The sequence below is a fragment of the Ruditapes philippinarum genome, unplaced genomic scaffold, assembly GCF_026571515.1.
Source record: "Ruditapes philippinarum isolate M1 unplaced genomic scaffold, ASM2657151v2 ctg858_1_1_1_1, whole genome shotgun sequence".
Lineage (NCBI taxonomy): Eukaryota > Metazoa > Mollusca > Bivalvia > Venerida > Veneridae > Ruditapes > Ruditapes philippinarum.
The window spans coordinates 16,819-88,907 of record NW_026857716.1 but is presented as its reverse complement, the minus strand read 5'-3'; the positions used below and the strand labels follow the sequence as shown (position 1 = coordinate 88,907).

General features: G+C 34.4%; 2 protein-coding genes and 2 long non-coding RNA genes across 4 annotated transcripts; 2 read left to right on the top strand and 2 right to left on the bottom strand.

The window, feature by feature from the left end:
• Positions 1 to 1,335: 1,335 nt before the first annotated feature.
• Positions 1,336 to 4,045, bottom strand: LOC132750676 (uncharacterized). The gene is made up of 2 exons (XM_060740690.1): positions 3,456 to 4,045; positions 1,336 to 1,677 (listed from the first exon to the last, which is right to left on the bottom strand). Exon 1 carries the CDS (start codon positions 4,004 to 4,006, stop codon positions 3,464 to 3,466), a length of 543 nt encoding a protein of 180 aa, XP_060596673.1. The 5' UTR covers positions 4,007 to 4,045; the 3' UTR covers positions 1,336 to 1,677; positions 3,456 to 3,463.
• Positions 4,046 to 19,201: 15,156 nt separating this feature from the next.
• Positions 19,202 to 21,088, top strand: LOC132750672 (uncharacterized). The gene is made up of 3 exons (XR_009628585.1): positions 19,202 to 19,532; positions 19,642 to 19,725; positions 19,845 to 21,088. It is a non-coding gene; the product is annotated as an uncharacterized LOC132750672 (long non-coding RNA).
• Positions 21,089 to 25,773: 4,685 nt separating this feature from the next.
• Positions 25,774 to 55,723, top strand: LOC132750673 (uncharacterized). The gene is made up of 5 exons (XR_009628586.1): positions 25,774 to 28,058; positions 28,652 to 28,774; positions 42,798 to 42,920; positions 48,796 to 48,918; positions 55,523 to 55,723. It is a non-coding gene; the product is annotated as an uncharacterized LOC132750673 (long non-coding RNA).
• On the bottom strand, positions 54,913 to 55,413 carry LOC132750674 (uncharacterized; the record flags this gene model as incomplete). The annotated part of the gene is made up of 1 exon (XM_060740688.1): positions 54,913 to 55,413. A coding segment is annotated over exon 1 (501 nt), but the record flags the coding sequence as incomplete, so codon positions are not given.
• Positions 55,724 to 72,089: the final 16,366 nt, after the last annotated feature.

Sequence of the window (72,089 nt, the reverse complement as noted above, 5' to 3'; positions counted from 1 at the left end):
AGAGTTTATTACAGAAGGACTGTCACTATGAACATAATTAATGTATTTTACACAGACAGAAATGGAATATGGAAAAGCTCACTGAAAAAAAACACAATTTTGCTGAAACCTGTTAGAAATTAAGTAGGAACTAGGGAAATAAAATGGACCCCCATCCAAGCTTTAGTGCAGGATGGAGGGCATTATTTGAATAAAGCCGGAGGCTGAGCATGTACAAAATAGCATTTCATTTTGAATTTATGGTTTAAGTCGCGTATTCAAAGGTTTAAATTTCCCGCTATATCACGGACATGCGCGTGACCACCGGAAGCAACAACCGGAAGCATGAAACACACGTTTTCACTCATTTAAAGAGTGTTTTTTGTTGCAATAAAAGCAACTAAGGGAGGGTTAAAACCCTCTCTATATTATATAATAAGACATTAATCACATACTATGATACTATACACAAGGGAGGGTTTGTACATGCTCAGCCTCCGGCTTTATTTCAAATAATGCCCTCCATCCTGCACTAAAGCTTGGATGGGGGTCCCATTATTTTTCATCAGCCTTCGGCTTCACATGTACAAAATAGCATCTTTAAAGGCAACAAAAAACAAATATTTTCCAAGTTTAATACCCCAAAAAAATATTCTATGTTCCAAAAACAGCATCATTATAAGAAATACCAGATTTCTAAGTTTTCTACAATAAAAACTTATGAAAAATTTTTAGATGATTTCCAATCAGCAGTTTTTTAAAATCTCCTTATTGAACATCCTTTATTATAGGCAGCCGAAGCTGATGCTCCTCTATAAGAATGTGCCTTATATTTAGTTATATCAATCCCTGCTAAACTTAACACATTTTTTAACCATCTTGCCAAAGTGCTCGAAGAAACAGCATTAAAGGTAACATATGAAACAAAACCTTTTTACTTTTTCTAATATCAGCAGTCTTTTTAACATAATAAAGTAGAGTATGCATTGGACATATATTTTCTTCCAGATAATGCTCTATCCTTATAGAGTAATATTGACCTGTCTTGGATGTCTTCAAAATATCCGTGAATGTGAAAACAACTGCCTGTTGTTGAATAAACATATTGTCTAAAGTTAAAGAACACAAAGTCTGAGCTCTTGGTGCAGTTGCAAGAGCAATCAAGGCTAAGGTTTTAAAAGTTAATAATTTCAAAGATAACCTAGATAATGGCATTAACTTTTGTAAATAACACAAAACAAACAGAAACATCCCAAATCATTATATAACGCGGTTTAGCCGTTTTATGTAAAAATACACTTCTCATGAATCTTACAATCATTTTGTTGTCACTACACCATGTATTTCCAATAAGGACAATGTTTGCATTAACATCGCTTTATGAAGATTTATAACCGAATAAGACATACCAGATTGAAATAAAAAATACAGGTAACTCACGACTACACCTTCAGACGAACAAATTGGACTGGAACATCTAATAGAATTCCACATATACCATCTTTTCCAGGCACTGCTATACTGTTTTCTTGTGCCCTGTGACCAAGATTCTGCGATGAAATCTGCAACATTTGATGAAATTCCCTTACTCTGCAGGCTTTCCCTGATAACACCACTCAAATCATTTTTAATTTTCTTCCTAATGGGTGTAATGTTCCATTGTGCGGCAAAACTAGAAGATCTCTGTGTCTGGGTAACCTGATAGGAAAATCACAAAGGTTTTCAAGTAGAATAGGGAACCAAGGTTGTGTAAACCAAAAAGGAACAACCATTAGAGCTCTATCAACCTCATCAATAACAATTTTATTTAGTACTTTCCCAATTAAATTAAATGGAGGAAAGATGTATGGTATCATATCCTTCCATGATAATGAAAAAGCATTAACTGCGTAAGCCCCTGGTTCGGGAAACCATGAAACAAATTTAGGTAAGTGATTATTAAGTCTAGAAGCAAAAAGGTCTATGTTAGGCATAAATGTGTGTCTACATAATCTTTCAAAAATATCTTTTTTCAATGTCCATTCAGTGGAATCTGAAAATTTCTAGAATAATAATCAGCACTTTTATTTAATTTACCAGGGACATGTACAGCAGAAATATATATATTTCTACTTAAACACCATTCCCATAAACATTTTGAAAGGTCATCTAATTCCAAAGAATTCATACCACCAAAATTATTTATGTATGTTACCACTGAAACAGAATCTGAATGAATCTCAATATGAATATCACAAAATTCATTGTAAAATGCTTGCATGCAGTAAAAAACTGCAAGGAGTTCCAAATAATTAATATGATAACCACATTCCTGATTTTTCCATCTGCCTTGTGTGTGCAAGCCAGAAATCAGGTCTATTCCACCATAACCTTCCATCGACGCATCTGTAAAACACCTTCTGGATACAGAAATAGGCCTGATTCTTTTACCATTTTTATTCTTCACGTTTTTTAACCACCATTGAATTTCTTGAATACTTTTCGTAGATAAACTAACTTTATTATCAAAATTCATATTTTGACCTAAACCTATCAACTTGTCTCTTTCAAGGGCTCTATAATGTAGTGGCCCTTCTAAAATTGCATAAAAAGAACTAACTATCACACCTATAAAAGATGCCAACTGTCTGACCAAAACAACCTCATGTTGCAATAAATAGGATGCTTTCGACATAATTTTCTGCACTTTTTCATCAGTCAAAAATACCTTGAACTGAACTGTATCAATAATATGACCAAAGAAAATAATTCTCTGACAAGGGATTAGTACAGACTTTTTCTCATTTATAGTAAATCCTAAACTCTGTAATGTCTTTGTAATAGTAACCGTATTATTCAAACACACATGTGACAACTCATTGAAATTAAATAGAATCATCAATATAATAAGAACAGCGTATATCTTGCTGTCTAAACCAAGCAAAAATGGGACGTAATACTTTAGTAAACAAATATGGGGCTATTTTCAAACCAAATGGTAAACATACAAATGAGTATAAAATAGAATTGAATGAAAACTTCAAATATTTCCAGTGTGAAGGATGTATAGGAAAAGAGAAATATGCATCAGATAAATCAACTTTTGTCATAAAATCATTTTGTTTAATCAAATCCAAAACAATAGAAAATGTTTCCTGTTTAAAATGACTATATTGTACGAACTCATTTAAAAATCTCAAGTTTATAACTGGTCGAAATTTATTATTAGGTTTAGGAACAATAAATATTATTGAAATAAATTGATCAATCTCTGATTCTGATTTAATAATTGCTCCTTTTTTCAACAAATCTTGAATTTCATTATGAACAATTGCTTTTTGATCTGAACAAAAAGGAATTTCATTAGGAATGCTTCTTTGAAAAGGATTTTCATTAAAATCTATCTTATACCCCGAAACTGCATTCAAGATCCAAGGATCTGAAGTAAATTTTTTCCATACACTTAAAAAATACTGTGTACGTCCAACTTGACTTACCCTTTCATTTATTCCTGATCGTTTGGGGCACTGGCTGTAGCAGAAGCCAAGGCACCTCTTCTCATACCTCTTCCTCGTCCGCCTAGACCAATCTTGAAAGATTGTCCACGTAACGGGTACGGTCTAGTCCTAAAACCAGAACGCTGATTGTATGTAGATGACTGGTAGCCGTAATTACTAAAATTTGAGTTAACAAATCCTCGACCAGAGCGTCTACGCTGGACACCTCTATAATTGCTGTAAGTATAATCCTTACCAATGTACGATAAAGCATCACAACTTTTGACTTCTTTTGAAACATCATCACCAAAAAGTTTGGTTGTTATAGGCATCGAAATACTACACAATGAAGAATACTTCTTCTTCAAATACGGTCTTATTAGATATCTCCTCCTCAGACTGAGGTTGTATTGCACCTGACCCAGAACAGTAAACAGGTCAGAGAAGATACATTTTGCCTCATTTTTCATAAGATTGTTCTTTTTCACAAACTCAAGCAACTTAACAACTGGACCTAGGCCCGAAACCACAAGATTTTGTATGTCCACCATAAACTTATCTTGAAAATGGGCTCTTTTGTCTAATGTTTTCCATATTTTCTGGTTAACAATGGGCGGAATGGCCCTGTCACAATTCTTAGGTACTTGGTACTTATTCAAAATAGAGTCTAAGTCACACTGGCAGTAAATGCCGTGTTAATTAAATTGGCCAAGGACTCATTCACTGGCTCACCTTTCTCTGGTATCTTTAATTTGGGAAGATCCCATGTATCACTATCCGACTCAAGTCTATTATCAGTACAACCATCGTCAAAAGCCGAAGAAAAATCTTTTGACAGATTACGAATCCCTGTATCTTCAATATCAACATCTTGGGCAGCAACCTCCACCCTAAGGTTAGGTTTTAATACTGCGAGAACAGCAGAATAGTTATCATTCACAGATTCATCATCCATATAATCATAATTATCCTCATTATAGTCATAGTTATCACAATCAGGGAGAAACTGAGGATTCTGTTGAACAACAGGCTGTATACCAAGAAGAGTCCTAAGACCTTCAATATCCTTATTAGATAAGTTTTTTCAAATCAAATTTATCCGAGGATAAATTTCTGTCCGATATTTCCGAAGAATTAGTATTCAAAGTTTTACCTGACTGTTTTTTGCCTTTACCACGAGGGGGTTTATTTTTCTTTCTCCACCACGACGGATTTTAACCGTTTTTTGTCCGAAGACTTTTTCTCTTTCTTACCGGTAATTTCTTGGTCCGAAAAACCCAGAAAAATCTCCCTCCTCACCCGAAGCATGAAGGTCTATCCTATCGAGAAGAGCCTCTTGGGCCATAATAATGCGGTTAAACGCAAAATAACTTTTAAAATAACTTAAACTTTCAAAAACACGCGACAACCACAACGCCAAAACAAAAAGTGAAAACGTGTGTTTCATGCTTCCGGTTGTTGCTTCCGGTGGTCACGCGCATGTCCGTGATATAGCGGGAAATTTAAACCTTTGAATACGCGACTTAAACCATAAATTCAAAATGAAATGCTATTTTGTACATGTGAAGCCGAAGGCTTGATGAAAAATAATGTCTTCCATGGTAGCTAGACCAGGGTTCACTGAAATAGAACTTACTCATCATTTGTTGGTCTTTAAAATTTACAGATAATGGTTAGATCTGGTTTGGATGACTTTTTGTGCCCCCACTTTAGTGGCGGGCATTTTGATTTACCCTTGTCCGTCTGTCCGTCCTTCCGTCCGTCCGTTCTCTTTTGTGTCGCATGTAACTCAAAAAGTATTTGACCTAGAGTCATGAAACTTTACAGGAATGTTGATCAGCATGTGTAGTTGTGCACCTAGGTATTTTCGTCTGGATATTTTTAGTATTTTCAGAGTTATTGCCCTTGATTTTAGTATATTTAGAGTTATTGCCCTTGACTTAGTAAAATTTTGCAATTTTCAACTTGTGTCGCATGTAACTCAAAAAGTATTTGACCTAGAGTCATGAAACTTTACAGGAATGTTGATCAGCATGTGTAGTTGTGCACCTGGGTATTTTCGTCTGAATATATTCAGTAAATTTAGAGTTATTGCCCTTGATTTTAGTATATTTAGAGTTATTGCCCTTGACTTAGTAAAATTTTGCAATTTTCAACTTGTGTCGCATGTAACTCAAAAAGTTTTAGACCTAGAGAGTCATGCAACTTTACAGGAATGTTGATCAGCATGTGAAGTTGTGCCCTTGACTTAGTAAAATTTTGCAATTTTCAACTTGTGTCGCATGTAACTCAAAAAGTATTTGACCTAGAGTCATGAAACTTTACAGGAATGTTGATCAGCATGTGTAGTTGTGCAACTGGGTATTTTTGTGTGGATTTTTTAAGTATTCTTAGAGTAATTGCCCTTGACTTAGTAAAATTTTGCAATTTTCAACTTGTGTCGCATGTAACTCAAAAAGAATTTTACATAGAGTCATTAAACCTAAAATACGGGAAGGTTGCTCAGCATATTTAGTTTTGCCCTTTACTTAGTTAAAGATTTTTAGTTTTCGAAAAATATTTGACCTAGAGTCATAAGATTGACAGAACAGTGGCGTGGTGGGGGCACCCGTGTCCTATGGACACATTTCTAGTTGAAAAAATATTTTCATGCAATGATCAGTTTTTAAATAATAGTTTTTGCCTATTCCAACCTACACTTTTTTTGTGGTAAAAATGAATAAAAGAATAACATTGATTGCTGTAAATTTTTTCGAGAATTTACAAGTATTTTGCTAATTTCAAACTAAAAATAAAATATCAAGAACAAGTTAAATTTATTTGTTTGCATTACCGCTACCTTTCAATGATTTAATTTTAACAAAAAAAAATAAAAATACACAAGTTGCTCCAAGTCCATGACAGGATGTGTTATATCACGGATTTATATTACAATATTGTTACAGTGGCACTCTACCCAAAAGGTCATTCTCACGGTTAGTACTTTTCACTAGTCACTATTTGTACATGTACATGTAGTTTAGCATGCTTTTCATGACTTTTTGTGTACACAACTCTCTCTCTTCTCTCCTGGACTTCGAACTGGTAACACACCTTTCTCTTGGAGTGGAGACATTCAACTACAGTTGATATATCAGGTAAGTGATTTATTATCATCATTTACTTGGTGCGAATTGTAATAATTGGCGCTGCGAAACTAAATTATGTTTATTGACTTGCGGGTTATTTTTTATTTGTAATAAATTGTCAAGTAACTTTTGACAATTTTTTGTTCATTTTGAAACTTCATATTTAATTTGTAAACCCCATTTTGACCATGTGGTAGCACATGTTTGAAATTTTTCTGATAAAATTTGCATACGTATTATAACTATAGGTCTGCCTTCATGTAAGTGTATTAGTTATTATTAATAAATACATTCATTTGGTAAATTAAAAAACCCTTTTTAAAAGGTTTAGGTGTCTAACTAGTTTTTTTGTTGTTTTTTTTTGTTTTGTTTATGTGAATTATTTGACATTATAGTGCTCCTTTATTTTGAGCACTGTAACACCCACTGCACGTGCTATCATCATTGTTACCACGTGCTATCATTCTTTTTCTTTAGGAAGCATATAACAATTAGGTTTATACTATTTTAGGTGTTTACATTAAAATTAAACACTATTCTTTTGGTATTTCTATTAAATCATTAGGTAATTTGACACAAAATTGCACTTAGTACCTTTTTTGTTGTTGTTGTAGCACTTTGTTTTATAAAGGGTTAACCCCAATGCCATGTCCTTATATTTATTAAATTATATTGTAGGTCTTTTCCAGTTGATTTATTGTTTGCATTGTTGTAAACATTTTCATTTTATTTGTAGTTTAAGGTTATATTTATATAACCTTTACAACAATTTACCTGGGTTTTTGTTACCATATATACAAACATTTAACTTAGTTTCAATTGACAATGACTAGTTACCAAAAATTGACAATGACTAGTTACCAAAAATTGCTCACCACGATGGACAACCTGTGTAACAAAATTGATCGCAAATTTGATGCCCTGTCAGAGCAAGTACTGGCTTTTTTGCTAGCTAGAAGTGAGCCTAGCCAGACACCTCCGGCATTTACGCCACCAAGTCAGGCTAAGCAAAGCCAAGAAAGACCCCCACCTGGTTTTGATAACGTACAATATATGGGTCCAGGCTTTGAACCATTACCGAAAGAAGTTGAGTACTCCAGCAGTACTCAAAATGAGTCTGTCTACTCTGGACAGACCTCACCGAAGTCTTTGACTGGTACCTGTACCCTACCACCACCCCCAGGATTTGAACCTTCACCAAAAGTAGTTGAGTATCCCAGCAGTACTCGAAGTGATACATCACCAAAGTATGTAACTACAAGGTTTGAACCCTATGCTTCAAACTGTCATGAGATAGACAAAGTGACAAATTAACAGCAGGGATTTGAACCCTTGTCTGACAATTTGCAGGATGAAATAGATGATGTTTTGGCTTTCATCGACAGCATTTGCCCCGTAAATGACAGTAAAGTCTATGCCGAGTCTGACCATGAACAGGGTCTCAAGTCCAAGAGCAAATGCAGACCAAGGAGTATCCGACATCCTCATTAACCAATGAGAGAACTTTTCAGTCCCATAATATGAAGAATAAGAAATCCTTGTTAACTTTGCCTCAACCTCAAGATATTCAATCTCATTTACTTGAGGTCTGTAATAGTAATGTTGGAGTGACCAAACTTTCTTCACCTCCTTTTACCAAACTATTTTCACCTCCATTTTCTTTTGGTTACCTATATGGAGGCTCAAATAAGGTTACGTCTCATGTCAATAGTGTAAGGTCACAGGTCATCACTAATAAAATATTCACTTCAAACATAAAATGTCTCATTTGTGGAAGTAAAGTTCAATTTGTTTACTTCTACCCTGATCCTGGAATCCTGAACAGATTTTAATTGGTGGTCAATGCCAAGGTTTATGAGATACATCAGCCAGTCTGTGTACTTTAGTTGGTCTGTCTGATAAACCTTGCCTCTTGTGTAGGTAAAAATGGGACTAGTTAGCCCAGGCTGTGTACTTTAGTTAACTGGTTCCATTTTGTCTAATTTTTGGCGTCCCCGCCGAAGCGCGGCGCCCTTATGGAATGAAATCAGATTTTGTGAAAGGGCGACAGCAACTTCTCGAGCCTTTTAGTCGGTCATAATAAAAGCCGATCATTCCGATTGGTATGAGGTTGCTTGTAGGTGCATTGTTGTGATGCATTGGCCCAGGCTGTGTACTCTAGTCACTGTGTCATTGCAATGTATTCAGCTTTCATGTAATTGTCTGTTTAGTGATGTTTATATTCACTCAGATCTGCGGCCCAGTCTGTGTACTTAAGTCAATGGTCTGTGCTGAATTTAATGTTTATATTTGTCATTCATGTATTATGTATCTTTAGGCTAAGGATCTGCCCAGTCTGTGTACTTAAGTAGTGAAAACCTTAAGATGCATAAATTTTTTTAATAAATTCTTTTTTGATGAATTTTTCTTTTAGAATTGACAAATAGGTTTTTTAAGTTTTCTCTTAAAATTAACAAATTTTGGTTTTTTAAGTGTGCATAAGATAAAGTTTTTCATTATAAAAATTAGTAAATAAGTAAATAATAAAAAAAAAAAAGAAGAAGAAATAAAGTAAGAATATGTACTAAAAAGCCTAAAAGGCATTTCTTTTCGTCTTGCGTATGATGGTGCACGAGTCCTGCATATGCCTGCAGAGACTGCCAAATTTCCGAAATCTCTCTGAGGTGCAATTTTCTGGGTTTCACTTGGGGCATGGGAGATTCACTCTGGGGACAAACATGTCTATTTGGTTTTACCTAGTCAATGGTTTTTCTTCTGTTTATTGAAGTAACCTTGGCATGCGTAATATGAGTGATCTCCTTTCCTATGTAGTGAAACAAGGGTTGCACACCAGAGAACCCACTATCTCTGAGGATGCGTTAGTCTTCCTTAGAGATTATGACCATAAAGCATGTTTAGAGCCCTTTAGGAGTATATCTGAATACCAGGTTACTTGTCCAGACAGAATTAGTCAATGCCTCCACTATACTGCATTGAAGAATTTAATCAGCTGTCTGGATACAACATGCAGGGAAAAACTTATACACCTGTATGACTACCGTCTCCTGGATGGCTCTGCACTTCCGAAAGGGCATCCAAGGATGGTTGTGGTAATCACAGATTGCCATACTCTCCTTGATGAGCTTTTTGGGAAATATGACCACCCACTAAGCTCACTGGAAATCTTGACGGATTTCCTGGTTAAGTTGTGGCATGTTATAGCCAATAATGTTTTTCTACTAAAATGCGGGACTATAGGGATTCCTGCGATGGGCTAGCAGCCAAGCAAACCCTGTTGCTGTATAGGAAGTTAAACTTAACTCATATGCCTGTTCAGTGACATTGTTTCATTGGCATTTCTGAGGAATTTATACAATGGAGTACTGTCCTTCCTAATAGCATGTTGAGTCTGTCCATGCGCTCCCTACAAGACCAAAATACGTGTGAAGCTTTAGTTCAACACGCTGATGCTAAAAGGTTACTTTTGGAGACAGATGCTCCCTATTTAGCTAAAGACCCTACAGAAGTTTATCAGGTTGCTAAAAAAGCATCACAACTTCTGAAAATCCCTTTGGAAGAATTTATATCTCAATGTAACCAAAATGCTTCCAAATTCTTCGGGTTACCTTCTTAAAATTATATTCACCAGTCTCAGTGAATATGACAGACTTTCTATCATCAGGTTACAAAATATAATAATCTTAATTTGGTCACACCCTGTATATATCTTATATTAGTTATATATGGTCTTCATAGTAAATTTTGGCTACACCCTATATATACAGTTGTTATTTTTTAGCACTGTATGATGGTCAATGTAAAATAGTGGCACACCCTGTATCTACATAATATCATTGATTTACCCTATATGCATATAGTAAAAACTTAAAAAATCTTCTTTTAAAAAACCCAAAGAGCTAGAGCTTAGCTATTAAGCATGAAACCTCCTCTAGTGGGTGTCTAACAAGTTTGTTCAAATAAAAGCCCTGGGGTCAAAATTGGCCCCGCCCCAGGGGGTCATTGTTTTTCCTTTTATGTATATAGTTAAAACATAAAAAATCTTCTTTTAAAAAATCTTAAAAGCTAGAGCTAAGATATTTAGCATGAAACATCTTCTAATGGGTGTCTACCATTTTTATTAAATTAAGGGCCCTGGGGTTAAAAAATTTGCCCCACCCAGGGATCATTGATTTTCCTTTTATGTATATAGTAAAAACTGAAAAAATGTTCTGTTAAAAAGCCCAAAGAGATAGAGTTTAGATATTAAGCATGAATTATCTTCTAGTGAGTGTTTACCAAGTTTGTTCAAATTAAAGCCCTGGGGACAAAATTGGCCCGCACAGAGGGGGTGGGTCATTGTTTTTCACTATATGTGTTTAGTAAAAACTTAAAAATTTTCTTAGAGCTAGAGCTAAGATATTTAGCACGAAACATGTTCTAATGGGTTTCTACAAAGTTTGTTCAAATAAAAGCCCCTGGGTTAAAATTAGCCCCGCCCGGGGGGCCTATATACAGGTGAGCGATTTCAGGGCCATCATGGCCCTCTTGTTCTATTAAAGTTTACAAGCTGTCACTCTTCAATTGTCACCTCCTACTTTCATTATAATCTTTTGGGATATACTGTTATATGACTTGAGTAACTACAGTTAAGATATGCTTGAGCAGTTTTTTGATTGACAAATGTACTATCCAAATAAATGATCATGTGACAAAGGAATTTTTTCTATAATAGTTTTCATTGGTTAAGATTGAAAATGATGTCATTCTTATTGATATGCCAACTTGCACCAATTATAACTGTACAAGGGATGATCAGAAAGTACACAGAATTTTTGTTGAAGTTTTTCATCAGTTTCTGATATTTACTGTGCAGGCAAATTAAAATAATGGGATACTGTACTAGTGGTTAATTTTGCGACATGAAAATATTTGCGAATTGCAAATTATTCTCATTGCTTGTTTGTTTACGTTTGGTCTAAAAATTCACAAATGTCTTAATGAAACAATATATTTGTTAATAACACAATTGGTTATTCATATAACAAAAGAATGTTTCAAAATATGACAATGAAATGTGTGATCAGGTCCTTTATCAAATTAACAATGTTTATATTAAATATTTATATAAATAATAAAGGTATTAAACAACTGAATAGAATGATTACAATAACGTTAATGATATCACAAAAACAGTATTAAATTCAAGAAATCATTTTCTCAAATATTTCCGCACACAAAAAGTCCACTTTTTGACACTCACAAAGTTTTTGTGATGCATAAATATCCACTTATACAGTAATGTAAAGATCTATAATCTCTAAATAGTTCAAATGCATCAGTAACTTTGACAAGTGACACATATAGCCTTAAAAAATGTGCACTGTTGTTTAAGGCACAAAGATATGATGTCATTTTGTGTTTTATGTATTTTATATCTGTCACGTCTTTTATTTTATAATTTAATGCAATTTTTGTTTTAATAAAATTTTCTGTGATATGCTACAAAATGTAGCAAATATTGAATTTTATGTTTTAAATTTTGAATCTTCAGTGATATTTACTATTTTATAGAAAAATCCTAGTATGTATTTTCTGAATGCCCCTTCAATTCTTTAGAATGAAATGGTTAAAAACTGGTTTGACATTAGTAAGCAATCCAAAAGTTTTTGGCACATGCCTTTGATACCAAAAAATTTTCACTGATTGATTTCATTGGCTAAGATGATAATCAGGACAATAGTTTAACTATTGTCACAACCCATTTCGGGGAATAACTGTCTTCTATTGTGCATATCTCATATAAAAAGGATAAAACTTGCAGTATTGCTCATTGTTAGTCTGCAAAGAAGATTATTCTTGAACATTGAAAAGGTAGATATAAATTTATTTAATGAAAAATTACATTTCATTTATTGGTTAAAAATATAGCTATGACACAGGATATTACTTACAAAATATGTTGTTAATTTTCTGTTTTGCAGGGTCTTTTTAGCTCACCTGTCACAAAGTGACAGGGTGAGCTTTTGTGATCGCTTTTCGTCCGTCAACCGTCCGTCTGTCGTCCGTCCGTAAACTTTTACTTTAAATGACATCTCCTCATGAACCACTAAGCCAATTTCATCCAAACTTCACTGGAATGTTCCTTTGGTGGTCGCCTTTAAAAACTGTTCAAAGAATTTAATTCCATGCCGAACTCTGGTTGCCATGGCAACCGATAGAAAAAACTTTAAATATTTTCTTTAAAAAAAAAACAAAGAGCTAGAGCTTAGATATTTGGCATGAAACATATTCTAAAGAGTGTCTACCAAGTTTGTTCAAATAAAAGCCCTGGGGTCAAAATTGGCCACGCCCCAGGGGGTCATTGATTTTCTCTATATGCATATAGTAAAAACTTAAAAAATCTTCTTTTAAAGAACCCAAAGAGCTAAAGCTAAGATATGTAGCATGAAACATCTTCTATTGAATGTCTACCAAGTTTGTTCAAATAAAAGCCCTGGGGTCAAAATTGGCCCCGCCCCAGTGGGTCATTGATTTTCCCTATATGCATATAATAAAAACTTAAAAAATCTTCTTTTAAAGAACCCAAAGAGCTAGAGCTAAGATATTTAGCACGAAACATGTTCTAATGGGTTTCTACAAAGTTTGTTCAAATAAAAGCCCTGGGGTCAAAATTGGCCTCACCCCAGGGGTCATTGATTTTCCTTATGTGTCTATAGCAAAAAACTTAAAAAATCTTCTTTTAAAGAACCCAAAGAGCTGGAGCTAAGATATTTAGCACGAAACATGTTCTAATGGGTTTCTACAAAGTTTGTTCAAATAAAAGCCCTGGGGTCAAAATTGGCCCCGCTCCAGGGGGTCATTGATTTTCCCTATATGCATATAGTAAAAACTTAAAAAATCTTCTTTTATAGAACCCAAAGAGCTAGAGCTAAGATATTTAGCACGAAACATGTTCTAATGGGTTTCTACAAAGTTTGTTCAAATAAAAGCCCTGGGGTCAAAATTGGCCCCGCCCCAGGGGTCATTGATTTTCCTTATGTGTGTATAGCAAAAAACTTAAAAAATCTTCTTTGAAAAAAACTCAAATAGCTAGATGTTAGATATTGAGCATGAAACATCTTTTAGTGAGTGTCTACAAAGTTTGTTCAAATAAAAGCCCTGGGGTCAAAATTGGCCCCGCCCCGAGGGGTCATTGATTTTCCTTATATGTGTATGGCAAAAACTTAAAAATCTTCTTTGAAAAAACCCAAATAGCTAGAGTTTAGATATTAAGCATGAAACATCTTCTAGTAAGTGTCTACAAAGTTTGTTCAAATAAAAGCCCTGGGGTCAAAACTGGCCACGCCCCAGAGGTGTCATTGTTTTTAACTATATGTGTAGGCAATGAGCTAGAGGTTAGATGTTTAGCATGAAACATCTTCTTGTGGTCAGGGGCAAAGGTCATTGTTTTTCATTATATGTGTGTAGTAAAAACTTAACATCATGAAACATCTTCTAATGGGTGTCTTCCAATTTTGTTCAAATAAAAGCCCTGGGGTTAAAACTGGCCCCACTCCGGGGGCCTATATACAGGTGAGCGACCTCGGGGCCATCATGGCCCTCTTGTTTTTAAAATTCATTGAAGATATTTTCTTTTAATTTAATACTTGTCTTTCAGACCAGAATTTGCAATCACTCTAGAGACTCATAACTCCAGGGTTTTCGAGTGATTTATGGCCTTTTATGAACTTAGAATATCACCAGTTTATTTTTTTTCAATTAATTAATTAAATTAATTAATTTATTTATTTATTTCTTTATTAAATAAATAAATGAATAAATTATTTATTTATTTATTAATTTTTCTGGCCTTCATAGGTCAAACTACTGGTGGGATTTCAACAAAACTTTGCAGGAGTGATCAGGACCATCTCTAGTTGTGCAACGGCACGTTCCGCTTAGCTGCACAAAATGGCCGCCACAGCTGAAAATATAAAAATCTTGTCAGGCCTTGACAGGTCAAACTACTGGTGGGATTTCAATAAAACTTTGTAGGAGTGATCAGTACCATCCCTAGTTGTGCACCAGCATTTCGGCTTAGCTGCACAAAATTGCCGCCAGAGCTAAATATAGAAAAATCTTTTTGTATGTGTAATTTGTGTGTTCATTTAACACACTTTCTATCATCAATAACTGTACAGCAAGAATTCCGATTACCTTTCACATTTGTGTTTGATTGTAGTGCACTGATAAATTCATTTTTGTAAGCACTGCTTCATCTACAAAAATTTCTTTTCCAGGTTGACTATCTGGGTTCATAATTTTACTTTCAGACATTATTATTAATATGTTGTCTATTATTTCAGAGGTTATGTCTTAAGAGCTCATGTCCCCCTTTTCTTTTGGGGCTGTTACATATTTTCTATTCAGCATTATTTTTTCAGCCTCTATTATGAAGTTGCAGTCTCAAAGACATTTGTAATTATTTCATATTAATTTAGGTAGCTCTATTGCAATAGAACAACTTTTGTATAACATGTTGGGAAAACTAAATTACTGTAGATAATGCATTAGAAGAATGCTAAGCACATACTAAGGACATAGACAATAATGAAAGCTCACTTAAAAAATAGACTATCTGACATTATGTCAGGCTGAAATAGCACTATTTTGTTTAAAGCATGTCCTTATTATCTTATAATCTTTTTCATACCTGCTTTGAACAAAAGGATATTGCTTATTTCCACGTGCTTTTTATGTTATTACAAATTTCAATTCTGATTCCCTTCAACAATACATCATTAAAATATAACATTTTTCATTTAAATTTTTTTTAAATGTTATGGTTTTTTTTAAAACAAATCTCTTATGTTTTTGACATATGGTTTAGACAATAGCATGTTATATGTATGAATGTTGTTGTGTTATTACAAATAAAGATTTCTTTTCAGAGCTCATTCATAATGCCCAAATTAAAGAAAAGATCATACAAGCAGAAAAAGACGGATGATAAACTACGAAAACAACAACATGCAAGTATTACATTCTTCATAAAACTATCCTAGTGATCAAGGTTATTAACTGAAGGTTCAGGTACATACAAACAGAAGTAAACTAAGCATATCCTTGCACATAAACAATGGAATTCTCATTATTTGTCTATTCCTGCATCACTTAAATATTTTAAGCTCACCTGTCACAAAGTGACATGGTGAGCTTTTGTGATCGCTTTTCGTCTGGCGTCCGTCCGTCTGTAAACTTTTACTTTAAACAACATCTCCTCATAAACCACTAGGCCAATTTCATCCAAACTTCACAGGAATGTTCCTTTGGTAGTCAACTTTAAAAATTGTTCAAAGAATTTAATTCCAAGCAGAACTCTGGTTGCCATGGCAACCGAAAGAAAAAACTTAAAATATCTTCTTTTAGAAAACCGCAAGAGCTAGAGCTAAAATATTTGGCATGAAACATCACCTAGTCAGTGTCTACCAAGTTTGTTCAAATAAAAGCCCTGGGGTCAAAATTGGCCCTGCCCTGGTGGGTCATTGATTTTCCTTATTTGTATATAGTAAAAACTTAAAATATTTTCTTTTAGAAAACCGCAAGAGCTGGAGCTTAAATATTTGGCATGAAACATTTTCTAGTGGGTGTCTACCAAGTTTGTTCAAATCAATGCCCTGGGGTCAAAATTGGCCCAGCCCTGGGAGGTCATTGATTTTCCTTATTTGTATATAGTAAAAACTTAAAAAAATCTTTTAAAAACCCCTAATAGCTAGAGCTTAGATATAAAGCATGAAACATCTCCTAGTGAATTTCTACCAAGTTTGTACAAATAAAAGATCTGGGGTAAAAATTGGCCCAGCCCCAGGATTGTTTCTTATTATTTTGTAGAGTGTAAAAACTTAAAAAATCTTCTTTTAAAAAACCAAGAGCTAGAGTTTACATACTAAGTTTGAAATATTTTTATGCTCCCCGAAAAAATTTCGGGGGAGCATATAGTCGCCGCCTTGTCCGTCCGTCCGTCCATCCGTCCGTCCGTCCGTCCGTCCGTCCCCTTTTCTTGTCCGGGACATAACTTTGAAACAACAAGAGGTATCAACATGAAACTTTGTAGGTAGATAGATCTCATTGAGTAGAAGTGCAGTGCACAAGAACCGTAACTCTGCCTTGCCTAATTTTTGAATTATTCCCCTTTGTTTATTTTTACACTTTGAACTTTGTCCGGGACATAACTCTAAAAGTATAAGAGGTATCAACATGAAACTTTGTAGGTAGATAGATCTCATTGAGTAGGTGTGCAGTGCACAAGAACCATAACTCTGCCTTGCCTAATTTTTGAATTATCCCCCTTTGTTTATTTTACACTTTGAACTTTGTCCGGGACATAACTCTAAAAGTATAAGAGGTATCAACATGAAACTTTGTAGGTAGATAGATCTCATTGAGTAGGTGTGCAGTGCACAAGAACCGTAACTCTGCCTTGCCTAATTTTTGAATTACCCCCCTTTGTTTATTTTACACTTTGAAATTTGTCCGGGACATAACTCTAAAAGTATAAGAGGTATCAACATGAAACTTTGTAGGTAGATAGATCTCATTGAGTAGGTGTGCAGTGCACAAGAACCATAACTCTGCCTTGCCTAATTTTTGAATTATCCCCCTTTGTTTATTTTACACTTTGAACTTTGTCCGGGACATAACTCTAAAAGTATAAGAGGTATCAACATGAAACTTTGTAGGTAGATAGATCTCATTGAGTAGGTGTGCAGTGCACAAGAACCGTAACTCTGCCTTGCCTAATTTTTGAATTACCCCCCTTTGTTTATTTTACACTTTGAAATTTGTCCGGGACATAACTCTAAAAGTATAAGAGATATTAACATGAAACTTTGTAGGTAGATAGATCTCATTGAGTAGAAGTGCAGTGCACAAGAACCGTAACTCTGCCTTGCCTAATTTTTGAATTATCCCCCTTTGTTTATTTTACACTTTGAACTTTGTCCGGGACATAACTCTAAAAGTATAAGAGGTATCAACATGAAACTTTGTAGGTAGATAGATCTCATTGAGTAGGTGTGCAGTGCACAAGAACCGTAACTCTGCCTTGCCTAATTTTTGAATTACCCCCCTTTGTTTATTTTACACTTTGAAATTTGTCCGGGACATAACTCTAAAAGTATAAGAGGTATCAACATGAAACTTTGTAGGTAGATAGATCTCATTGAGTAGAAGTGCAGTGCACAAGAACCGTAACTCTGCCTTGCCTAATTTTTGAATTATCCCCCTTTGTTTATTTTACACTTTGAACTTTGTCCGGGTGATAACTCTAAAAGTATAAGAGATATCAACATGAAACTTTGTAGGTAGATAGATCTCATTGAGTAGGTGTGCAGTGCACAAGAACCGTAACTCTGCCTTGTCTAAATTTTGAATTATCCCCCTTTGTTTATTTTACACTTTGAACTTTGTCCGGGACATAACTCTAAAAGTATAAGAGGTATCAACATGAAACTTTGTAGGTAGATAGATCTCATTGAGTAGAAGTGCAGTGCACAAGAACCATAACTCTGCCTTGCCTAATTTTTGAATTATCCCCCTTTGTTTATTTTACACTTTGAACTTTGTCCGGGACATAACTCTAAAAGTATAAGAGGTATCAACATGAAACTTTGTAGGTAGATAGATCTCATTGAGTAGGTGTGCAGTGCACAAGAACCGAAACTCTGCCTTGCCTAATATTTGAATTACCCCCCTTTGTTTATTTTACACTTTGAAATTTGTCCGGGACATAACTCTAAAAGTATAAGAGGTATCAACATGAAACTTTGTAGGTAGATAGATCTCATTGAGTAGAAGTGCAGTGCACAAGAACCGTAACTCTGCCTTGCCTAATTTTTGAATTATCCCCCTTTGTTTATTTTACACTTTGAACTTTGTCCGGGTGATAACTCTAAAAATATAAGAGATATCAACATGAAACTTTGTAGGTAGATAGATCTCATTGAGTAGGTGTGCAGTGCACAAGAACTGTAACTCTGCCTTGTCTAAATTTTGAATTATCCCCCTTTGTTTATTTTACACTTTGAACTTTGTCCGGGACATAACTCTAAAAGTATAAGAGGTACCAACATGAAACTTTGTAGGTAGATAGATCTCATTGAGTAGGTGTGCAGTGAACAAGAACCTTAACTCTGCCTTGCCTAATTTTTGAATTATCCCCCTTTGTTTATTTTTAGATAGTTTGTAGATAGATAGGTCTCATTGGGTGGAAGTGCAGTGCTTAAGAATCATTACTCTGCCTTGCCTTATTTTGAAGTAATTGCCCTTTGTTTATTATTTTTACTTTTTGACTTTTGTCCTGGACATTACTTTAAAACTATTAGAGATATCAACATGAAACTTTGTAGGTAGCTAGATATAATTGGATAGAACTGCAACGCTTCAAGAACCTAAACAAAGCCTGGTCTATTTTTGGAATTATTGCCCTTTGTTCATTTTTTTTATACTTTCCTGTGTCCAGAACCTTCTCGGGGAGCATCACCCGGTTCAACCGGTTCTTGTCTATTAAGTGTCTACCAAGTTTGTTTAAATAAAAGCCCTGAGGTCAAAATTGGCCCCTCCCGGGGGGGGGGGGGTTGTCATTTTTTTTCCTACATGTATATTGTAAAAACTTTAAAAAACTTCTCATAAAAACCCCAAAGATTTAAAGCTTGGATATTTATCATGAAACATCTTCTAATGGCTGTCTACCAAGTTTGTTCAAATAAAAGTCCCTGGTTTAAAATTGGCATTGGCCCAGGGGTCTATATACAGGTGAGCGATTTCAGGGCCATCATGGCCCTCTTGTTAATAATACACATACCATGTTTTGATTAAATACCTACATACCTATACAAACCTATTCCAGACCACAGCCTCCTTGCATAGACCTGAACCATGGACCACAGAGAAGGACACAATGCTTCCTCTTTCACAGAAATCTTTTGAACAGGTACGTAAAAACTAAAATCTTGATTTTTTTTCTCTTTTTATTGAAATATTAATAAGCAACAATATCACAGGTTTTAATTTAATACTTACCTATACATAACCTATTCCAGACCACAGCCTCCTTGCATAGACCTGAACCATGGACCACAGAGAAGGACTCAATGCTTCCTCTTTCACAGAAATCTATTAAACAGGTACGTAAAAACTAAAATCTTGATTTCCTCTCTTTTTTGATTTTTTCTATTGAAATATTTATTAGCAATGCATATCACATGTTTTAATTTAATACTTACATATACATAACCTATTCCAGACCACAGCCTCCTTGCATAGACCTGAACCATGCACCACAGAGAAGGACACAATGCCTGTTCCTTCACAGAAATCTATTGAGCAGGTACATGACCTTTGAAATATTCCTGTACTATACTTTATTTTCACACTGATATTTCTTTTGATTATTAATTCGTCTATGTAAAATGTGTTTCTATAGGTTTTCAAAGCAGTGCAATGAAAATGTTTAATCATATTTTATAGATTGATTTTATGAGAACCAAAAGTTTTTTCCATGTGACCTTTCAAAATATACAATAATAATTCTCTTGTTTTTAGCTCACCTGAGCAATGCTCAGGGTGAGCTATTGTGATGGCCCTGTGTCTGTCGTGCGTCGTCAACTTTTAACATAAACAACATCTCCTCTGAAACCAATGACTGCACATCAACCAAACTTTACAGAAATGATCCTTGGGTGGTCCCCTTTCAAAGTTGTTCAAATGGTTCCGGTCTGTTGCATATGTAGGTCATAGGGCCAGAAAAGGATTTCAAAAAACACAAAATTAAAAAATCTTCTTGTTTGAAAGTACATGGGCCAGAGCTTTGATTTTTGGTATATGGTATCATCTATGAGTCCTCTACCAAAGTTGTTCAAATTTTGTCCCTAGTGTCAAAATTGGCCCCGCCCCGGGGGGTCATAGGTTTTTAGCTCACCTGTCACAAAGTGACAGGGTGAGCTTTTGTGATCACTTTTCGTCCGGCGTCCTGCCGGCATCCGTCCGTAAACTTTTGCTTTAAATGACATCTCCTCATAAACCACTGAGCCAATTTCATCCAAACTTCACAGGAATGTTCCTTTGGTGGTCACCTTTAAAAATTGTTCAAAGAATTTAATTCCATGCAGAACTCTGGTTGCCATGGCAACCGAAAGAAAAATCTTTAAATATCTTCTTTTAAACAACCCTAAGAGCTAGAGCTTAGATATTTGGCATGAAACATCTTCTAGTGAGTGTCTACCAAGTTTGTTCAAATAAAAGCTCTGGGGTCAAAATTGGCCCCGCCCCAGGGGGTCATTGATTTCCCTATATGCATATAGTAAAAACTTAAAAAATCTTCTATTATAGAACCCAAAGAGCTAATGCTAAGATATTTGGCATGAAACATTTTCTAGTGAGTGTCTACAAAGTTTGTTCAAATAAAAGCCCTGGGGTCAAAATTGGCCCTGCCCCAGGGGGTCATTGATTTTCCCTATATGTATATAGTAAAAACTTAAAAAATCTTCTTCTAAAATCTTATATAAAATCTTCTTTCATGCTTAATATCTAAACTCTAGCTATTTGGGTTTTTTCAAAGAAGATTTTTAAGTTTTTGCCATACACATATAAGCAAAAATCAATGACCCCTCGGGGCGGGGCCAATTTTGACCCCAGGGCTTTTATTTGAACAAACTTACATATATATATTGCATTTATATGTATGTATATATATATATGTATATATATATAGATAGATAGATATATATACATATTATATATATATATAATATATATATATATATATATATATATATATATAATATATATATATATATACATACATACATACATACATATACAACCAAGTTTGTTCAAATAAAAGCCCTGTGGTTTAAACTGGGGCCTATATACAGGTGAGCGACTTTGGGCCATCATGGCCCTCTTGTTTCATTTTGGAGTATCTGAGGCGTCTTTTTGTGGATTAGACCCATCGTCAGTTCTGCATGGAGAACTCGACATTCAAGTCTTGGATTATGCTTCGCTACTGCTTAAGACCCAATATCACCAACAGTATGGATTGATAACTCCATCAAGTCTCTACTACAGTGCCATTTCTAGATACCAAAAGCAAGATCTTACTGTTCCATCAGATGTGGAATGTGTTCAAATACATTATATTCCATCACATTATATTGTGTCTGCTCAAAGAAACAAGCGAATATTCCTGTATGATAGTATTTATAACATACAACATATAAAAGATGCCCTTCCACAGTTACGACTAATATACCCTACAGTGCATCTTAATAATATTCAGTATAGTGTTCCTCAATCAAACACTGCTTGAAAAGTGGTGTTCTCACTAACTTTCCAACTCTAGCTAAAATAAGCAAAGTACCTGCTCCACATCAAACAATATATTCAACGGCAGCACCCATCTTAACAGAAAGTTGTTTTCAAACGAAATACCTCACATCAGATGATAAATCTGTTGAGCATATTTCAACAAATAGAAATCAAGGATATACTTTGCAAGAAACTTTAATGATGTTCAGACTATGAAAGACCCAGGAAATGGTGAGTCCGTCAAGAAGAATACAGTAGCTCAAAGACGACTCAGAGAAAGGAAGTGAATTATCAAACCAGGAATACAGAGCAAAGGATAGGGCTCAAAAATTAAATCACAGATCAGTTATGAATGCGTTTGAAAAAAAAGAACTTCAAAAAAGAAACACTCTATCACAGAGACTTGTTAGACTCAAGAAAGCTGAAGAATCAAAAATGTTAATTCAGTTACAAGACAAAATGGTAAATAATCATTTGTACCAATCTTCTGAATATGCGTGTGATTGGATAGATAAATGTAATGCTGAAGATTCTGAACTATGGAAGGATCTTACTGAACCTGATGATAATATCTGTTTACAGTCTCAGTTGCCATCAACAGAGGTAAACCCGAAAATCAATGATGAACAAATACAGGAGATAGAAGACAAAGATGGACAAATGCAAAGAAAAAGTGGGACAGATATACATGGAATGGGAAATAAAGATGGACAATTACAAACAACTGAAAGTGATGGAAGGCAAATTCAAAATATGCAAGGCTGAGGCGAACAAGTGCATGGAAGTGAAAACTGTATTTCACAAATACAAAGAATTGAAAATAACAAAATGTATACTCAAAAAGATCAAGATACTATAGAAGATGACTACACAGATGATCCTGTATCTAAATTGAGAGGCATACAATATGACATGTATCCAGCAAACCGATCCTTCTGCTACAATTGACAATATAATAAACATATCTCCTGGTGAAGGCAAGAGACCTATCAGTATTTTAATGGATGAACATTTTGAGGAATATGCTTTCCCTCATCTCCTCCCATATGGAAAATTTGGCTGGAATTATACTAGACCTGTTAAATTATCCGCTAAGAATTATTTCTGGCAACGATTATTAAATGAACAACAGACATTTGCAGCAGATATTGAATATCTGTTTGCAGCCTTATCAATCACTGAAGCTAAGCAGATATTTGACAGCATGAACATTGCTCTAAGGAAATCATTTAAAAGCACACCAGACAATCAGAATATAACTGCTGAAATTGTGCGAAACAGTGAAACATTGCAGTCATGCATATTTCGTGATGAAGGTTATAGATTTCTTCAACCAGTAAGAGGATCCCCTCCCTATTGGCAGAAAGTTCAATATAAACTGTTAGCTGCAATTAAACAACTAGGAATCTTTACATGGTTTTTCACATTATCTGCTGCTGACTTAAAATGGATTGATACCATTCAAGCAATTGCATCTCAGAGGGGAACCACATTGTCACAAGAAGATATTACCAATATGACTTGGGAGGAAAAGTGTTCCTGGTTACGATCAAACCCAGTAACAGCAGCAAGACATTTCCAATACCGGTTGGACTGTCTCATGAAAAATGTTGTGCTCTCAGATGCAAAACCCCTGGGACATGTGCAACATTTTTTTTATAGAATTGAATTTCAGCAAAGGGGCTCTCCTCATGCATATGGTGTACTCTGGATAAAAGATGCCCCTAATCCTGAAGAAAGTGAACCAGAAAAAATAGAAAAATTTATCAACATGTATGTAAGTGCGGAGCTTCCTCCAGAGGACAAACAGAAGGATCTACATGACCTTGTTAATCAAGTGCAAAGACATACACATTCGGCATCCTGTAGAAAAAATGGTAAATCATGCAGGTATAACTTTCCAAAACCTATTACACCAGAAACAATAGTTGCAACTCCTAGATCATCAGATCAAGATGATAATCTCACACCACAACAAGTTAAGGACAAAAAGGAGCTTTCTTTGTCTGTATTAGCCCATGTCAAGGAATTTCTCTCCACAACTGAGGACATTCATCTACTTACAACAGCTGAAATATTTCATAAATGTAGAATTACACAAGAACAATATATTGATGCATTGAAAAATTCTGTCAAGGATGTTACAGTTTTTATGAAGCGATCAGCATCTGATATCTTCATTAACAATTACAGTCCTGTTATCCTTTCTGCATGGCAAGCGAACATGGATATCCAGTTTGTCTCCAATGCTTATGCATGTATCCAATATGTTGTTGCATATATAACCAAAGATGAGCGAGAAATGGGAACATTACTTCAAGCAGTAAGTAAAGAAGCAGCTGATCAAGGTATAAAGCAACAAATGAAAAAATGTGCCAAGTCCTTTCAAGACGCTCGATCTGTAAGTGCACAAGAGGCAGTATATAGAGTACTTGGACTCCCACTTCACAAGTCTGATTTTCAAATTGTTTGGATTCCAACAGGAATGCCCCACCAAAGAGTTCGGTTGCTGAAACCTAAGTATCTGCTTGAGAAGATGGAATGCGACGAAGAAAATATTTTTGTTACAGGACTAGAAGAAAAGTATGCAGCAAGACCGCATTCTTTAGAAAATTGGTGCTTAGCACTTTTTGCTTCTGTGTTTACATTTAAAAAAAGCTCATGCAACACTAAGGATGATATTCAACCAGACTTACAACTGCAAGAACAGAGTATTCATGTAGAGTTTGATGTGAATTCATCCCCTGATACTATTCAAATTCAAACCAAATGTGACACTTTTACCATGAAAAAGCGCAGCAAGCAAGCCATGATAAGATACCACAAATTTAGTATTCTGAGAGAACCCGACTCTTACTATTACTCAGAACTTTATTTATACATTCCATGGAGAACAGAAGATCAATTACTTGGAAGGTATGACAGCTACAAAGAACACTATGAAGATGTCTTGCAGCAAATTACTTCTGCTCGATCTTCATTTCAGCATCATGCAAGTCTCATAGATAATACAATACAAGACTTTATTGAAAATGGTCCAAGAGATACAGAGTGGGATCTTCTTGCTCCAGAGACCGAACAAGAGCGTATGGATACTGCTGCATCAGCAGTGGAAGTAGATCCACTGTATGAGATATTGAATCCTGATCAATTAGTTGAAGAAGAGTTTGACAATATACCAGTAGAAACAACTATAACACATTGTCCAATAAGCTCTGACTCTTCAGTGCCTACTCTGCTACCAGAGGACGAGTACCTGAACATTGTCCGGTCATTAAATGTAAAACAACGTCAACTTTTCCAGGTAGTATTGGATTGGAGCATCAGTCTTCTCATAAGCCCTAATAGAATAAAAACTCCTTTTAATTACTTTGTCACTGGTGGTGCAGGAACGGGAAAATCTCACCTGATTAGAGCCTTGCATCAAATGGTTATCAGAACATTCTGGCGAGAAGGAGATGATCCTACCGCACTTAAGTTTCTCTTAACGGCTCCTACTGGCACTGCTGCTCATAATATTGATGGCTTAACTATCCACTCTGCTTTACAACTTCAATTGGGACAAAGTGCAAAGACCAGCTATCACAGACTTGGAGATGAGAAGCGTAACACTCTAAGGTGTAAATATTCACAACTCCGTTTGATCATAATAGATGAAATATCGATGGTAGGAAGTGATTTGCTTTTGCAAATTCACAGACGTTTACAGGAAATATTTCAGTCATCTTTAGATTTTGGTGGAATATCTCTACCTATATCAATTACCCCCAGTATGTCAAAAATTCATTTTCCAGCCACCATCTGATGAATATGCTCAACTGTGTGTTCAACTGTCAACAGGATGATGCTCCTTTTGCTAATCTCCTGAGTCGTGTAAGGGATGGCACACACAATGAAGACGACATCAAAACATTGAATACTAGAAATAATTGCTCTCCACCTCCATCCACTTTACATATCTTTGCAACATATGTGCAAGTAGATAACTATAATCTTCAGAAACTTGATGAACTTTCTGGACAGATTTTATCCATCAATTCAATTGACATAGTTCCTGAAACAATGAAAAATAGGAAATTTCCAGAAGATCAAAGATTCACTGGTGGATTAACTTCAGTTCTACAACTTAAACTTGGATGTCGCATTATGTTGACTAGAAATCTAGATGTTGCAGATGGGTTATCAAATGGAGCTCAAGGTACACTAACTGGCATCTTGAAAAATGCTAATAACAACCAAGTTATTGCAATATTGGTAAGAGAAAAGGGCATGAAACACTCATTAAAAGCAAGTATGATCTGAACCCCTTCCCCAAAAATTCAACACCAATTGAACGAGCAGAAGCGAGCTTTTTCATGTCAAAGACTAAAAAGAATGTATGCCTGACATCATTCTTGATCCTGCCTTTTCAAATGCAGATATCATTTGCATATGTGAATCAAATATCAGACAAAATGATTTACATCAAATTAATGGATTTCATTGCCATGAGCTCTTCATGGACAACCAAACAAAGACTCATGGACTCCTTCTATATGTAAGATCAGCATTAAAAGATCAATCAGTAATGAAGCTTTTGAACTCCTTGAGGTCTCTGTGCAAAGAAATACAGTATCTTTCAACATTGTCCTTCTTTATCGATCCCCATCATTTCTTACCTCGGCATTTACACAAAAACTCAGTGACTTATTTCCAACATCAAACAAGTCAACATCATTTGTTCTAGGTGACTTTAATGTGAATCAAAAAAGTATGCCAGCTGTTTATAACAGACTTGTCCAACACTTTCATACCATACAGTATGTCCAGTACATCAAACAAGCTACCACAGTGTATGGCTTGACACTAGATCTGCTCTTTGCAAATGCAACAATGCCAGTAGAAGTTCACATCTCTGGAACATATTATTCTGACCATACAGCAGTTGTCATTCAGGCTAAAATCTAAGATATAACTACATGACTTGAATGTATGCTCTTTTATTAAATTTGAAACTTATAATGACAGCTTCTTTTGTTTTTGCTTTTTGAAAAACTGTTTATGATATATATTATGTCTGTCGCTCAGTGACATTTACATGTATTTTCATAATGTCTGTCCTTAGTACAAGTATTAAATTTTAAGGTCTACCTTCCATTGTTGTAGATCTACACTACTGCACCATTGTGGGATTATTTTTGACAGAGCAGATACTGATACTTCTGCAGAAATTATACATTGAAAAACTCTCTCAAAAGTACAACAAATATAATTCAGTTATTATGGACAAAAGCCCAGGTGGGATTCAAACCTGGGATTTGGTATCCACAAGTCAAATACTTAAACAATCTAGCTTTAGTAATAGTTGACCATACATCTTAACAAACATTTTCACAAAACAATTGAATTGTCAGATGCAATGTTTTAAAAACTTTAAGCATGATGTATAAAGCTACCATAAAAAGGTTAAGATTAAATAGTTTAAGGGCCTTGAACTTAAAATAAAAAGATCTTTTGTACCAACAAGTTTAAAACTAAATGTTATTATAACATTTTAATTTTGGCTGCATGCGGGGGCATTCGTGGCGTGACAACACATTTCTACATGTAGTCTTGTTTCTATTTATAGAATTGCGTGTTTCTATTTATAGAATTTTCAATTTTTAGAATTGCGTGTTTCTATTTATAAATATGTATAAATTAGTATATTTAAAGATTTTGTTCAAACATTTCTTTGTTTGCTTTTAGAGAAAGTCAAAAGTCGAGCGTTGCCCCCGTCCGGAGGTGGCTCTTGTTAACTCTCACAATGGTGATTATTTGTGCCAAGTTATTTTAAATCTTACATAAGTTCAAAAAAAGTTGGAGAACATATAATCCTTGACTTTGGGTGTAGCAACCTGGATGTTGCACTCTGCAGATTTGTGTCATGGTGGTGATCATTTGTGCCAAGTAATTTTAAAACCTTTGAATTGTCAATAAGTTATAGAGCTGACATGACATGAATAGATGTTTTTACATTGGACCTTTGAGTGTGACCATGACCTTCAGGGTTGTGATTTGATTATTGTGCTTTGCCAATGATGTCATAATGGTGATCATTTCTGCCAAGTAATAGTGTCTAACAACAAACTTGATGAGGTTAAAACCCATGAAGCTATCAATGAATATGACGGTATTTGTCTTTTGTCTATGATAGATACATTTTCCCCTCAGCGAACATGATGCATAAACAGAACCAATCATTTTTTTTCTATTTTCAGTGTATATAAAGTCCTTCTTATTTCAATGATAAAAGATAAAAAAAAGTGCCCACATGTTAAATTCTTATCCAAAATTCCAATAAGAATCTAAATGTTTATTTTCTCAAAAAATAATAATTCTTATGTAATTAAAGAGTTCTCACTTGCTTGTGTTTTATTACACACTGCTCTCAGTTGCAGGTGATTTAGTATTTACTGTCCTCAATTGGTTTTCAAGTGGAATATTTTTTTTATAGGCAAATATTTTTTTTAACACCTTTATCATACATGTATTAGCATACTGTTAATTCACAGTGAAGGCAGAGAATATTGTTTTTGTCTTTATAGACTTGGTGTTTTGGTCATCATTTCGAAAACTGTTTTACTATTATTGATAACTGGTCACTTTTTGAGAGAGCCATTGATATATTTTGAAATGAGATAGGATATATGACATTATAGCCCAATTATAGTAATTGTTGCCTGAATATTTCTTATAGCATGTTTTTGTTTGCTTATACTGTAGATATTGTCGAATGTGATGATGTAAATGACGACATAAATATAAGCAACATAGCTGATACCAATGAAGTGTCTACCAACAAACTTGATGAGGTTAAAACCCATGAAGCTATCAATGAATATGACGGTATTTGTCTTATTTGCATATATTCTGTTTTCTTACAGGGCCCAATATTTAAACTAGTCGAAAACTACTAGACTTTTAGTTTCACAATTGATAGAAATGCAAGAGTTTATTTTACAGCTGAATATTTATAATAATGATTATTGTATTATATATTATGATCGTGCTTTCAGTACTTAAGCCATAGAAAAAAATATGTCTGATTCTCATCCCCGTCCGCCCAACTGTTAGATTCCTCTCTGATAGATACATTTTCCCTTCAGCGAACATGATGCTTAAACAAAACCCAATCTTTTTTTCTATTTTCAGTGTATATAAAATCCTTCTTATTTCAATAAGAAAAGATAAAAAAAAGTGCCCACATGCTAAGTTCTTATCCAAAATTCCAATGAGAATCTAAATGTTTATTAGTCCCCTACCGGTTTAACTGAAGGGGACTTTAGGTTTACCCTCCGTCCATCCGTCTGTCTGTCAGTCCGTCCGTCCACAAAACTGGATCCCGCGATAACGCAATAAGTACTGAAAATATTTTAATGAAACTTGATATATGGATAGATGGCAGTATGGAGATTTTGCACATCTTTTTCTTTTCTTCCTATGTTTAAAATTCTGGTTGCTATGGCAACAAATAGTCTGAAAATATGGCATGGCAGTATGGAGATTATGCACGTCTTTTTCTTTTCTTCCTATGTTGAAAATTCTGGTTGCTATGGCAACAAATAGTCTGAAAATATGGCAAATTTAACACATAAACTGGATCCAGTGATAACTCAATAAGTACTGAAAATATTTTTATGAAATATGAAATATGGGTAGATGGCAGTCTGGAGATTATGCACATCTTTTTCTTTTCTTCCTATGTTGAACTTTCTGGTTGCTATGGCAACAAATTGCCTGAATTTCAAGATTTCTGATTTAAATTTTTCACCTTTTTCACTATAAGTTCTTTATTTCTTAAGGTGTTTACTTCAAACTTTAAATATAAGTTTCTGGTCATCAACCACATCATATGTGACAAGGTTTACAACTCTAGCACAATATTAGCACAAAAATTATCAGTATTACCTCCCTTGAACTTAGAATTTTTATGAAAAAAAATGTTGCCTTTTTTCAATAACTTCTTTATTTCCTAATGTACCTACTTCAAACTTCATATATATGTTTCTTATTATCACTCAACATTTTTGAGAAGGTTAAATACTCTAGCAAGACTTTTTCCAGAATTATGTCCCCCTTGAACTTTGATTTTTTTTCGAGAAATTGGTATTTTTTACTCCAACTTCTTCATTCCTTATAGGATTTAATTTAAAATCCCACATCGTAATAATATGACAAGGTTGTATAAACATAATTTCCTTACTAGGCAGGGAAATTTAACACATTACTGTGATATAGACAAACTTAGAACTCAAAAGATTTAAAGTCCATTCATTCACTGGTAAAATTGAATGGCCAATGGCCCATCAGAATGTTGCTGGGGTTCTAACCGGTAGGGGACTTATGGATTGCTTGCTATGATAACTGCTTGTTTTCTTTGGCCTTACTTAGTTTTACATCATACTGTCGTCTGACATTGCACAAGATATGTGAAAATTCTTCTTACACAAAAAATAATAATTCTTATGTAATTAAAGAGTTCTCACTTGCTTGTGATTTATTACACACTGCTCTCAGTTGCAGGTGATTTAGTACTTACTGTCCTCAATTGGGTTCCAAGTGGAATATTTTTTTTAATGGCAAATAATTTTTTAACACCTTTATCATACAATTGTATTAGCATACTGTTAATTCACAGTGAAGGCAAAGAATATTTTTTCTTTATAGACTTGGTGTTTTGGTCCTCATTTCAAAAACTGTTTTACTTTTATTGATAACTGGTCTCTTTTTATATGCCCAAAAGAATTTCGGTCGTATTATGTTATACCCCCTGGCGTCCGTCTGTCTATCCGTCCGTCCTTCCGTCCATCCGTTAGCAATTTGGTTTCCAGAGTATAACTTACGTTCCATTTGGCCCACAATATTCAAACTTCATAGGATGATTGCCCATATTGGGAAGAAGACCCCTATTTATTTTGGGGTCACAAGGTCAAATGTCAAGGTCACTATGACCTTAAAACTGAAAACAGTTTCCGGAGCATAACATAAGTTCCATTTGGCCCACAATGTTCAAACTTCATAGGATGATTGTCCATACGAAGACCCCTATTGATTTTGGGTTCACAAGGTCAAAGGTCAAGGTCACTATGACCTTAAAACTGAAAACAGTTTCCGGAGCATAACTTAAGTTCCATTTGGCCCAGTGTATTCAAACTTCATAGGATGATTGCCCATTTTGGGTAGAAGGCCCCTATTGATTTTGGGGTCAAAGGTCAAGGTCACTATTACCATAAACCGGAAAATGGTTTCCGGAGCATAACTTAAGTTCCATTTGGCCCAGTGTTTCAAACTTCATAGGATGATTGCCCATATTGGGTAGAAGACCCCTATTGATTTTGGGGTCACAAGGTCAAAGGTCAAGGTCACTATTACCCTAAACCAGAAAATGGTTTCCGGAGCATAACTTAAGTTCCATTTGGCCCACAGTTTTCAAACCTCATAGGATGATTGTCCATATTAGGTAGCAGACTTTATTGATTTTGGGGTCACAAGGTCAAAGGTCAAGGTCACTATTAGCTAAATACTGCAAATGGTTTCCGGAGCATAACTTAAGTTCCATTTGGCCCACAGTATTCAAACTTCATAGGATGATTGTCCATATTGGGTAGAAGACCCCTATTGATTTTGGGGTCACAAGATCAAAGGTCAAGGTCACTATTACCATAAAAATGAAAATGGTTTCCGGAGCATAATTTAAGTTCCATTTGGCCCACAGTTTTCAAACTTCATAGGATGATTGTCCATATTCGGTAGAAGACCCCTATTGATTTTGGGGTCACAAGGTCAAAGGTCAAGGTCACTATTACCCTAAAACTGAAAATGGTTTCCTGAGCATAACTTAAGTTCCATTTGGTCCACAGTATTCAAACTTCATAGGATGATTGTCCATATTTGGTAGAAGACCCCTATTGATTTTTGGGTCACACAGTCAAAGGTCAAGGTCACTATTACCGTAAAACTGAAAATGGTTTCCGGAGCATAACTTAAGTTCCATTTGGCCCACAGTATTCAAACTTCATAGGATGATTGTCCATATTAGGTAGCAGACTTTATTGATTTTGGGGTCACGAGGTCAAAGGTCAAGGTCACTATTAGCTAAATACTAAAAATGGTTTCCGGAGCATAACTTAAGTTCCATTTGGCCCACAGTATTCAAACTTCATAGGATGATTGTCCATATTGGGTAGAAGACCCCTATTGATTTTGGGGTCACAAGATGAAAGGTCAAACTCACTATTACCATAAACCGGAAAATGGTTTCCGGAGCATAATTTAAGTTCAATTTGGCCCACAGTTTTCAAACTTCATAGGATGATTTTCCATATTCGGTAGAAGACCCCTATTGATTTTGGGGTCACACAGTCAAAGGTCAAGGTCACTATTACCGTAAAACTGAAAATGGTTTCCGGAGCATAACTTAAGTTCCATTTGGCCCACAGTATTCAAACTTCATAGGATGATTGCCCTTAATTGGTAGAAGACCCCTTTTGAATTTTGTCACAAGGTCAAAGGTCAAGGTCACTATTAGCTTAATACTGAAAATGGTTTCTGGATCATACCTTAAGTTCCATTTGGCCCACAGTATTCAAACTTCATAGGATGATTTTCTATATTGGGTAGAATACTCCTATTGATTTTGGGGTCACAAGGTCAAAGATCAAGGTTCCTATCACCTTTAAACTGGAAACAGTTTTCGCTCTATAACTCAAGCATTAATCAACCTACAGCTAAAGTACTTTCAGGCATATAATGCTCCGCCTAGCGGTGCTCCTGTTGAGAGAGCCATTGATATATTTTGAAATAAGATAGGATATATGACATTATAGCCCAATTATAGTAATTGTTGCCTGAATATTTCTTATAGTATGTTTTTGTTTGCTTTTACTGTAGATATTGTAGAATGTGATGATATAAATGACGACATAAATAGTAGCAACATAGCTGATACCAATGAAGTGTCTTAAACAACAAACTTGATTAGGTTAAAACCCATAAAGCTATCAATGTATATGACGGTATTGGTTTTCTTTGCATATATTCTGTTTTCTTACAGGGCCCAATATTTAAACTAGTCGAAAACTACTAGACTTATAGTTTCACAATTAATAGAAATGCAAGAGTTTATTTAAGAGCTGAATATTTAATAATAATGGTTATTATATGCCCTTTCGGTCATATCATGTTATACCACCTGGCATCCGTCTGTCTGTCTGTCCGTACAAACCCGGAGGTACTTGTGTGACTTGGAGAACAATGGGTAACAGTAAATTGTCTTTGATTCTATTCATTCCGTTTTTACTTGTGTGTCTTTTTTTAAGCCTTGTGTGACTAAAAATGGCCAAAAAGATCAAACGAAAAGTCACATAAGTACCATTTTGTGAGTCTGTCCGAGCAAACATTTTGGGTGTAGGGGCTATATAACAGTAAAGAGAACAAAAGAGAACAATAGGTTCATTCCATGATCAAAGGGTTTAGGGGCTAGTAGCCCTTAAGAAAACAAAGAAAATAACAAAGAAAATAGCCCATAAACCCAAAATGTTGTAACGTCCATCCGTCTGTCCGTCCGTCAGTTAGCAATTTGGTTTCCGGAGCAAAACTTAAGTTCCATTTGGCCCACACTATTCAAACTTCATAGGATGAGTGTCCATTTTTTGGGTAGAAGACCCCTATTTAATTTGGGGTCACAAGGTCAAATGTCAAGGTCACTATGACCTTAAAACTGAAAACAGTTTCGGGAGCATAACATAAGTTCCATTTGGCCCACAATGTTCAAACTTCATAGGATGATTGTCCATATTCGGTAGAAGACCCCTATTGATTTTGGGGTCACAAGGTCAAAGGTCAAGGTCACTATGACCTTAAAACTGAAAACAGTTTTCGGAGCATAACTTAACTCCCATTTGGCCCACAGTATTCAAACTTCATAGGATGATTGTCCATATTTGGTAGAAGACCCCTATTGATTTTGGGATCACAAGGTCAAAGGTCAAGGTCTGTATAACCTTAAAACTGAAAACAGTTTCCGGAGCATAACTTAAGTTCCATTTGGCCCACAATGTTCAATCTTCATAGGATGATTGTCTATATTGGGTAGAAGACCCCTATCAATATTGGGGTCTCAAGGTCAAAGTCACTATTACTTTGAAATTGAAAACAGTTTCTTGAGCATAACTTAAGTTCCATTTGGCTCATTTCATAGGATGATTGTCCATATTGGTTAGAAAACCCTTATTGATTTTGGGGTCAAGAGGTCAAAGGTAAAGGTCACTATTACCTTAAAACTGAAAACAGTTTTCGGAACATAACTTAAGTTTCATTTGGCCCACAGTGTGGATGATTGTCCATATTGGGTAGAAGACCCCTATTGATTTTGGGGTCACAATGTGAACGGGTCTGTACAATCTCATTGATAAAAATACTGCTTCTAAGCGGAGGAATCGTTATTTAGAAAATTATTTCATTCACCACAAAAGATATTTTGGCACATATTTTTCACATAAAAGTTACTTCCTAATGTTTTTACTAACTTTTTTGCTCTATATTAAAATGTATTATTACTATTTTCTATATAACTTGTCGTTCTACTTTTTCTGCTTACGACTTTCATTCATAAAACCATGTTTGGCTGTACTTCGGATTGGACAAATAAGGTCAAAGTAGTGCAATTATAGTGATAGTAATAGTGACTATTACTTTAAAACTGAAAACAGTTTCCGGGGCATAACTTAAGTTCCATTTGGCACACAATATTCAAACTTCATAGGATGATTGTCCATATTGGGTAGAAGACTCCTACAATGTATTGATTTGGGGTCACAAGGTCAAAGGTCAAGATCACTATTACCTTAAAACTGAAAATAATTTCAGGGGAATTACTTAAGTTCCATTTGGACCACAATATTCAAACTTCATAGGAGGATTGTTATTTGAAAGAGGTAATACTTTATTTAATTTCCAATGTCTTACAAATGCTTCATCTTTACTAAAAAAAAAATCACTTTCGGACATATAATGCTCCGCCTAGCGGTGCTCTTGTCCCTTCAGCAAACAAGATGCATAAACAAAACCAGTCTTTTTTTCTATTTTCAGTGTATATAAAATCCTTCTTATTTCAATAATAAGAGATAAAAAGTGCCAACATGCTAGGTTCACTGTTCACTGAACCTGGACCCCAACTGAGTTTCCTGTCATAAAATTCTTTCAGTCCATTTTACAATTGGTCGAGACTAAATTCTATGGCTTAGGCTAAATACATACATGCAGACAGTAATTAGTTCTCTTGGTCACCGTCAGTGTAGATGCAGTTTAAGCACCTAGAAAATACTGAATGAAAGTGCAACTTATTCGTAGTACATCTAAATACATTTCCTTTTGAACTATAAATAGCCCCCTATTGAATATTGAATGTGATGATGATTTTTTCGTATATATGTTCAGCAATTTTGTTCAATACTGAAGTGCAAGTGATGTAAATTTAAATTATTTTAATCTTAAAGCACACTTTTTAGGGTTAATGTAAAGCATATCTTACCCTCTGGAAAATTCATTAAAAATCATAGCTTTCCCATACATGTAGATTAAGTTTTTTCTTCCAGTTTTGCAGAAATAACATTTTTGTGAAAAATATGTAGACACTTCAGTTTCAAAATGTGCAAATAAAATGCACCAAAAGCCATAAGCCATAAAGCATTTCATTTTTTTCCTCGGAGAACCACAAGACCCTCCCTCATCAAAAGGGGGAGTTTGGTCATTTCAAACATACCTCCCCCCCCCCCCCCCTACGAATTCTTATGGCCCGGCCCTGTAATAACAGAGTAAGTCTATTCGAATGATATTCTCTCCCTTCACAAATCTTGACCATAATTCATACTCTGCATCATATGTGTGCACTGTTATAAATGCCCTGACTCTTGAGGAAAATATTACTTCCTTATTAATTTTCTGTGTTACCAAACACGGAACAAATAAAATTAAAAATATTGCAAGGTCTCATGTCACTTGTATATAAAAAAGACTGGAGCCTGATGAAAACATTAGCTCAACTGTCCTGCTATCCTTCTCATCTTGGTGTCATGAGTGTCCGCGTTGGCATACCACTTTGGTTACAGATTTTGGGGCAATGTCCTCTAAAGCATAGAACTTCATAAACAATTAAAATATTTACTTGTAACTAATGTACTTGTGTAATATTTTTGAGATTGTCCCTAATAAAATTTGCAAAGCCAATAACTCTAGCATAGTTTTTTGACAAAACAAATTGACAATTTTGAACATTAATCTTGCTCATTTCTTTCTATTTTATTGTATATGTTTTCAGGATTATAAATGGAGGGTACTCTCTGAATCCCATAAATCTAACAATCATTTTAACAGAGTAATAGTCTTTTTATAGCTTATAAAAATCTTAATTTAAAACTTTGCAAGAAAATCAATCTTTAGGACAACAAATATATACTTGTGGTATTCATTTAAACATATAACAAGATATTCATATGAAACCTTTACATGTCTTTAGTCATAATTTGAAGTTTCTATCCTAGCTCCATAAAACTCAGGCATAGAATTTTGCTGCCCTTTGTAAATAATAAAAAAAACCTTGGTCCTTTTTTGACAGCATTTATGCAATTCCCTTTTCATGTCCGTCGCACCCAGTGCTTTCAGCACTTTGATTTAACACCTTTATCATACAATTGTATTAGCATACTGTTAATTCACAGTGAAATAAGACAATATTGCTGTTCTCTTTATAGACTTGGTGTTTTGGTCATGATTTCGAAAACTGGTTTACTATTATTGATAACTCGTCACTTTTTGAGAGCCATTTATATATTTTGAAATGAGATAGGATATATGACATCATAGCCCAATTATAGAAATTATTGTTGCGTGAATATTTCTTAAAGCATGTTTTTGTTTGCTTATACTGTAGATATTGGAGAATGTGATGATATGTCTGACAGCATACATATAAGCAACATAGCTGATACTAATGAAGTGAATACCAACAACCTTGATGAAGTTAAAAGCCATGGACATATCAATGAATATGACGGTATTTGTCTTATTTGCATATATTCTGTTTTCTTATAGGGCCAAATATTTAAACTAGTCGAAAACTACTAGACTTTTAGTTGCATAATTAATAGAAATGCAAGAGTTTATTTTAGAGCTGAATATTTATAATAATGGTTATTGTATTATGTATTATGATTGTGCTTTCTGTACTTAAGCCATAGAAAAAAAATATGTCTGATTCTCATCCCGGTCCGCCCCACTGTTAGATTCCTCTCTGATAGATACATTTTCCCTTCAGCAAACATGATGCTTAAACAAAACCAATCTTTTTTTTTCTATTTTCAGTGTATATAAAATCCTTCTTATTTCAATAATAAAAGATAAAAAAAGTGCCCACATGCTAAGTTCTTATCCAAAATTCCAATGTGAATCTAAATGTTTATTAGTCCCCTACCGGTTTAACTGGAGGTGACTTTAGGTTTACCCTCCGTCCGTCCGTTCGTCTGTCAGTCCGTCCGTCCATCCACAAAACTGGATCCCGCGATATCGCAATAAGTACTGGAAATATTTTAATGAAACTTGATATATGGATAGATGGCAGTATGGAGATTATGCACGTCTTTTTCTTTTCTTCCTATGTTGAAAATTCTGGTTGCTATGGCAACAAATAGTCTGAAAATATGGCAAATTTAACACATAAACTGGATCCAGTGATAACTCAAAAAGTACTGAAAATATTTTTATGAAACTTGAAATATGTGTAGATGGCAGTCTGGAGATTATGCACATCTTTTTCTTTTCTTCCTATGTTGAAAATTCTGGTTGCTATGGCAACAAATAGTCTGAAAATATGGCATGGCAGTATGGAGATTATGCACGTCTTTTTCTTTTCTTCCTATGTTGAAAATTCTGGTTGCTATGGCAACAAATAGTCTGAAAATATGGCAAATTTAACACATAAACTGGATCCAGTGATAACTCAAAAAGTACTGAAAATATTTTTATGAAACTTGAAATATTGGTAGATGGCAGTCTGGAGATTATGCACATCTTTTTCTTTTCTTCCTATGTTGAAAATTCTTGTTGCTCTGGCAACAAATAGCCTGAATTTTAAGATTTCTGATTTAAAATTTTCACCTTTTTCACTATAAGTTCTTTATTTCTTAAGGTGTTTACTTCAAACTTTAAATATAAGTTTTTGGTCATCAACCACATCATACCCTGTTCCGTCCTTCTGTCATTCTGTCATTCCGTCATCATCAGTTTCCGTTCATTATCTTAGTAACGGTTGCACACATTCAACTCAAATTTGACATATGGATATGTCATAAAAAAATACAGGTCAAGTTCGAATTTGATCATGGTTTGATGATTTTTGGCAGAGTTATGCCCCTTTTACTTTAAAATAATATGAAATTTTCAGTTTCCGTTCATTATCCCCCCAACGGTACAACACATTCAACTCAAACTTGACATATGGATATGTCATGAGAAAATACAGGTCAAGTTTGAATTTGGTCATGGTTTCGATGATTTTTGGCAGAGTTATGCCCCTTTCACTTTGAAAATAATATGAAATTTTCAGTTTCCATTCATTATCTCCCAAACTGTACAACACATTCAACTCAAATTTGACATATGGATATGTTGTGAGAAAATACAGGTCAAGTTTTAATTTGGTCATGGTTTGATGATTTTTGGCAGAGTTATGCCTCTTTTACTTTAAAATAATATGAAATTTTTAGTTTCCGCTCATTATCTCCCCAACGGTACAACACATTCAACTCAAACTTGACATATGGATACGTCAAAGGAGTGCGCAGGTCAAGTTCAAATTTGGTCATGGTTCAATGATTTTTGGCAGAGTTATGCCCCTTTCACTTTGAAAATAATATGAAATTTTCAGTTTCTGTTTATTATCTCCCCAACGGTACAACACATTCAACTCAAATTTGACATATGGATATGTTTTTGGAATGCCCAGGCCAAGTTCGAATTTGGTCATGGTTCAATGATTTTTGGCAGAGTAATGCCCCTTTCACTTTGAAAATAATATGAAGTTTACAGTTTCTGTTCATTATCTACCCAACAGTGTTACATATTGAACTCAGATTTGACATATGGATATGTCAAAGGAATGGGCAGGTCAAGTTGGAATTTGGTCATGGTTTGATGATTTTTTTTGGCAGAGTTATGTCCCTTTCACTTTGAAAATAATATAGATACATCTTAGGAATAAGCAGTTTAAGTTTGAATTTGGTCGTGGTTCAATGATTTTGGACCAACAAATATTGGAAAATTTTGAACTTTCAGTTTCAGCACTCATACTTTTGTGAAAATGTATGTAGCCATTATGAAATATGCTATTTTCAAAAGGTTAAGACTGAATAATTTCAGTGCCTTGAACATTGTATGAAAATGGTTTGTGTTAACATTGAAAAGTTTTAAGGGCTTTGAACTTAAAATGAAAAAAATAATTATACCCCCGCACAACAAAGTTGTAAGGGGGGTATACTGGAATCAGCTTGTCCGTCCGTCGGTTTTTTCTTGTCCGCCCAATAACCTAAGATTCCTTTGACCCTTAGTCTTCATATTTGGCATGGAGGTTAGTCATGATAAGTAGATGACCCTTATTGATTTTGAGGTCACCAGGTCAAAGGTCAAGGTCACAGGGGCCTTGACTTCAAAAAGCTTGTCCGCCCAATAACTTAAGATTCCTTTGACCCACAGTCTTCATATTTGGCATGGAGGCTAGTCATGATAAGTAGATGACCCTTATTGATTTTGAGGTCACCAGGTCAAAGGTCAAGGTCACAGGGCCCTTGACTTCAAAAATCTTGTCCGCCCAATAACTTAATATTCCTTTGACCCACAGTCTTCATATTTGGCATGGAGGTTAGTCATGATTAGTAAATGACCCCTATTTACTTTGAGGTCACCAGGTCAAAGGTCAAGGTCACAGGGGCCTTGACTTTAAAAAGCTTGTCCGCCCAATAACTTAAGATTCCTTTGACCCACAGTCTTCATATTTGGCATGGAGGTTAGTCATGATTAGTAGATGACCCCTATTGATTTTGAGGTCACCAGGTCAAAAGTCAAGGTCACAGGGACCTTGACTTCAAAAAGCTTGTCCGCCCAATAACTTAAGATTCCTTTGACCTACAGTCTTCATATTTGGCATGGAGGTTAGCCATGATTAGTAGATGACCCCTATTAATTTTGGGGTCACCAGGTCAAAGTTCAAGGTCACAGGGGCCTTGAATTCAAAAAGCTTGTCCGCCCAATAACTTAAGATTCCTTTGACCCACAGTCTTCATATTTGTCATGGAGGTTAGTCATGATTAGTAGATGACCCCTATTGATTTTGAGGTCACCAGGTCAAAGGTCAAGGTCACAGGGGCCTTGACTTCAAAAAGCTTGTCCGCCCAATAACTTAAGATTCCTTTGACCTACAGTCTTCATATTTGGCATGAAGGTTAGTCATGATTAGTAGATGACCCCTATTGATTTTGAGGTCACCAGGTCAAAGGTCACAGTGGCCTTGACTTCAAAAAGTTTGTCCGCCCAATAACTCAAGATTCCTGTGACCTACAGTCTTTATATTTGGCATGGAGGTTAGTCATGATTAGTAGATGACCCCTATTGATTTTGAGGTCACCAGGTCAAAGGTCAAGGTCACAGGGGCCTTGACTCTAAAAAGCTTTTCCGCTCAATAACTTAAGATTCCTTTGACCCACAGTCTTCATATTTGGCATGGAGGTTAGTCATGATTAGTAGATGACCCCCATTGATTTTGAGGTCACCAGGTCAAAGGTCAAGGTCACAGGGGCCTTGACTTCAAAAAGCTTGTCCGCCCAATAACTTAAGATTCCTTTGACCCACAGTCTTCATATTTGGCATGGAGGTTAGTCATGATTAGTAGATGACCCCTATTGACTTTGAGGTCACCAGGTCAAAGGTCAAGGTCACAGGGGCCTTGACTTCAAAAAGCTTGTCCGCCCAATTAGTTAAGATTCCTTTGACCCAAAGTCTTCATGTTTGGCATGGAGGTTAGTCATGATTAGTAGATGACCCCTATTGACTTTGAGGTCACCAGGTCAAAGGTCAAGGTCACAGGGGCCTTGACTTCAAAAAGCTTGTCCGCCCAATTACTTAAGATTCCTTTGACCCACAGTCTTCATGTTTGGCATGGAGGTTAGTCATGATTAGTAGATGACCCCTATCGATTTTGAGGTCACTGGGTAAAAGGTCAAGGTCACAGGGACCTTGACAAAAAAAGTCTTTTCCCCTCAATTGCTTAAGAATGCCTGTCCGCAGTGTTTTGTTTTTGACATTTTCACATTTGAAGCACGTAGAATACATAACTTAGTAATGCACTGGCTTAGTAACCTCAAATTTGGTAGGGAGGTTGTCCTTGAGCTTTAAATGGCCACTGTTGATTCTGACAAAGTGGTATGCGGGGGTATTCTGTCCTTCCTCCCATCCATTAGTAATTTGGTTTCCAGAGTATAACTTAACTTCCATTTGACCCACAATATTCAAACTTCATAGGATGATTGCCCATATTGGGTAGAAGACCCCTATTAATTTTGGGGTCACAAGGTCAAAGGTCACGGTCACTATTACCCTAAAACTGAAAATGGTTTCCGGAGCATAACTTAAGTTACATTTGGCCCAGTGTATTCAAACTTCATAGGATGATTGCCCATATTTGGTAGAAGACCCCTATTGCTTTTGGAGTCACAAGGTCAAAGGTCAAGGACACTATTATTATAAACCGGAAAATGGTTTCCGGAGCATAACTTAAGTTCCATTTGGCCCACAGTTTTCAAACCTCATAGGATGATTGTCCATATTAGGTAGCAGACTTTATTGATTTTAAGGTCACAAGGTCAAAGGTCAAGGTCACTATTAGCTAAATACTGAAAATGGTTTCCGGAGCATAACTTAAGTTCCATTCGGCCCACAGTATTCAAACTTCATAGGATGATTGTCCATATTGGGTAGAAGACCCCTATTGATTTTGGGGTCAAAAGATCAAAGGTCAAGGTCACTATTACCATAAAAATGAAAATGGTTTCCGGAGCATAATTTAAGTTCCATTTGGCCCACAGTTTTCAAACTTCATAGGATGATTGTCCATATTCAGTACAAGACCCCTATTGATTTTGGGGTCACAAGGTCAAAGGTCAAGGTCACTATTACCCTTAAACTGAAAATGGTTTCCGGAGCATAACTTAAGTTCCATTTGGTCCACAGTATTCAAACTTCATAGGATGATTGTCCATATTTGGTAGAAGACCCCTATTGATTTTGGGTCACACAGTCAAAGGTCAAGGTCACTATTACCGTAAAACTGAAAATGGTTTCCGGAGCATAACTTAAGTTCCATTTGGCCCACAGTATTCAAATTTCATAGGATGATTGCCCATTATTGGTGGAAGTCTCCTTTTGAATTTTGTCACAATGGCAAAGGTCAAGGTCACTATTAGCTTAATACTGAAAATGGTTTCTGGAGCATAACTTAAGTTCCATTTGGCCCACAGTATTCAAACTTCATAGGATGATTGTCCATATTAGGTAGAAGACTCCTATTGATTTTGGGGTCACAAGGTCAAAGATCAAGGTTCCTATCATCTTTAAACTTGAAACAGTTTTCGCTCTATAACTCAAGCATTAATCAACCTACAGCTAAAGTACTTTCGGGCATATAATGCTTCGCCTAGCGGTGCTCCTGTTGAGAGAGCCATTGATATATTTTGAAATAAGATAGGATATATGACATTATAGCCCAATTATAGTAATTGTTGCCTGAATATTTCTTATAGCATGTTTTTGTTTGCTTTTACTGTAGATATTGTCGAATGTGATGCTATAAATGACGACATAAATAGTAGCAACATAGCTGATACCAATGAAGTGTCTAACAACAAACTTGATTAGGTTAAAACCCATGAAGCTATCAATGAATATGACGGTATTTGTTTACTTTGCATATATTCTGTTTTCTTACAGGGCCCAATATTTAAACTAGTCGGAAACTACTAGACTTTTAGTTTCACAATTAATAGAAATATAATAATGGTTATTATATGCCCTTTCAGTCATATCATGTTATACCACCTGGCGTCCGTCTGTCTGTCTGTTTTTACTTGTGTGTCATTTTAGCTCACCTGTCACAAAGTGACAGGGTGAGCTTTTGTGATCGCTTTTCGTCCGGCGTCCGTCCGTAGTCCATCCGTACGTAAACTTTTACTTTAAATGACATCTCCTCATAAACCACTAAGCCCATTTCATCCAAACTTCACAGGAATGTTCCTTTGGTGGTCACCTTTAAAAATTGTTCAAAGAATTTAATTCTATGAAGAACTCTGGTTGCCATGGCAACCGATAGAAAAAACTTTAAATATCTTCTTTTAAAAAACCCTAAGAGCTAGAGCTTAGATATTTGGCATGAAACATCTTCTAGTGAGTATCTACCAAGTTTGTTCAAATAAAATCCCTGGGGTCAAAATTGGTTCCGCCCCAGGGGGTCATTGATTTTCCCTATATGCATATAGTAAAAACTTAAAAAATCTTCTTTCTAAGAACCCAAAGAGCTAGAGCTAAGATATTCAGCATGAAACATCTTCTAATGGGTGTCTACCAAGCTTGTTCAAATAAAAGCCCTGGGGTCAAAATTGGCCCCGCCCCGGGGGTCATTGATTTTCCTTATATGTGTATAGCAAAAACTTAAAAAATCTTCTTTGAAAAAACCCAAATAGCTAGAGTTTAGATATTAAGCATGAAACATGTTCTAGTGAGTGTCTACCAAGTTTGTTCAAATAAAAGCCCTGGGGTCAAAATGGCCCCGCCCTGGGGGTCATTGATTTTCCTTATATGTGTATAGCAAAAACTTAAAAAATCTTCTTTGAAAAAACCCAAATAGCTAGAGTTTAGATATTCAGCATGAAACATCTTCTAGTCAGTGTCTACAAAGTTTGTTCAAATAAAAGCCCTTGGGTCAAAACTGGCCCCGCCCCAGGGGTATCATTATACCCCCGCACAACAAAGTTGTAAGGGGGGTATACTGGAATCAGCTTGTCCGTCCGGCCGTCCGGCTGTCCGTCGGTTTTTTCTTGTCCGCCCAATAACTTAAGATTCCTTTGACCCTTAGTCTTCATATTTGGCATGGAGGTTAGTCATGATTAGTAGATGACCCCTATTGATTTTTAGGTCAAAGGTCAAGGTCACAGGGGCCTTGACTTCAAAAAGCTTGTCCGCCCAATAACTTAAGATTCCTTTGACCTACAGTCTTCATATTTGGCATGGAGGTTAGTCATGATTAGTAGATGACCCCTATTGATTTTGAGGTCACCAGGTCAAAGGTCAAAGGTCACAGGGACTTTGACTTCAAAAAGTTTGTCTGCCCAATAACTTTAGATTCCTTTGACCCACAGTCTTCATATTTGGCATGGATGTTGATCATGATTAAGAGATGACCCCTTTTGATTTTGAGGTCACTGGATCAAAGGTCAAGGTCATAGGGACTTTGACTTCAAAAAGTTTGTCCACCCATTATTAAGATTCCTTTGACCCACAGTCTTCATATTTGGTATGGATGTTGATCATGACTATAAGGTGACCCCTATTGATTTTGAAGTCACTGGGTCAAAGGTCAAGGTCACAGCGACCTTGACAAAAAAAAAGCTTTTCTTCTCAATTGCTAAAGAATGTCCTGTCCGCAATGTATTGACATTTTCACATTTGAAGCATGTAGAATACATAACTTAGCAATGCACTGGCTTAGTAACCTCAGATTTGGCAGGGAGGTTGTCCTTGAGCTCTAAATGACCACTGTTGATTCTGACAAAGTGGTATGCGGGGGTATTCAGGCCATGATAGTGGCAGTTCTAGTTGTTTTTAACTATATGTGTAAAGTAAAAACTTAAAATAACTTCTTTTAAAAAACCCAATGAGCTAGAGCTTAGATGTTTAGCATGAAACATCTTCTTATGGGTGTCTACCAAGTTTGTTCAAATAAAAGCCCTCAAGTGAAAATTGGCCCTGCTGGAGGAGGGTGGGGGAGGCAAATCATTGTTTTTCATTATGTGTGTAGTAAAAACTTAACAAACTTAACATCGTGAAACATCTATTAATGAGTGTCTTTCAAATTTGTTCAAATATAAGCCCTGGGGTTTAAACTGGCCCCGTTCCGGGGGCCTTTATACAGGTGAGCGATCTCAGGGCCATCATGGCCCTCTTGTTTTAAGCCTTGTGTGACTAAAAATGGCCAAAAAGATCAAAGGAAAAGTCACATAAGACTAGTACCTTTTTGTGAGACTGTCTGAGCAAACATTTTGGGTGTAGGGGCTATATAACAGTAAAGAGAACAAAAGAGAACAATAGGTTCATTCCATGATCAAAGGGTTTATATAAGGGCTAGTAGCCCTTAAGAAAACAAAGAAAATAGCCCCTAAACCCAAAATGTTGTAACGTCCATCCGTCTGTCCGTCCGTCAGTTAGCAATTTGGTTTCCGGAGCATAACTTAAGTTCCATTTGGCCCACACTATTCAAACTTCATAGGATGATTGTCCATATTGGGTAGAAGACCCCTATTTATTTTGAGGTCACAAGGTCAAATGTCAAGATCACTATGACCTTAAAACTGAAAACAGTTTCCGGAACATAACATAAGTTCCATTTGGCCCACAATGTTCCAACTTCATAGGATGATTGTCCATATTCGGTAGAAAACCCCTATTGATTTTGGGGTCACAAGGTCAAAGGTCAAGGTCACTATGACCTGAAAACTGAAAACAGTTTACGGAGCATAACTTAACTCCCATTTGGCCCACAGTATTCAAACTTCATAGGATGATTGTCCATATTGGGTAGAAGACCCCTATTGATTTTGGGATCACAATGTCAAAGGTCAAGGTCTGTATAACCTTAAAACTGAAAACAGTTTCTGGAGCAAGTTCCATTTGGCCCACAATGTTCAATCTTCATAGGATGATTGTCTATATTGGGTAGAAGACCCCTATCAATATTGGGGTCACAAGGTCAAAGTCACTATTACTTTGAAATTGAAAACAGTTTCTTGAGCATAACTTAAGTTCCATTTGGCCCATAATATTCAAATTTCATAGGATGATTGTCCATATTGGTTAGAAAACCCTTATTGATTTTGGGGTCACAAGGTCAAAGGTAAAGGTCACTATTACCTTAAAACTGAAAACAGTTTTCGGAACATAACTTAAGTTTCATTTGGCCCACAGTGTGGATGATTGTCCATATTGGGTAGAAGACCCCTATTGATTTTGGGGTCACAATGTGAACGGGTCTGTACAATCTCATTGATAAAAATACTGCTTCTAAGCGGAGGAATCGTTATTTAGAAAGTTATTTCATTCACCACAAAAGATATTTGGCACATATTTTTCACATAAAAGTTACTTCCTAATGTTTTTACTAACATTTTTGCTCTATATTAAAATGTATTATTACTATTTTCTATATAACTTGTCGTTCTACTTTTTCTGCTTACGACTTTCATTCATAAAACCGTGTTTGGCTGTACTTCGGATTGGACAAATTAGGTCAAAGTAGTGCAATTATAGTGATAGTAATAGTGACTATCACTTTAAAACTGAAAACAGTTTCCGGGGCATAACTTAAGTTCCATTTGGCCCACAATATTTCAACTTCATAGGATGATTGTCCATTTTGGGTAGAAGACTCCTACAATGTATTGATTTGGGGTCACAAGGTCAAAGGTCAAGATCACTATTACCTTAAAACTGAAAATAATTTCAGGGGAATTACTTAAGTTCCATTTGGACCACAATATTCAAACTTCATAGGAGGATTGTTATTTGAAAGAGGTAATACTTTATTTAATTTCCAATGTCTTACAAATGCTTCATCTTTACTAAAAAAAAATCACTTTCGGACATATAATGCTCCGCTTAGCGGTGCTCTTGTCCCTTCAGCAAACAAAATGCATAAACAAAACCAGTCTTTTTTTTCTATTTTCAGTGTATATAAAATCCTTCTTATTTCAATAATAAGAGATAAAAAAGTGCCAACATGCTAGGTTCACTGTTCACTGAACCTGGACCCCAACTGAGTTTCCTGTCATAAAATTCTTTCAGTCCATTTTACAATTGGTCGAGACTAAATTCTATGGCTTAGACTAAATACATACATGCAGACACTAATTAGACACTTGGTCACCGTCAGTGTAGATGCAGTTTAAGCACCTAGAAAATACTGCATGAAAGAGCAACTTATTCGTAGTACATCTAAATACATTTACTTTTGAACCAGAAATAGCCCCCTATTGAATATTGAATGTGATGATGATTTTTTCGTATATATGTTCAGCAATTTTGTTCAATACTGAAGTGCAAGTGATGTAAATTTAAATTATTTTAATCTTAAAGCACACTTTTTAGGGTTAATGTAAAGCATATCTTACCCTCTGGAAAATTCATTAAAAATCATAGCTTTCCCATACATGTAGATTAAGTTTTTTCTTCCTGTTTTGCAGAAATAAAATTTTTGTGAAAAATATGTAGACACTTCAGTTTCAAAATGTGCAAATAAAATGCACCAAAAGCCATAAGGTAACATATGAATTTCATTTTTTTCCTGGGAGAACCGCTAGACCCTCCCTCATCAAAAGAGGTAGTTTGGTCATTTCAAACATACCTCCCCCACCCTCCCCCCTACGAATTCTTATGGCCCGGCCCTGTAATAAAATAGTAAGTCTATTCGAATGATACTCTCTCCCTTCACAAATCTTGACCTATTTCATACTCTGCATGATATGTGTGCATTGTTATAAATGCCCTGACTCTTGAGGAAAATATTACTTCCTTATGAATTTTCTGTGTTACCAAACATGGAACAAATAAAATTTAAAATATTGCAAGGTCTTGTATATGAAAAAGACTGGAGCCTGATGAAAACATTAGCTCAACTGTCCTGCTATCCTTCTCATCTTGGTGTCATGAGTGTCCGCGTTGGCATACCACTTTGGTTACAGATTTTGGGGCAACGTTCAGCCTCTAAAGCATAGAACTTCATAAACAATTAAAATATTTACTTGTAACTTCACAAATATTTTTGAGATCGTCCGTAATAAAATTTGCAAAGCCTATTGGCTCTAGCATAGTTTTTTGACAAAACAAATTGACAATTTTGAACCAAATTAATCTTGCTAATTTCTTTCTATTTTATTGTATATGTTTTCAGGATTATAAATGGAGGTTACTCTCTGAATCCCATAAATCTAACAATCATTTTAACAGAGTAATAGTCTTTTTGTAGATTAGAAAAATTTTAATTTAAAACTTTGCAAGAAAATCAATCTTTAGGACAACAAATATATACTTGTGGTATTCATTTAAACATATAACAAGATATTCATATGAAACCTTTTCATGTCTTTAGTCATAATTTGAAGTTTCTATCCTAGCTCCATAAAACTCAGGCATAGAATTTTGCTGCCCTTTGTAAATAATAAAAAAAAACCCTTGGTCCTTTGTTGACAGCATTTATGCAATTCCCTTTTCATGTCCGTCGCACCCAGTGCTTTCAGCACTTTGATTTAACACCTTTATCATACAATTGTATTAGCATACTGTTAATTCACAGTGAAATAAGACAATATTGCTTTCTTTATAGACTTGGTGTTTTGGTCATCATTTCGAAAACTGTTTTACTTTTATTGATAACTGGTCACTTTTTGAGAGAGCCATTGATATATTTTGAAATGAGATAGGATATATGACATTATAGCCCAATTATAGTAATTGCTGCCTGAATATTTCTTATAGCATGTTTTTGTTTGCTTATACTGTAGATATTGTCGAATGTGATGATGTAAATGACGACATAAATATAAGCAACATAGCTGATACCAATGAAGTGTCTACCAACAAACTTGATGAGGTTAAAACCAATGAAGCTATCAATGAATATGACGGTATTTGTCTTATTTGCATATATTCTGTTTTCTTACAAGGCCCAAGTCGAAAACTACTAGACTTTTAGTTTCACAATTGATAGAAATGCAAGTTTATTTTACAGCTGAATATTTATAATAATGATTATTGTATTATGTATTATGATCGTGCTTTCAGTACTTAAGCCATAGAAAAAAAATGTCTGATTCTCATCCCCGTCCGCCCCAGTGTTAGATTCCTCTCTGATAGATACATTTTCCCTTCAGCGAACATGATGCTTAAACAAAACCAATCTTTTTTTCTATTTTCAGTGTATATAAAATCCTTCTTATTTCAATAATAAAAGATAAAAAAAGTGCACACATGCTAAGTTCTTATCCAAATTCCAATGAGAATCTAAATGTTTATTAGTCCCCTACCGGTTTAACTGAAGGGGACTTTAGGTTTACCCTCCGTCCGTCTGTCAGTCCGTCCGTCCACAAAACTGGATCCCGCGATATCACAATAAGTACTGGAAATATTTTAATGAAACTTTAAATATTGGTAGATGGCAGTATGGAGATTATGCACATCTTTTTCTTTTCTTCCTATGTTGAAAATTCTGGTTTATTATTATTAATATATTATATATTTGTATTCTGATTGTATTGTATTTTGTATATCATGTAAATATTCGGGAAATAAATATGTTTAAACTAAAATTCTGGTTGCTATGGCAACAAATAGCCTGAATTTCAAGATTTCTGATATAATTTTTTCACCTTTTTCACTATAAGTTCTTTATTTCTTAAGGTGTTTACCTCAAACTTTAAATATAAGTTTCTGGTCATCAACCACATCATATGTTACAAGGTTTACAACTCTAGCACAAAAATTATCAGTATTACCTCCCTTGAACTTAGAATTTTTATGAAAAAAAAATGTTGTCTTTTTTTTTTATTTCCTAATGTATCTACTTCAAACTTCATATATATGTTTTTATTATCACTCAACATTTTTGAGAAGGTTATATACTTTAGAAAGACTATTTCAAGAATTATGTCCCCCTTGAACTTAGATTCTTTTCGAGAAATTGGTATTTTTTACTCCAACTTCTTCATTCCTTATAGGATTTACTTTAAAATCCCACATCGTAATAATATGACAAGGTTGTATAAACATAATTTCCTTACTAGGCAAAGAAACTTAACACATAACTGTGATATAGACAAACTTAGAACTCAAAAGATTTAAGTTCATTCATTCACTGGTAAAATTGAATGGCCAATGGCCCATCAGAATTTTTCTGGGGTTCTAACCGGTAGGGGACTTATGGATTGCTTGCAATACTATGATAATTGCTTGTTTAGTTATTATATGATATGTATAAACCACCAAAGGTCACAAGTAATGATTGGCAATAATTTTATTTATCTGGATTTATTCTAGTGGGTCATCTAGGAAAAACTAGGATATGAGGACTAATGTCAATATTTAGGACACAGAGTTTTAAATATATGTACTTCAAAATCTTGATTATTTGAAAAGAATGATAAGTTTGACAGAACTTGCATTAATTGGCTAGAAAATTGTCTGGAAGAAAGCAATATCAATTTTGTACATTAATTTTTTCCATGTATTTTTCTTGTACTTATATATCCCAATATTCAAACACATTTTCAAAAAAAAAGTTATGCAGCCTAGATTTTCAGTCTTTGTTAAATTCTTCGTTGTAGTAAAACAATTTTGACCATGAAGTTTATCAAATTAATTGCTTGTTTTGTAGTCAGTCAATGTCATATTCACACAGGATGACTTATTTGAATTTAACTTTACCGTGACTTGCAGAACTATGATTTTATTTTTCCACAATTTCTTGACATTTGGCATGTGATTTCAATAAATAAATGACAGTTTTTACAATTACATCTTTTGGACAGTTATACTCTTGATTGCTGTTTTGAATAAAATAGGACAATAATCGTCTGTACTTAAGTAATAATTCTGGCCTGTAGAGATCACGTTTGAAACCAAACTTTGGTGTTAATTAATTATAGTAATGATCAAATGAGTTGATACCTGTCATACTGAAGCAGCATGTACTTTGATTTAACATTAACATTTGTAATGCGATTTCATCCTATTTTGGTCTGAAATTTCTGTCTGAAATCTTGATGGAATTTTGATCCACAGACATATATCAATAGAAGCAGTGAGCCGCGCCAAGCATAAACAGCCGTTATAGTAATTTTTGGATATTTTCGGCTTTTTCCATCATGCGTTAGTGCATTTTTTAAATTTTCTTGTAATGTATAACTTTCTATACTTTATTCGACTCACATTTGCACGAAAAAGCTTAAACGTAACGGCTTTGAAAAAGCCGACGTCAAGTAACGCCACTAACGTCAACGTTGATAACATCATTTCAAAACGTCGAAAATGTATTTTATTTACTTACGTAAAGAGACAGTGTGGCGTAATATAATTGAATTTATCACATAAACCGCGGCACAGGAGTATAAATAAGCTATTTTATAAATAAAAAACGATATTAAACTAGTGTAATAACATTTTGACGTGACGTCATTTGCGCTATATATAAACATAGCGTTAAAGCGCGCTAATGTAAGCGTACACTATAGGCGCGTCAATGTTAAATGACAAATGATATTTTTAACAGTTAATAGTTCTTATTTTATATATGCAATAAATAAAATATCATTATTTATTAAATAAAAAATATATTATTTTCGTGTAGATTCAATACTAAATTTATTGAAGTCGTTGAATAAAACAATATTTTGCTATAAGGTTCACTTAATATGATTTTTATTCAACTCGTTCAATAAATTTAGTAAAAAAATTACGTACACTCATCCAAAATTATCTATTTCTGTAATTATTAAATTTATCTAAAAAAAACATTAAAATGTATTAATGATAATAGGTCACAAATATAAGTTACTACGAAAACGTAGAAGCACAACAGTAAATACTCAAAATCACCACTGTACACAGAATAGTAAGTTTATCATGAGATACACCAGCTTAAATATATCCTTGACACTTGATACTTTAGGAACTAGTGTACAGAAATTTGTATAACTAATCACTGCCCATCGCTTGACGGGGGAACTGGGCAAAGAACATCTTGGAACGGGCGTCTCACAAGTGGTCTGACGTGACGGTATAAGTACGTCTGACGTTCCCGGCTTAATCCTGCAGGATGTATTACAGATGGAAGGTCATTTCTATCCATTTGTAGATAGTTCGTCTTACAAATTACAAATCGTGTTTCATTAGTATCATCTGCAGCTACCTTCATGTTCGAGTGACGTGAAACGGAAGTGGTGATATCTTGAGATGTTCGGTACTTTTTTGAATCTGTCTGCGAGGAACACCTTCCAGCCTTTCCACATCCATTCACCATAAGTAACGGGAACATTACTGTGTGCTGACTTCTGCACTACTTCCGTCACGTGTTGGAGAGTATCACAATTTGAACGCCGATACAACTTCTTTATCGTTCCAAATCCCGCGTCGATCAAGCACCTGCATAAATAAAGTTAAATGCAAAACAAATATATGGGTGAGGTAAAGCTCAAATTCCTGAGAATTTTACCATTGACTTATTAATATTAATGAGGATAAAGATTTGATCAGCAGTGTATTTGTCATTCATTCGCATGTTTTACTGACACCATCAATTAGCTTATGACGTAGAAATATTTTACGGTAATTAAACCTTTTCCGGTCAATTTTATATTATATACATGATTTTAGAGTCTGAACTCGTGCTTTACATTTCCTTCTTTTTCATATTATTAGAGATTAAGAAATCATGTTTTAAAATCAAGTTCTCGTCTCATTTAGGCTTAATATAGTATATATTTTTCGGCGTAACTAATATCTTTTCTAAATAATTAACGAAATTGCTTGTTAACCGTTGAATAGAACAATTAAAAATTCAAAGATACCTTGTATGTCCTGGTAACTGCATCATGTATTTGATATTTCTATGCGATCCAATTATCGTACGCCATGACAAGTAGACTAGTACGTATCTATTCTTATTCTGACCTGTGGGAAAGATTTAAAATCATGTATTTAATTACATACAATAATGTTAAAGAATTGAGAAAATCAAATAAAACTAAATTTAAAAAAAAAATCAAAGCTCTAAAGTTACATTATGTTATTGTTATATCCTGTAGTAACTCTATTTTTTTTCAATCATTACTACTTCCTATTAAATCTCAATACATGTACATTTTAGAACAAAAAGAATACTAAACAGTAAACAAGTTTAGTTTTAAGGGACTATTTTACACCGGCATTTTTTGCTGTAATTTAGAAGACACGATGAGATTCAATCCTGTTTTACTTGAAATGTTACTGAAAAAGATACTGCATGCATTGCAGTAACAAAAAAAAACTTTAAAGTATGCTTATCATGCACATACTGGATAATAATTTATTTAGTAATTTTTTATTTAATTTTCTATTATAATTTTACAGAAATGCCAAAAAACTGTTTTAATTACCAATTGTTTGGTCCTCATCTATGAGATAGTTGTACTGTTTGTAGCCATCGGCTCGGAAACCAAATATCTGAAAGATACAGCATGTTCACATTTACTGCATAGAAAAATTATTCAAAGTATAGATTTTGAAAACGCAAAGAAAATTTATATTAACTATGGTACTAACAGATAATTTTCACGTTTATAGTAATTGTAAAAGAAACAAAAAAATTTACAATGCATACATGAAAAATAAATAATTAGCATAGTTTGATTGAAAATCCTACCTGGACTTTTCTCGGCTGAATGAAAAATGTGGGTCCCTTTTCTTGTGCATGGTGTGGTACTGACTGAAGTCAAATGTATAATGTACGTCATTTGTAGAAAAGTTATCACCGGCAGCCTGGTTGTGTTGTTCCCGGTTTACAAACATTGCTTTTGATTTTTCTACAAGTTCCACGTAAAGATCACGTTCCTTTCTAGCTTGCAGCACATGTTGATGGTATTTCAATGTTGCATCTATCTTGTCGTTTTCACTCTGGGCAAGCTTAATATCCTGTTTACAGTCCTCACATTTTTAGCTCGACTTTTCTATGAAAAGGGGAGCTATCCTACTCGCCCCGGCGTCGGCGTTGGCGTCACACCTTGGTTAAGTTTTTCGTACCACCCCACTTTATTTCAGAAGTATTACAAGTATGGCTTTGAAACTTACCATACTTGTTCACCATCATAACCTCCATCTACAGACAAGAGTACATAACTCTGTCAAGGTTTTTGACAGAATTATGGCCCTTTTTTGACTTAGAAAGTGTATTGAGCTTGGTTAAGTTTTTTGTACCACCTCACTTTATTTCAAAACCATTGGAGGTATTGCTTTGAAACTGACCATACTTGTTTACCATCACGACCTTCATCAACAGACAAGAGGACATAACTCTGTCAAGGTTTTTGACAGAATTATGCCCCTTTTTGACTTAGAAAATACATTGAATATGGGTAAAATCCACTTATTGCCTTAACCCTTTGAGATATTGCTTTGAAACTTTTAATGCTATTTCACATCATTACCCCCATCTGTACGCAAGAGAAGGTAACTCTGTCAAGGATTTGTTTTAAAAATTAAGGCCTTTTATCGACTTAGAATCTTGGTTAAGTTTTTAGTACCAGTCCACTTTTTGACTGAACTGTTTGAGATATTAATTTGAAAGTTGGAATACTTGTTTACAATCATGATTCCCAAACATGTCCAGGAGAAGGTAATTCTGTCAAAGATTTTATTTGAATTATGGCCCTTAACTGTCAATGTTTTGTATTATAGGCAAGCACTAAAAAACTTAAAAAATCTAAAAAAATTCATTCCTATCCACTTGTTCACTTTACCATAAATTATGTCATATAAACATTGCTGTAATATTCAAGGGTATCAAACAACTAGTTCACTTTAAAAATACAGAGATTCTTGTATTGCCTTGGCAAGCAATAAAAAAGTCGAGCGCGCTGTCTTACGGACAGCTCTTGTTTACACACATCCTCTTTCGGCGACGCTATTTTTATATGAGGCACACAATTTTTCCATATATCTTTAAATGTTGATAAACCAACATACCGCTTCCCAACTTCCGTACAGCGTGTAACGTAATCACTATGCACTGAATGTTTTGTATCAGACGACGGTAAATATATAGGGGCCTCATCATCCCTCTTCCTTAGTGCTGCAGGCTGAGGCAAACCCTCCTCGTTCGCGTAACTCAGTATATACTGAACTGCATCTTTAATAACGTCTGGAGAAAATGCATTTGGAGCACGTCTTCCTGTATGACCGTGAACACGTGGTTGAGCACCGTGTTCTTCCATATGGTGTTTGATATTTCTTAGTTGCCTGTCTTTAACATCAAAGACAACCAGAAAGGTTTCATGGCAAACTTTTACTCCATCAAAATAATATTCATAACGGGAGCGTTTGCGATCTTCTTTACATCTTATGTCAGAACTTATCTTTTTAAGGGTTCTCATTTTTTGTCATTTCCCTTAGATTAAGAATATTTGCTTCAATCTGAGTAAAGGATAAGTTACTGAAGCAGTTTTTAGTACATTTACAGCCACTGTCATAAATGTGTTTCAGATTGTCAATGTCACTCTGCGGATCATCACTATTTTGGTAAGTGTCAGCATTACCTTGATTAACAGGATCCAAAACCAGACTAAAATATCTGTCGAGTCGTGACTCAATAGATATATCTGGTGCCTCTATAACTTCATTTTCACTTTCATTTCGGATGGCTTCAGAATTACACGTGTTTGACTGATGTGACAAACCGAAACTTGACAGCTCCTGTAAAAGAAAATATAAAAAATCTATACAAGAAGTAAAAATCAAGGCGTTCAGCCTTTAAGGAAAATTAAAAGAAATTCTAAATGAAAACAATGCTAAATTAGTTTGTAAGATAATATATTAATTTCAAGAGAAAACAACCTTTTGAATTATCTTGTTTGCAGTTATATTGGCATGTTTTGTATATGAAACATCGAAGTGGATAAAATATTATCAAGACATTCAAAATACATCATAATGTTCAGCTGTAACACATATACAATTAAATTTATACTTATATATTGGATGTATATGTTCCAAATTTTTTCCCGTTGAAAGCGGGAATTAATGATGCCGAGACTCGTGTAAATCTACACATTTGTACAAAAGCCACACTTTGTTTAAGGTATTGTACTCACTGCGGTATACCGTACCCCGGATATTGCTCGATATTATGAGGACTTTTATCTCATTTCGCGACTTTGAACGGGGAATGAAGGTTAGTTCAGCGACGATATTTTCCAAACTAATGGCTATATCCTTTATCTAAACGGGTTTTATATATCTAGAGGTATTGCTGTAGCTCTAAAAGACGTAAAAGTATTACAGGTGTTTGTAAAATTGATAAAACTACCCCTAAACGGTCCGCTGCTCACTAGAAAATACTGACCGCAATAATGTACAATCGTTAGAAATTATTATATTACCAGTATAAAAAAAATTGAATCGAGCAATTTTTTTATTCACAATCCAAGTTTGCTTTGTCCAAATTTCAGGCAAAAAGTGTGAAAGTACAAAAAGATACAAGCCAAAAAAGATACAAGAAAGTGTACCGAGTATTGATTTCAAGTGTACAGAGTATTGCAAAATAGCCCAACATTAGTGTACAGTGTATTGCAAGAAAGAATGTGCACATTAGTATGGAAAATTGATATTTTTGTCTAAATTTCCCGTCTGTTTTTCGATTCCATTTCATTTTGCTGATAATGTACTGTTTATATGATATTTATTCAAATATTTCAGATTCAACAATGCATTTTCAGTGTTATTATTGTTCTTTTCCTACTGGCAAATACAGAGATTTAATTTCCCATTTGATTGAAAATCACACTATGGATGAAATAAAATGTGTGCAGGGTCGGAAGCAGGGTCGGGAGCAGGGTAGAACCATCAAAATTGATGATAGAAATCTTTAAACACATGTCTCAAGAAACTGTGATCAAGGAGACCCATCTCTGAAAAGAAGAAGAATAACAAAACATATTTAGATGACATTAATAATAGGTTTTTACATGTCAAAGTTTGTCTTAAGAAACATATCGACACATTTTTTTTAAAAATATTGGCCCGAGCGCTTATGCCGTCCAAGCATGCCGGTATCGTCTTATAAATGAGCATTGCGAAAAATGGCTGTTTTAATTGCATCTTGTTACAAGTTTAAACTGCTATGAAACTATAAAAAATGCTTCAATACTGATCAAGCTGGGCACAAATGTTGTGTGGACCATTGCCTGTGGAAAAGCATGCTCAGTTTTAAATTTCCAGTTACCATGGTAACGGGGGACGTCTCAAAAATCTCTATTTTTCGTTGTTTTCCCCATCAAAACTGACTTCAAGGTGCAGCAACTTCTCAATTGATTGAGATAAAGTCTAAGGTTTTCGGCGTTGATTACACGGTACCTTTAAATCGACCTGAGGCCATTTTAGCCTCCCCCACAAGTCCCAAACTTCTCGGCCCCACTTAAAACACCGAAACAGAAGGGCACATCCCCCTTGATGTACCTTTTGAATGGATGGAGGTGGCGCGAAAAAGTGATCACTCTTTTGAACAACATTTCTCAAACGAAAAAAAAGCAACAACAGTGATTGGGGCCTAAATAGCGCATGTTTTACACTATTTGAGGCCTCAAAAGGGGTGGGGTGTAAAGCCTCCAAAACACGCCTTTATGAGGTAAAAGGTTATAAGGAACATAACCTTTTGTAATGCATCTAAGGTTATAAGGAACATAACCTTTTTTAATGCATCTTTGCCCAAAATCCAAAATCAAAATCCATTATAAGGTTTTTTGAACTGCACTATGACATAAAAAAATTCACGTGCAAACGGTCTGCCGTTGCTAGAGTGCAGGCGCAAAATGACCGAAAGTTACCATTATATGGATTTTTGGCTTAGTAGGAAGTCGTTTGATATGAGATATTTTTTTACTATTTAGAATAAGATATGCAATTATTATTAAAAATTCTGGAAAGGTTGATCCTTCGATAGCAACGAGAACTTTTAAAACACAGAAAATTGCTGAGTTCGTTCGACTGAGATTTTTCATGTGCAGGAATGAAAATCTCGATTATTCGCAGATGTTTCCAGTAAAGTACCTCCGAACTCTGTATATTCTGCACATATAGTATAAATAAGTATACACAATAAGAAATATTTAAAACTAAATGTATTTACTACTTGCATTTACTCTATATTGATAAACAATACTCGTTACACTAAAAAGCAATACTCGTGACACCGGCGGGCAACTCCAACGCAATACTCGGTACACTGACATGTGTATTTATTCTCAAAATGCACTGTCATCTGAGGTTCTATTGTTGATTGAACATTTACAATATAAACATTATCATCATAATCACATTTCACTCGATTCAAGTTTTTCTTTTAAGGAAGTATATGCACAAAAACATCAAATTTGACTGATCCGAGCTCATTTAGCACATGAGCAAAGAGACGAATTTTACCTCCTAATTACATTTCAAAGCTATTTCTCAACATTTTTGGGTTTTCAATAACTAGAAAATTATCGAAATATTTGTTTTTCTATAAAATTTATATCAACCCAATTCAAAATGACTAAATATCGTCACTTAGCTTACCTTCTTTCCTCGTTCAAAGTCGCGAAATAGCATGAAAGTCCTCATAATATCGAGCAATATGAGCAATCTACGAGCAATCTACGGTATACCGCAGTGATACTGTACTCAAAAAATACATATACTTGTTAATGATTGTGTTTTTGTTTGTTTGTTTTTTCGTGACTGATGCGGAATACTTTGTTGTGAAATGCACATCATGTATTGATTTAATTAGTTGGTTTATACATCCTAGTTTATTGTTTTACATTAAGCTAGTAAGAAGAACTATTAGCTGGTACTGATTAAATATTGATATTTTTTATTAATATATATTGCGGCAATTCGTTTAATTTCAGTATTTTTATCCTTTGCGACTTTTGTTAAGTATTTGGATGGCAATTGGCAAAATCGGTTTTTTTACTTTGATATCGTTTTGCTTTACATGAAAATCCGTCAAAGCTTTTCTGAAGGAACGTATTCAAGAAAGTTTTAACTAATAATCTTTGAAATTCTTGAAAACTAAGAAACAACCCATTTTCATTTACAAAATCGTTGACAAACGTACCTTTTCTTGAGTAGTGTTTAAATTCAAACGATTTTCCTGCAATTCTGAAATACTGGATTGGACAAGAAAACTGCCCAATTACCTGAACAAATCTTACATTGAAATAAAACAAAAGGAAAACTGTTTACTGTACTTTTGTTTTGTAACAAATAGACACTGCCATATTTGGTCGACTGGTAAAGAGATGGACACAATTCTTGAACAAGTGTTTGAAGAGAAAAGTCTTCTTATCCAAGTGATTTTCAAAGCACTGATGAAATGTCAACCGCTATTAGACCCACTATTACTATATATCTTGTGTGAGTTTTATCCGATCCATCATTCCAAATAAATTTGAAAACTACATTTTGTAAGTCTTAAATTACATCAGTTTTAGGGTTTGGTAAAGTTAAAAATAGGTTAGTTAATTTAGACAAAGCAATCACTGTGATCTTTCCTGTAGGAGAAAGTAGTCTTCTGTACTCTAAATCGCTATTTCTCATTGAACCTATCCATAAAGCCCTTGTTTTGTCAACACAATCGGACGCCAATTTTTTTAGAAACGTTAATCTTTGTCACCTTTCGGTATACATGTGATAACACCTAATTTATCGGATTGCGAGAGTTCATTTTCTGTATTAGTGCATTGTTGTAAAACGTTAATATTTTCTCATTGATATTGTCCTGTCTTTTTTTAAAAGTGGCATAAGAAATTGTGTGACCGCGAATTTGCATTAACAATGTCTCTAAAAATAACTTTTCATCAATAGATAGCGAAATATTTTGAATAGTAACAGAGTCGTTTACAGATTGATTTTGATCATCCGAGGTATACTGTTGAATAATACGCTGTACTAATTGTTTAATTTGTTAAATCGCTCGAACTGGATTACGTTTAAACCATGTATATTGACTAGAACAAGCCAACAGTCTATCAAATTGTGTTCCAAAATAATATATACTGTGTCTCTCGCCTCCAGATTATTTATGTTAACATAACGTCACCTGAGTGGTAAAAGGTCGTAACTAACATTTTGCCGAAGATCAGTGATACAAATAGCAATGTGCATATTCTGTAAAAATATCTTGGCTATATTCCATTTATTGATTAGAAATCAAAGGCCATAACAACTATTTTTAAATTTCAATGAGCGGTAAAAGGTCTTAAGTGAAACTAAATTAACGGTAAAAGGGCAGATTTGACAAATATGCCCATTTCATTCTCAACTTTTTTTGCAAAACGTATGCCAAAACTGACGTATAAGGTAGTATTTGCCCTTTTCCTTCTAAGCAAAACATTCAATGTGAAACATATGCCCCCTTTATCTGAACAAATTAGCAGTGTTATAGATTATAGAGAATATCATTTCAGTACATAAGAATTTCACTAATCTCATAAACTTTCCACGTTCGTTTGTTTATGTTTACAAGAATATGAAGAAAATCAGGTTTGTACAATTTCATTAAATTCTTTGCAAAATAATTAATTTGTAAAATAGTTTATATCATATTTTAGAGACAATATTCTAATACTAGTAAATAACCAGTACTCTAATTCTGCAAAATAAGTAGTTTAGTAGTGTGTCTCGTATGTTTATGTGCATGTAACTTAATCAATTGTGTCCAGGTACATATTTCTTTGATTGCATTTAACTGCCAAATTATAAAATTTGTTAAGTAATAAGTATACGCTTTCTTTGTAGGAAGACCTATAGATGTATTTCGAATCGTCAGATGATGAGATGTACTTTAATATTAATGTGGCTGTCAATAAAGGTAATTGTCTTTAACAATGTGGAAGAAAAAAAACTTTGTGACTGGAAATGCTGATACAATATTACTGTTATTGTCTATGGAATGTGGGAGTTTATGCGAGTTGCTGATTAAACTGATTTAAGTCATCATCATAAGTAATAAGCATACTATAAAAGGACCCAAAAGTCATGTATACTATATGAAACCTTACCACTGCATATTTATTTATGTGATTATTATTCAGTAAATGCATTTAATTGAATTTAACACATGTTTTATTCCATATTCTTCATTTCAGACAAAGAAAGTAAAGACGAGTTACATGTACATGAACATGAAATACATGTTAGTAACAAGGAGCAGCAGGTGAATCCATCTGAAATACAGCCTAGTAACCAGGATCAACATGTGAATGATCAAGTAAACCAGGCTAATGACGAACGTGTAAATAAAAATGAAACATGTGCAAGTAACGTGGAGCAGCCCATTAATGAATATTGAAAACAGGCTAATAATGAGGTATAATGCATGAATGAAAATGAGATATGGGACAACACATAAATGAACATGAAATAAAGTCTAGTAACAAAGTACAACTTGTGGATGCAATAAAAAACAGACTAGTAGCAAGGGAGAATATTTTAGATAACATGGAAATGAAATACAGGATCAAACAATTAGATAGGTACTAGTAACACAGGAACAAACATGAAAAGCAGACCAAAAACAAGGGACAACATTTGAATTAACATGAAATACAGGATAGCAGCAGCGGACAAAACGTAAATGAAATTAATGGAAAGCTTCACAGAGACGCCCAACATCATACAAGTTCTTCTGATGACGATATACCACTTTCAAAGTTACTGGAATGTAATTTTAAAGGAAAAGAAAGGATCTACAAAAGAACATATTAAATTCTACAGATTCAGAGACAGAAGAGTTCCAAAAAATAACACAGTGAAAAAGGAGACAGAAATTACTTGTTGCAGAAACAGATCGTGGAAAAAAAAGCATCTACATTTAAATCTAAGTCCAAGAAATTATTGAACAAACGAAAGAAGGAAAGTCCCCTACAAGATCAATAAAACTTTTAAAAGAAAGAAGAAAAAAATCAAGAAAATTACAAACACATGATGAATTTAAAAAAAGCAGTGAAGTGTAGCAAGACAATTGCAACACTTAAGGCACGGTTAAAAAAAAATAAGGACATATACTTATCTTTCTTGACAAGTATATCATAAAGCGAGAATCAAAGTGATTTTTTGAAAGAGATATAAGCATTATGAGACGCAATGGTCACTGGGATGCAACTCTAGCCGATTGCATGTCTATAGCTGTTGCTTACTACTTAAATTGTTAAGTGTGGATATATTCAAGCTCGACTTCGACTCCATTTATTAATGTTAAGCCATCAAACTGGAAACAAGATGGACATAACCAGCAAATTGAAATAGCGTATATTGCATTCTGGAATAATGAGCATTATGATGCAACCAAACCAGTCATTATACAATCAGACAATACTGAACTTCCCCCTGATAATACAACAAGAGTTAATTCAATGGAACATTGTGGGAATGAAAACCATATTCCTGCTACAGCACACAAACGTGCAGACTATAACAGCCCTAAACAGACGCTATCAATCCGGAAAAGAAAATGAAATGAAAAAGAGTGGCAGTCACCTGTACGTAAAGAAACAAACTGCAATGAAAATCTTTCAAATCAAAATCGGGTAAAACAGTGAAAGGAAAAGTAGTTAAACCAAAGAAGATTCAAATGGAACAGTAACTTCACAGAAACAGAGAGAAAAATATATTTGAAATGTTTTATGCACTTCCAACTTATGAAAGGCTACGTTGTTTTATTTGCGTTGTTTCAAGTTTTATCAAAAGAGAAAAAAGCATCCGTGTTTGCCAGAAGTTCTGTCTTAAAACTATCGATATTGGTGAGAAGCTGATACGGTACACTCTTAAAAGAAAAACAAATGGTACATTTCAAGGAACAGATTTGAGGGGTAGGCACACACCCAGTACAAAAATCAATGATGCAAGAGTGAAATTTGTGTACGAACATATAAAAAATTTTACTACGCTAGAAAAAGTTCTAAGGAACAATATGTAGCCCATGATAAAGCGTAAGTGGCAACTCTACAAGGATTGGTGTAGTTCTAAAGGATATGTCCCGGTAAAAGAATCGAAATATAAACAGATATAATGTGAGAATTTCTTTGCACGAAAGACATTATTCCCGAAGAGTTCCACTCATATATTGCTAGCTTACCAACAAACAAAAGCAACAAAGACTTCCTTCCTGAAAATTCAGAGTATGAAGATGAAGAATGTTAATTGGTGAACAATTTACAATAACTGCTAACATTGTAACAGACGAATTAAAAAGTATGTGTTTTAAGTGAGAAAATGTTTAAAAGTTGGGATGTATAAGGATGGCATCTTAAAACATACAATCATGATCAACCTGTAAAAAATTATTTTTTTGTTACCCTTGAAAACTTGTATGGATTTTACGCCTTTATCATTTAATACTTGAACACTTTCAAACGGTTATATAATTTCATTCCATTGCTTATAGGACTGTTTATGCCATTTTAGTGATTGTGACCCATTATTCTAAATACATATATGAAGAACAAATATATTCAATGTACATTGTATTTTCAAAAGGAACATTTTGTTATGTCAATCCAGAAACCATAAAACATTTATTTTGGGAATGTGACATACTAGTAGTCATCATGTCTATAAGAGGGACGTGCAGGTCTGGTTAACAAACAAAATTCCAAATTCATCTTTTCATTTTTTCAGATCAATCTGTCATTTTCTGTCTTTTCCCGTTTCACAGTTCCAGAGAATAATATATTATTATTAAAACATTATATTTACAGATGTAAAATGAAGTCCGTATTGCCAAGCTTAGAGGCTTTTAAAAATCAATAACTATTTTTGGTTAAAATAGTATTAATCAATGGCAAAAAATGCTTAGGTTTGAAGCAATACAGGAAAGAATACATAAAATTTATCAATGAAAACGAAAGTGCCTAACATTATTAGCTGTAAGAAAATTTTGACACTTTAATCATTGAACGTTTGTGCAGAGTCAACATTGCCTTTTAAAAAAAATATATAATAAGAAAATACACATAGTGCTTTGCAAATGTATGAATGTGTGTGTATTATTTCAGGACACTGTAATTACATCAAATTTCATAGTATTGTTAATACAATACTATGAAATTTGATGTAATTACAATGCAAACAATAAAATTCAAGAAGTAATACAATAATAATTTATTGTATTACTTCTTGAATTTTATTGTTTGCATTGTACAATAAAAAAAATGTTCAGTAACTTTCTTGTTGTTGTTTTTTCTTTTACCATTTCATGCGTAAAAATCGAAGTTAATTGGTCTGTGTTATGTAGTACACAGCTAGCTTTCTGAAATTTTGATTATGTTCTTATTATTGTAAGCAATGATTTTGGGTCGATAAGATGACCCTTTCTACTCAATCCTACAATCAGTTGTGGAGAAAAGTACTACTTTTAGTTTGTTTGTATCGTGTATGCTCATAAAAAATTTACAAATGTTTCCGACCTTCCTCCGTGGTAAGAGTCGCTGATTTCTTATCGAGTGATCTCTCTGAGCTGGGTTAATCCCTGGAAGAATGACAGAAGGATATTAGTTAAGTAAGCACTGGTGCGAGTATCCGGTGTTACGATTAACGATTGTAAACAAAGCTGACATACTGTAACTCTCAGTGTGTGCGTTATGCTATCTATAAACATATACAAAAATTTACCTCCTATCAATGTTTTCCTTAGATTTTCTACATCCCGAGACGTTTGTTCTATTATGAAGTTATTATGTCCTCAAAGCTTGCCAGTTCCCTTATCACGTAACAACGTCCACAGAAAAATGTAACATACACTTAATCGTCACACTACAATACATTCCAGTAAATATCAAATGACTTATGTAAGTCGCGTTTGTTGCAATAAGATTATATAGAGGATATTGAATGAGTGTAGTTCAATACTAAATTTATTGAACTCTTTGAATAAAATCATATTATGCGAGCCTCTGGCGAGCATAATATTGTTTTATGCAAAGAGTTCAATAAATTTAGTATTGAATCTACACGAATATTATATTCTATTTATCACATATATAAAATAAGAACATTAAACTGTTAAAATGAGTAATTTTTCAATGACGCGCTAGTTAGTGTATCGCTAACATTAGCGCGCTTTAACGCTATGTTTCAATGAAACAAATGACGTCACGTCAAAGTGTTATTACACAAGTTTTTATTAAATGGCTTTATCACATAAACCGCGGTGCGGCCATTTAATAAAAACGATATTACACTAGTGTTATAACACTTTGACGTGACGTCATTTGCGCTATATAGAAACATAGCGTTAAAGCGCGCTAATGTTAGCGTTACACTGCATGTCATTGAAAAAATACTCATTTTAACAGTTTACTGTTCTTATTTTATATATGTGATAAATAGAATATTATATTCGTGTAGATTTAATACTAAATTTATTGAACTCGTTGAATAAAACAATATTATGCTCGCCAGAGGCTCGCATAATATAGAGGATATTTGTTTGTTTCAGTGTAAGATCGAAAAATATTTCACCGAGTGAACACCAGATGCAATATTTTCCACGAGTGGCGTAGCCACGAGTGAAAATATAATAGCTGGGGTTCACGAGTGAAATATTATTTGATCTCACATGTAAAACAAACAAATTTTCTGTTTATTTCATGATTTTTAACGATTTTTACACCATTTTACTAATTTTTGCCGCGTAACGTCATGCTCTTATCTTCATGACGTCATCAAATAATGACGTCACAATGTTGAAGCAAAATATAATTCCATGATTATTTTTAGATTTCAGATGTTTTTCAGCACAACGTTCGTTAATATTTACGAACTACAGTTATCACGTACATTTTTTATTATGATTGACTACATTTCCGCTGAAAAAACATTCATTAATGATAAATATTTTATTTTTACGCCAAATATAGTTCGGCTACTGTGAAATTATATTTGGTAATCATTACTGTGAAATTATCTGAATATAATTAACCGTTATAATTCAGTAATCTACTGCAAAACATGTAATAAATGATTTTATTCTTCTCGTTCAATAAATTTAGTATTAAACTACACTCATTCAATATCCTCTATTTATTACACTCCTGCGCCGCGGTTTATGTGATAAAAGAAAATAGTTCGAAATATAATCATTAAAAAAAAAATTGAGGTAAGAGTGTCGCGCATGACTCATTGTCTTCAGATGGTGAATATTTGTGTATACTTTGACGAGTGAAAAATTGTGTTCTGGCACAATAAAAGCATTACCACCCTCCATTTGAAATGTTGACCTTTGGTCTCCAAGAAGTTGTTTCGCATGACAGGTCGTCTTATACAGACATAAAGTCTTAATATTTACATAATACCACCAGTTTAGCGACATTACCAATGCGACATTTGATGGCTCAATGCGTCATTTATGTATCCGACCTTCCTCCGTGGTAAGAGTCGCTGATTTCTTATCGAGTGATCTCTCTGAGCAGGGTTAATCCTTGGAAGAATGACAGAAGTTAATTAAGCACTGGTGCGAGTATCCTAATTGAGAACGAACGATTGAAAATTAACTTCTCAGCGATGTTTTAACACAAAATGTATTACTTTATTGAATTATGACATATTCAAGTTTCAGCAAGTAATTTTAAATAACTAACGGTTTTGCCATGATAACGGTCTAAGTCTGCTTTGAGCATTAATTTTCTTTATCCTTTGTTAAAACAGTTGCAGAGATGGTTATTCGCGACACATTTTCTATTCAGTTCTAATTCTACAACCATTTCAGACCATGGATGATCCATTTGTTTTAAACGGGCTTGACGAAAGCTTTCAAGAAATTGAAGTTGAAACGACGACCATGCCATATCTGTGATTATTGCACTGACAAGAAAGGTAATTTAACGCGACATATATATGTACATGATACGAAGGTAAAACAAAGATGACAGTGGAATATAACACTATAAACTTATTATTCTTATATCCTTATTATTTGCAGAACTAGTTGAGTTAGACTTCAAAAATGAAAGCATAGTCATGATAGATTTTCTGCTTGTAGCAGAACATCCTTTGAAGCACTTTGTTCAATAAACGCCGTTTAAGGTGTCATCTTAAAATATTGTCAGTACACAGTTTGCCAGTAGGTGACTATAAGTTGTCCGACATACCACCGTATCTTTTTTCTGCTGTTATCATATTTTCATTTAATCTCAAACAGGTTGAACTCCTCGTCCTGACAAAGGCCGGTTGTGATATCTCTCCGCTTTTTCTTTTAGCATGTTTAGGCTCTCTTTTACAGTCTTAAGTCAGACAAATCACTACCTTGCTGTGTATTAACTTTTGAAATAGGTGCTTGATCTTTTCAAAAACATTACCATGTTTAATTATTTTAAATATTTCTTCCATCAAGTATTATTGTACTGTGATACATACCGTTGGCAAATTCGGGAAACGACCCTGGTGTCTTATAACTTGTCTGATCAAAACCGTCTTCCATCGAGTCCATTAATTCATGCACATCATAAACTTTTGCTCTTGCTAAAACTTCTTGCATTTTGCAACAGTAAGCTTCCTGGGTGTAATCACTTTCACGCATTGCATTTTCTACTTTTTCAAGCAAAAGCGTTGCCTTGTTTGTCTACAAAATCGTCAACTTACGCTATATTAAGTCCACTTATGTTAGTTTTCAGCTACACTTACCCAGGCTTTTCTACTGATGCCACATTCTTGCATACCGTAACCTTTTAAATGCATACGCAACAGGAATATTGCCTTTCCCTTCGTGAAATCTGTCTAAGTCTGAAATAAAAAACACAAGAAATTCACTCGCTAAATGTCTCTGTAAGTCATTTCATCTAAAAGCATCTTTGCCTCATGTAAATAACGTCATGATCCCCGATGGTGACGGGTATTCATGGTTAACTTTGTTCAGCTTGTTGACAAACTTTTGGGCACTTTCGGCTATAAACTTTACACTGCAATAGGTTTTCATAATAGAAGGGTTATTGTCCCCATTGTCTTGATTCGATCGTTAATTTCTGTCCACAATATTTTGTCAAAAGGCGCTTCGAAAATTGTCGAACTCTCAGAACTGTAGCAAACAAACAACAGTCCATTTCCCTTTAAAACATACCTTTCCATGAGGATTTATACCAGGTGTACACTTTTCCTGGATATGGACATTTGATTTCCACTGCATATATTATATATATGTATCTACGTTATCCTTTCCACGAATGCTGCCATCTGGGCAATGATTATTGAGAATTTAGATGTCAAAGTCGCAACAGCATTGATTTTATTATCTGTTCCGTATCTGTGCTGCCAGGAACACGAGCCTTTATTCTTATCTTATGCCAAGGTTCAGAATGTTGCTTTACTGTTGACTAACGGTGAGGTCATATCCATAGTTTCAGGACCTGTAAGACAAATAGTTTCCTTGTGTAGAAAGGTCACAATAAGAATACATTTCCGACTATTTCCGACGGCTTACTGCTATTATGTCTCCAAAATAGTTAATCAACTTAATAACTTTATTTATTACTATGTTTACGCGAAATATGTAGGTTTTGATAGCACTTAATGCATAAATGTTTTTGAGTTTTTCGTTGATGCATGTTTTATTCAATTTTTCTAAAGTTACAACTTTGTTTTGTTTTGCACTTCTCAGCTCTTTCATTCATAATTATCAATATTTTTTTCCCCTTTTCAGCCACTTCGTTTCTGAAATCAGGTGCTTCGGCAATACTGTCAATTCTTTCTGATCGAGTTTTTCAATGATTGTAGTAAAATCATCAATCTTTTTAACATCGCTTTCTAACTTTTCTTCTCTCTCATCAAGGCTAGGTGGGCCTTCAAGACCCCACAGGTTCACGTCTCCATATTTCTGCTTTGTTAAACCTGCATTTATATTTTTTCCAACTTGAATGTTTAAGATTTGTTAGTATCATCACTTTCATGAATCAGACTAATCATGTCATGAATATTCCTGGTTGCATGTTTTTAAATTTGTGCGACATAAATCAGCGAAATTAATACTTGATTTCGATGGATTATGGTTGCTTTGACCAACCAGACATGAAAAGAAGAAACTTGCCCTTGAACAGTTTCTGCCAAATGTTCCAGAATAGCTTGACATCATTTGAATCATTTTCTTAGAGATTTCAAACATCAGAAAAGAGTTGAGAAAGAGAGAGAAAAAATGTTTGTCAATGGCAATTTTCTATCCGCGAGTAAGGACGTAAATTTTGTATACATCTCCAATTGTCCTTCAGAATGGAGATAGTCAATAACAAACAGCAGATATTTTCTGTCTTTTATTGCGTCTTGATTAATCTTTTCTATTGAAAACAAATCTAATTGTTGGCTCTGTTTGAGCAGAAACTGTTTTTTCAAATACGCCTAATTGCATGTCATCAAAATATGCGCTAAGATCATCAGCAGTCGCATGCGCTAGAATGACGTTATTTCAAACAAACAAGAATGATCAATTGGGCACAAAATACAATCCACTCTAAGCTTTTATTGTTGAAAATTTGATAAATTAACTTTTTTTTTTATTTCTTTTGTTAAATAATTTCTATAACTAAGCAACAGTAGGGTGCGAAATCTAGCAGCGTTTTATGAAAATCGGCACCGGAATAGTCCATTGCTTACGTTGCCTAAGGTGTCGAATAGCATGTACATCATATATTCATTTATCGTCATTCCGTAAGCGTAGTATTTCACTGTTTGAAACTGTGAAATCATCAATTTGATATTTTTCACTGTTTTGAATTTAAGCCCGTTACGTTGCTTTAATGAAATACCAGCGTGTACAGAACTGGAAACGTGACGTAGTTAATAAAGTCAAGTTGTATTATTATTTGGCGCGCTTTTCATTAGGTAAAAATGACTTTTTTAATGTTTCTTTGCATATAATAAAAAGAAAACTTGTTTCAATGAACGAACATTTTCTATCCACACCGGTTTGAAGTTTTGATGTGTTCCTAGCCGTAGGACTGATGGTTAATTTTTTTTCGCATCAAAACGAAAAAACCGGTGTTAAAAAGCCGATAAACACTGCTACGACCGATATTATTTCGATTCTAACAAGTTGTAATTTGCTTAATTTCTGAGGAATTATTTTATAGCATTTTAAATTTCCGTGTTTGAGACAGGTCGGAGTCCTGTCACTATTCTACAGAGGTAATGTTCAAGAGTCTAACAATGTCTTTAAAAGAGGGGCATCTTAGCAGCTTCAGAACATTGGCACTTTACTGGTAATAAACTTGAAGTTGTATAGTTGTACTTATGTTGGAGTTTCTTTTTTTCCAACTCTTTAATATGGCCAATGAAAATGTTTCCACGCGTTTTTAATAGTATTTTATTTCCTATGTATAAGTGTGGCCAATTAACAAATTCCGTGTTTTTTCAAGGTGTTACCAGTCCTGCTATATAAAATCGAAATTTGGGGTTTCATAGTATAAGAGTAGGTACATACTTAGCATGTAAAAAAAAACTCTTGTGTGAATGAAAAAAACGTCTAATGCCTTTTCACTAGGGGAATTTGGGCGTTATCCTCTCTATTTATATTGTAATGTATGTTGTTTAAAGTATTGGTTAAAAGTAATTAGTATACAAGGTACAAGGTAATGTAAAAAAATCCTTTAAACACAGATCTTTATTTTAATTGGGCCAAAGAGATAAAACATTTGTTGGATATTCATGGTTTTAGCTATGTGTGGCACAATTATCAAAATCTTAACTATAACAAGTTTATCAAAAGGTTTATTGAAAGTCCCAATATTTGTAAAACTGGTAAAGCGTTATGAACATGACTATTACTTAGATATCTTATTTGTACGTAAATTTAGATATTGTTATGCTCAAATTCGATCTGGCTCTCGAATTAGAATTAGGCAGTCTGGCAGACATCAAGGTATTCCGAGAGAACAAAGACTGTGCAATAGATCTGAAATTGATGACAAGTTACACTTTATGTTTAAAGCAAAATTTACGAAATTTATACATTCCAAAAAAGTATTTTCTTGTTCCATCTTTAATAAAATAACCTATATTGTTAAGTAGTAGAAATGATATTTTAATAAATAATGTGTTTCACAGCTTCGTACATTTTTTACTACTAGAAAGAAAAAAAATCTTAATGGAATTCGAATAACACGTTGTTGACTACTAGCTAATATATTGACAGCATTTTACGAATATATTTGTGTGCAACATCTTATACAATTCAATTTTGTTTACATCATTCACGATTATTATCCTTAATATAATTATGCATATTGTTAATCAGTAGAATTATTACAATAAATATACTTCGTACAATGAATTATATAGAATAGATAACAACATATTGTTGACATCTTACAGATATGTCTTCTGTTTAACAATTTACATGTAGTATGTTAACTTATTCTAAATTTAATGTAACTATTGTGTACACACCAAATGTTTTTGTATTGTACATTTTTTTGTCAAGGGCCTATATCACGAATAGATGAGTAGAGTTGAGAACAAGTTAAAATAAGTAAGACAACAGACTTCTACATCAAATGCGATAATAGGATGGACAAAAACATCGGAACAGGAAATAGCTTTGAAAACAGCAAAAAAAGGAGTAATTTAAATTGAAGTAAAAAAATATTAAGTACAATATGTTAACACTTAAAGATGAACTATGCTTAAATTTGATATTAAAAAATGTTGACAATTGCGACATAATTATTATCTTTGTAAATATAAGATAAACTTGTTTGAGTAGTAGAAGTAGATATGTTTTGTTTAAAATCTTACACACTATGAATATAAAGTGTCATTAAAAAACTGGCTGTGTACCTGACGTCTGGCCACAACCAAAAAAGACATGCATCAGATACCCGTGTGCTTTAGAACTCACGTCATTCAAAGACATCTGGCAGACATGTTTACCGCATATACGTATAGCTAGCCCATAAGATGATGTATGTGCTACTTGCGAGAAGCTGCGCAGACAGGTACAGTGACCGAGGATGTGACACAACGATGGCACTGCGGGACGACGTACTTCTTGCACAAAAAGGTGCTTTTGGTGCTCAGTCGGTGAAATATA

Excerpts from the sequence above, each read along its gene's own strand:
- LOC132750676 (XM_060740690.1), bottom strand. The coding sequence starts at position 4,006 with ATGGTGGACATACAAAATCTTGTGGTTTCGGGCCTAGGTCCAGTTGTT.